The sequence below is a fragment of the Oncorhynchus nerka genome, linkage group LG4 (genome assembly GCF_034236695.1).
Source record: "Oncorhynchus nerka isolate Pitt River linkage group LG4, Oner_Uvic_2.0, whole genome shotgun sequence".
Classification (NCBI taxonomy): domain Eukaryota; kingdom Metazoa; phylum Chordata; class Actinopteri; order Salmoniformes; family Salmonidae; genus Oncorhynchus; species Oncorhynchus nerka.
The window spans coordinates 28,626,020-28,693,519 of NC_088399.1; the positions used below are offsets into that span (position 1 = coordinate 28,626,020).

Genomic DNA, 67,500 nt, shown 5'->3' on the forward strand with positions numbered 1-67,500 from the left:
ATTGCCAATATTATGAATTGGAATGATTTGACTGTTGATTGATCTAATGGTTGAGATCTCTCAGGCACATCATGTTTATAGGTCAAGGTCCCAAAATGCAATCAATTACAGTTTTTTTCCAACTGCTTACACACAAAATATTTTCATGTCACACGATTTTTGAAACCTCTCACTCAAAGTGCAAAACTACACAGTAAATATCCAAAACCATAAGCTATTTCTCGGCCTTTGACTCAGTTGTCAATTGCATAAAACACCACACACTATTCTCTACCTAAAATACAAAAATCTAAAAGAAAGTGACTTGCTTTCCTTTTCCAAACACAACCAATCAAAATGCTACACTTATTCACCAGGTGATGTGATTTATTTCAGCTTTTCTTTCTTTCATCACATTCCCAGTGGGTCAGAGGTTTACATACACTCAATTAGTATTTGGTAGCATTGCCTTTAAATTGGGTCAAACGTTTTGGGTAGCTTTCCACAAGCTTCCCACAATAAGTTGGGTGAATTTTGGCCCATTCCTCCTGACACAGCTGGTGTAACGGAGTCAGGTTTGTAGGCCTCCTTGCTCTCACACGCTTTTTCAGTTCTGCCCACAAATTTTCTATGGGATTGAGGTCAGGGCTCTGTGATGGCCACTCCAATACCTTGACTTTGTTGTTCTTAAGCCATTTTGCCACAACTTTGGAAGTATGCTTGGGGTCATTGTTCATCTGGAAGACCCATTTGCGACCAAGCTTTAACTTCCTGACTGATGTCTTGAGATGTTGCTTCAATATATCCACATATAGAGACCGCGTCTCCTTCCTGAGCGGTATGACAACTGCGTGGTCCCATGGTGTTTATACTTGCGTACTATTGTTTGTACAGATGAACGTGGTACCTTCAGGCGTTTGGAGATTTCTCCTGAAGGATGAACCAGACTTGTGGAGGTCTACAATTTATTTTGGCTATGATAAGCCAACTGATATTTTCTCCTGAGGTGCTGACCTGTTGCACCCTCGACAACCACTGTGATTACTATTATTTGACCCTGCTGGTCATCTTTGAACGTTTGAACATCTTGGCCATGTTCTGTTATAATCACCACCAGGCACAGCCAGAAGAGGACTGGACACCCTGATAGCCTGGTTACTCTCTAGGTTTCTTCCTAGGTTCTGGCCTTTCTAGGGAGTTTTAGGCTGGGTTTCTGTACAGCACTTTGTGACATCAGCTGATGTAAGAAGGGCTTTATAAATAAATGTGATTGATTGGTTCACCCTGCTGACTTGCGGCCAGAGGGCCAGAGCCAGCAGGTGGTCAAACGTGGACCACCTGCAGGGCAGGGGGGCCCGGGTGGGCATGTTGTTCTTGGAGGGGGGCTCCCACCCCTGTAGTGGAGGTGGGAGGGGGGGGTTCAACCAGATGGGGCTGCTGCGCCAGTGGGGCAGAGTGGCTTGGGTGCAGCATCCTATGGCCCTAGTGGCACCAGAGCTGGAAGGTGTCACATATAAATCCCGCCCCCCACGCATCTGTTCAGTGTGCGGCCCAAGAAGACTAGCAGTACACTGTTGCTCAGTTTGACGGATCCGCCCAAAAAAACAGGGGAGGCAGTACGTCTAGTACCACGGACTCCTCCTCTCAGTCAAAACCACCCAGCTTCTGAGCTAGCCCACTCACAACTGTTATCAGAACTGAAAGTAGGACCTTTGGGTGCTTAGAAAAGGAATAAGGCCATAGGTCACTCACTGTGGGGATAGATATAGACAAATTACACCTAAATGAGGCAGAGAAGAACAATAACCAAAACTGATCTCAGACACGGCTAGATTTAATGCAAACCCTTCTCACTATGTGTTATGTAGCCTAGGGCTAGATTCAGGGCTCGAGTCAAAACCGCATTGAAGTTCAGCACTATAGAGAGATTGATATTTAAAGGTAATTTCAGATTGAGCTGACATATACATATTGTAGGGGGTTGGTTGTCACAGTGCTTATTACTCCCAATCTAGAGAGTGCTGGGTAATAATTTAAAGATTCAAATGTTATTTCTTTGAAAGAACTCATCCATCTGGTCAATTCATGTCAGCATGACAAAACATTGAGGTGAGGGGAATTCATGTTTTTTTCATAGGTGAAAGTAAAAAATAAGTATTGGTATTTACTTTATATATGTTTGAATTATGTTAAGTTAAGTATGTTAATTAAGTATATGACAGCGGCATCTAGTGGCGATAGGAGGGAAATACAGCAGCGTGCATGGAGATGATGGATAGATAACCTACTCCCCAGATTAATGTGTGTGTGTGGGTGTGTCCAACCCCCCTCTCCAACAAAAAAGAAATACCTTACTATTGTACTTGTCTTTCTTGCACAAAATAAATACCTTACTGTTGTACTTCTTTCTTGCACTAACGCTCGCACTTGTATTTTCTTAATAGCACTGATTTAGCTGATAGCTGCTTAATTGAGGAAAGTTCTTACTTACTTTCATACATAGTATCACGACTTGTGAGTTATTCAAGAAGAACGGTGTAATGTCAATGTAAATACCATCAATAGAACTATGTCTTCAAAAACACTTGCAAAGAGGAGAACACAAACTGTAGGATGAACTTAGCTGTATTTTGGGAGTATTTTATTTCTCAGTTACTCATGACATGGGTAAGCCCAATACCACTATGCATAAAGATCAAGAAATGATGCATTGTCGCTGTCTGTGATCTTCTGCCTTGCTCCTACCATCTTGCACTGCTCCCTCCCTCTGCCTTCTCTCCCTCCTCTGCGCCTCCCTCCTCCGCTCCCTCTCCTGCTCCTCCCTTCTCCTGCACCTCCTCCTCTCCTCCAGGATCCTTTGATTCCTCTGGAGGACCGTGGTTCTTCTCGTCTCTAAAGAGGCGGTGTGTTGCAGATGCGGTCGGGACCGTGAGGGTCGTATCTTAGCCCAGCACTGCTCCAGAGCCCCACAGATCTTACAACGAGCTCCTTGGAACCAATGGCCCTGTCCAGCCTCCTGGGCTGCCTCGCAAGGGCCTGGTGCAGGCAGTGTGGGCTCTGGATATGCCTGGGGCTGAGGTTGGAGCTGGAGTGGAGATGGCTCCTGAAGGAAAGCTCCAGAAGGATCCTGTGGCTCGACCTGAGGTAGCCCAGCAAGAGGCACCTGGGCTGGGGGAGCTTGGGCAGGAGGCCAGGAGGAATCCATGGAGGTCTCCTGCTGAATTAGTTGTGCTGGAGAGAAGTTGTAGGGCTGTTGTTGTGGCAGCAGATCCTGTGGTTGTAGGAGCGGAGAGTAGATGGGGCCAGAGTAGTGGGTCGCCTTGTCCTCTCGTTTCACTGGAAAGTCATATTGGAACTCTGTCTCATCTTCACTCATAGGATCATTACTGTGGTCCTTGTACACTCTGTCCCTGGGTGTCCTGATCTCGATGACAATAACTTTACGACTGTCCCGCTGCCCAGACTTCATCCTACTGCTGCGTCTGCTGTGCTGCTGGCTTCCCCTGCTTAGTCTTCTCTCATTCCCACTGAGTCTCCGGAGAGGGAGGGTCTCTGGCTCTAGGTCTAGCCCAGCTCGGTGAGAGGGCTCTGGGCTGGGCTGGTGGACCTCCTCCTGTGCCTGCTGCTGCTGGTTCTCCAGCAGGGAAATATGCCTCTGGCCAGACATTCGCTTTGGAGGATGAACTGCTGGTGCTGACAACATGGACACACCATCCTCTGTACGTTTCCTGTTACCCGGTCCTGGTACAGGTCCCAGCACTGCTCCAGCTTGGTGCCTGTGTGATCTTACGACTTCCCCCTCGTCCTCCTGGAGCTCAGCCCGGAGATTATGTCGCCTCTCCAACCGGGCCCTCCTCTCCTCCTCCATGCGGCGGGCCCTCCTCTGCTGGCGACCCCTGAAACGTACCAGCTTCCTGGCGTTGTCCAGAGGGATGCCAGACAGTTGTACCAGCTGCCGCACAGTGCAGCGGTTCAGGTCGAACGCCCCACTCTTCCTCACCATCTTCACACCCACAACACCACCAGAGCCAGTGGGGGAAAGGTCCCTCTCTCTGCACTGTGTCTGTGTCTCTCAGTGTTACACACAGCCAGGTTGAAAAGTAACAACAAAGAAGTAATGAGAACTGCTGATTGGAATGTCATGGTATTATGACATCACAGACTGTACAGTAGAATTACATTATGACATCACGAATGAGCTAACTACACAGTGGAACAGCATTATGACATAATGTGGAACAGGGTATGGGTCAATTCTAATTCAGAAAGGGATTCGAATTTAAAATTATGAAGTTGAAAAACGTTTGAAATAGTTTTTCCTTTTCAGTTTATTGAGAAGTAATTGAAAGTAGCTAACTCTTTATTGAATTATAATTTTTCTGTACACTTCCTGAATTGAATGACAATTTGAATTTACCCCAATTCTTATATGGAATGTTGATTTTTTAAAAATTGTATTTTATTTCACCTTTATTTAACCAGGTAGGCCAGTTGAGAACAAGCTCTCATTTTCAACTGAGACTTGACCAAGATAAGGCAAAGCAGTGCAACAAAAACAACAACACAGACTTACACATAAAAAAACAAACAAACAGTCAACAACACAATAGAAAAGAAAAATAGAAAAATGTACAGTGTGTGCAAATGTAGAAGAGTAGGGAGGTAGCCAATAAATAGGCCACAGAGGTGAAATAATTACAATATAGCATTAATACTGGAGTGATAGATGTGCAGAGTATGATGTGCAAGTAGAGACTGGGGTGCAAAATAGCCAGAGGGTAAGTAATAATATGGGGATGAGGTAGTTGGGTGTGCTATTTACAGATTGGCTGTGTACAGGTACAGTGATTGCTGCTCTGACAGCTGATGCTTAAAGTTAGAGGGGAGATATATGACTCCAGCTTCAGTGATTTTTGCAAATCGTTCCAGTCATTGGCAGCAGAGAACTGGAAGGAAAGGCGGCCGTAGGAAGTGTTGGCTTTGGGGATCACCAGTGCAATATACCTGCTGGAGCGCGTGCTACGGGTGGGTGTTGCTATGGTGACCAGTAAGCTGAGATAAGTTGGAGTTTTACCTAGCAAAGACTTATAGATGACCTGGAGCCAGTGGGTTTGGTGACAGATACGTAGTGAGGGCCAGCCAACGAGAGCATACAGGTTGCAGTGGTGGGTAGTATATGGGGCTTTGTTGACAAAACGGATGGCACTGTGATAGACTACATCCAATTTGCTGAGTAGAGTGTTGGGGGATATTTTGTAATATCGCCGAAGTCAAGGATCGGTAGGATAGTCAGTTTTACGAGAGTATGTTTGGCAGCATGAGGGAAGAAGGCTTTGTTGCAAAATAGGAAGCCGATTGTAGATTTAATTTTGGATTGGAGATGCTTAATGTGAGTCTGGAAGGAGAGTTTACAGTCTAACCAGACATCTAGGTATTTGTAGTTGTCCACATATTCTAAGTCAGAGCCGTCCAGAGTGGTGATGCTAGGCGGACGGGAGTGTGCGGGTAGCAATCAGTTGAAGAGCATGCATTTAGTTTTGCTACCATTTAAAAGCAGTCGGAGGCCACGGAAGGAGTGTTGTATGGCGTTGAAGCTTGTTTGGAGGTTTGTTAGCACAGTGTCCAAAGAAGGGCCAGAAGTATACAGAATTGTGACGTCTGCGTAGAGGTGGATCAGAGAATCAACAGCAGCAGGAGCGACATCAATGATATATACAGAGAAAAGAGTCGGCCCGAGAATTGAACCCTGTGGCAGCCCCCATAGAGACTGCCAGAGGTCCGGACAACATGCCCTCCGATTTGACACACTGAACTCTATCTGAGAAGTAGTTGGTGAACCAGGCGAGGCAGTCATTTGAGAAGCCAAGGCTATTGAGTCTGCCGATAAGAATGCGGTGATTGACAGAGTCGAAAGCCTTGGCCAGGTCGATGAATACGGCTGCACTGTACTGTCTTTTATCAATGGCGGTTATGATATCGTTTAAGACCTTGAGTGTGGTTGAGGTGCACCCATGACCAGCTCAGAAACCAGATTGCATAGTGGAGAAGGTATGGTGGGATTTGAAATGGTAGGTGATCTGTTTGTTAACTTGGCTTTCGAAGATTTTAGAAAGGCAGCACAGGATGGATATAGTTCTATAACAGTTTGGGTCTAGAGTGTCTCCCCCTTTGAAGAGGGGGATGACCGCGGCAGCTTTCCGATCTTTGTGGATCTCAGACAATATGAAAGAGAGGCTAGTAATCTCTCTCAAAACATGCCCACCAGTGCTTAGTTTGTAAATTGGGAGGTGCCGGAACAAAATGTGAGCCCCAGAGCGAGGTGACAGGGTGGGCTCTGAGGTACCAGAACACTTGAAAACAAATCACCTTTATAATAAAGCATTGCATGCATTTTCAATGCTTTTGCCTACTGGCATAGAGAAGTAGAGTAGAGGCGATTGCAGAAGTTGCACACTAGCCTAGGGTCTGGGAAAAATGTTGCCTTTTATAAATGCATTTAATGCACTTCTACATAATTTTAGATGACTGGAGACTTCAGCAGAATATTTTTTTATACCTCAAATTATCGACATGACAGGCTACTTTGATAAAAACGTCTTGAATCCATCAATAGCCTAGGCCTAGGTGTATGGAGGCACCAGTGGTGGAAAAAGTACCCAATTGTCATACTTGAGTAAAAGTAAAGATACCTTAATAGAAAATGACTCAAGTAAAAGTGAAAGTCATCCAGTAAAATACTACTTGAGTAAAAGTCTAAAAGTATTTGGTTTTAAATATACTTAAGTATCAAAAGTAAATGTAATTGCTAAAATATGCTTAAGTATCAAAAGTAAAATAATTTCAAATTCTTTATATTAAGCAAACCAGAAGGCACCATTTTTTTGTTTTTATTTTATTTAGGGGTAGCCAGGTGCATACTCCAACACTCAGACATCACTTACAAACGAAGCATTTGTATTTTGTGATTCCATCAGATCAGAGGCAGTACAGATGGCCATGGATGTTCTCTTGATAAGCGCGTGAATTTGAAAATTTTCCTGTCCTGCTAAGCATGCAAAATGTGACTAGTACTTTTGGAAGTATGTATGAAGTAAAAAGTATATTATTTTCTTTAGGAATGCAGTGAAGTAAAAGTAGTAAAAAAAAAAGTACAGATAAAAGTACAGTTACCCCAAAAAACGACTTAAGTACTACTTTAAAGTATTTTTACTTAAGTACTTTGCACCACTGGGAGACAAACATATTGTACAACCAGTGTTGTGGTATATAGGCTAGAATGTTGCGCAATACTCCTAAAAAATCTTTACAGTTTCACTGACTCACCCAATGATGTGCAGCTCACTCACCAGCAATGGCTGATGTTTGTCCCAAATGATTATCTCTCCCGAATTATCTTTACTTTGTAAAACAACGATGTTCACTCAAAAGGCCTATTTGTAAGTTGATAAATTGGTAGCATATAGACAGATTAGTCTTCTATTTTCAGGATCACTTACCTGCAGGAGCACATGCTATGGTGACCAGTGAGCTGAGATAAGGCGGGGCTTTACCTAGCAGAGATGTGTAGATGACTTGGAGCCAGTGGGTTTGGCGACGAAGCGAAACTTTGGCAAATGGATTTCAATCTATCAGGGGTGCAGTGGGACCCCCTGCTGCTATGATTCTATAAGGAAATAAATGACGAAGTGCAACGCTGGAAAGATGAGTGTTGCAGGCTCATGTCTATCAGGGCAGAGAGGCGGAAAGAGATAATAGAAAGTTAATCTCTTCATTTCGGTGAGAGATACATGCGCGCTTCTCTCTCACCAGTGTTGTGGTATATAGGCTAGAATGTTGCGGAAAACATAAACCCGGCTGCTCCAACATGAATCAATTCTTAGAATATCAAGCACGTTTTCACATTGTTTTTTAGGGAGCAGTAGAATTATAGAGAAGTCAACATCAATTAAGTGATTGCTTTTATTACATTTATTGCATAGCTACCAGTGAAAATAATTTGAAATGCAATCGGAGAGGTACTGGAATTGGTTCCGGAACGAAAAAGTAAAAAACAGAGGTTTCGGGATCCGGCTTAAATTATGCACTGACGCCCATCTGACCCAGATTGCGATTTATAATGGACCGTTTTTGGATTGCATAATCAACAATAGTAATTGTGTGCTGGCGGGGATGCAGGGCAGTGTTCCAAACGAAACGACTACAAGTGTGCTTGCCCTAGTTCCTCGACGCCACAGCTAGCAGAGCTAAACAAGTACCTTATAGTTTAAGCCTTTTCTTTGTGTCATAAAAGTGCATTAAAATGGCATAGGAACTGTGCACTTTGGATTTTTATAAGTACGATTTTCCCTGGACAGTTACTTTAATAATATGCAATTGTTTCACACATTGTTGTAGAAATACATTAATACTGCATGCACTCAGTGGTTAATTAATTATCCAGGCCTCAAACCAGGCTGTATCACATCTGGACGTGATTGGGAGTTCCATAGGGCTGCGCACAATTAGCCCAGCGTCGTTTTTTTACTTAACTGACTTGCCTAGTTACATTTATTTTTATTTTTATACAAAAATACAAAAAGCAAATACAAGATATTTGTACAAACCATTTATTTAAAATTGACATTAAACATACAATGGCTTTACTACATTCGTATCTGAAATCCAGACACAAGCAAACAATTGTCTAAGGGAGAAAATTACTTCGAGGTTTTTTTTGTTCATAAAACATTTACATGGGCAGTATAAACACGTTTTTAAGAAGCTATGCAACAAATAAACAGAAAAGTGTGAGGCTTAGTAGTAAAATATGAAGAAGTACAAAGAGAAAAAAACAACTATTCTCAAATCAATTGCCAGAGCACAAACATGATGTGAACACCAATTCATAACCCTAACTCCTAAGACTTCATAAAAAAAGGCAAAAGCAGTCTCAAAGGTAATATTGTAACAGAAGGGATGTGTTAAAAAAAGGTTGTAGAAAAGCATTATGAAGAAAAAAATAAGGTCCCTAGAAATTGATGCAGGCTGGTTTTTCATTGTCTGTCAATAGATGGCAGTGCCAGCACTGTAGCTTCATATCTCAGCTATAAAATAGAATGATTTCCTCTTTACACAAGTGTAACCACTAGACTACAGGGGGCTAAACCAAGTTTAATGTGTCTAACATAGTTAGTACTTAGGTCCATTCACCACTTATGGCCTCACTAAGTCTATTCTACAACATTTACTTCACACTTCATTCAGTTCCTTCTGCTTTTAGGTTTGTATTTTTTGTTAATAACTGTATGTATGTACATATATATTTTGTGAAGCACATAAATACACTCTTACAAATGTTTGTACAAAGGACGCTACAGGAAATAAACGTGGATTAACTATCCTGAAAAGCTTTCATTAATCTTCTTGTCAGAGCCAAACAATGAGAAGCAATGTGATTTGCGTACCTGTATATACATGTTTGTTGACATGTATAAAGGGGTCCAACTTTGTATCAATACATTAGTAGCCTTTTCACACTACCGAGCCAAACCAAGCAGAGCTGTACTGGACAATGTGAAAAGTACAATTTGGGTCGCCCCTATAGTGTGAATCAGGCATATTAGTTCAGGCTTGAAAAGTCTGCCCTCTACCACAGAGAGAAAGGCTCACAATAGCCCACAAATAGATTAAAAACATTGTGTTAACAATCACTACAAGAGCCCTAACACAAAACGGACATTATCATGACCACCTTGGTTGAATAAGAAACTCTATGTGCAGAAATGGCATTTGGAACTATGAACTTCTTTGACCGTATGTGCACTGAACATAGTCTTTGATCAGTGCTCCGGCATCAAGCAGGAAAGGGTTAACCCCAAATGCAGTTCAGCCACTCCTGTCTATTTGATCTCAGTCATGATGCCCTGTAGCTAAATGTAGTCTTGATAATGTAGTAACACATTACTGTGCTCTTTAGTTTTCCAGGGCTGCTTTGTTCGGAATGGCATAAATAATGACACATAATCACCATCCGTTTAAAATAAATATGTCAATGAATGTCAATAAATAAAAAATGATGCAACCTTGAGGGCTCTGAGTGTTTGTAGGAACTGTTTAGAAACATTTGACTAACAAAAGAAATAGCTATGGAAATAACTTCCAACAAGTGTCCCACGGGACACACTGGTTGAATCAACATTGTTTCCACGTCATTTCAATGAAATCACTTGGAACCAAAGTGGAATAGACGTTGAATTGACGTCTGTGCCCAGTGGGGTGAGAATGCATTAACACTGAAAAACAAAACAACTAACAATGCGGTCTATAAAACATTCAGTTTAGTCACTTCTGCATTTATAAAAAAAAAAACTTTCTTGCCCTTACCTGCACTTATTCACTTTAAATGAGCCTATGGCACATTTCAATTCATAAACAAATTCTGGAATTTGTAAACAGTAACAAGCCACCGTAGGAGACATATTTACACACACATGTAAATATTCAAATGGACCATTTATAACTGTCGTTAAAACTTCTAATACGGTTATGACTCATATCAATCTGCATTGTCAACCATGTTCCATATTTTACTGTAATTCTTTTTACAGCGTTGTGCTTAAATGGTCTCTTTACCTGTAGTTTAAACTTCCTCCTAATATGGGCATTTGTTACCTGTTGCTCTAAACCCTTCATGTGCCAGAGGCCAGTGCATCAAGAAGACGCAGTATCAGTGCCAAAATCTAGCTAATGCCACTCCTACAAACCAGTGTATGTCCCTGTCCCAGGGGTCAGTATTGGCCTATAAGCCATGTCAGTCTCAGAGAGAAGGGGCAGGGTATAAAATCATTGAAGGTGAGCTTCAGACCCACCCAATCACCTCAGCTTACATCTGACCACAATGGCCGCTAACTTGTGTTGAGGCCATCTCTTAAAATAACCTCAACATCCATCTCCAACTCCTCCATTTAGTTTTAGAAAGTGTTGGCCTATCAAGACCGAATACACCAGGCCATATTAGCCGATTACAGTTGATGTCTTCTTGCAAGACAACAACGTCCATCTCTAAACCCTGCATTAGAGAGTACTGGTCTATAGGCCCGAATACACCAAACCATTTTGTCTGATCTTCAAAAGACAACAATGTCCATCTCCAACTCCTCCATTTTATAAGAAAGCACTGGCCTGAAGGCCGAATACATCAGACCATTTAGGCCAATAAGAGTTGACGTTGTCTTTCAACAATGTTTTTAATTTAATCGCAATCCACACGCGTCTCCAAGGCAGCGCCCCCAGTGGGCTGGGGGTGTCAAGGCGTGTCTGCGTGTTTGTAGTAGCCCCTCTTGATGGCAGCTAAGGCGATGCTCTCAGCGGAGCGCCTCTGGTCCAGGCTGAGAAGGGCCTGGAGCAGTGCGTTGATGTCTGCTTTCAGACCCTCCTTCTGCATCCAGTTCTTCAACAGGTCGTACACCTTGTCGCCAGGAAGGGCTCTCTCTGCCATCTTGATGTGGTTGTCATTGACACCAATGTAGCGGAAGAACTTGTTGTGGATCCGCACATCCAGGCACTCGTCGAAGAGGTCGAAGCTCTTCTTCAGGGATGTCTCATCTCCTGGGGAGAGAAAGGAGAAGAAGTGTTACCTTGGTTACGTCTTTGCTAATTCATTGTTGCTGATATCAAAAATAGGGGAGTTTTCCTGTTTTCCTGACCACCAAGAAAATATGTGCTTTAGTTATAGACAATAAGTAAGGTCCGGACTTTTTTCCTGAACTGGTCACATGGTCAGGAAAAAATCTCCTGCCCTTTATTTTAGAAAGCATAACTCTTTATCGTAATTTTTCCTTTTCCTGATGATTTCACTTAAATGAATTACAATTCTCAAGCAGAAAACAATAATATATTAAACAATAGATAAACATGTACAGTCATGCACTGAACTAAAGTAGCTCTGCATCAACTATGATCTGTTCCTGAATCTGTGGCGGTGTGCTTTCCCCGTCACATTTTGTTCATTTTCTCGGCCTTACAATAGAGCTCCTTTTTAGCATCCAAATTGTAAATTGTTTCTAACCTCTTAATGCCGGGGAATTAAGTCGTAAAGCAATTAACCACTGAATACAGAGCTAACAAGGTTAAACCGTGGAGCCAATAGTAAATAAGTGCTATACACACGCAATTTACTTCAGGCAGAGATAAAAACAAAGCCAAGCTATACTGACTATAGTTCAGTAGCAAAAACTATTCTTTAGGTAAATCCCGTATTCCTGTAGTCCCTATTCATTCAATTCAAATCCCTATTCATCATAGGATGAATGAGTGACAAAGGACATAAAATCCATATATAAAATCCATCAAATTCATTATTGTTTTGACTTGCTGAGGGCTGACATGAACTTGACGTTATTCCATCTCTATGGAGTGTATTCAAGAAGTCAAAATACTCAAACCTTGCATATAAAATGTAACTTATAGACAATACATTTCTATCAGACTGTTCTGTAACAATTCACTCTTCTGAACAGACCGCAGTCAGGATATGATGAATGTGTTGTTTATGGTGTTTGTGGAACCCCTCCCTACAGTGGTGTAGTGGTGCCTGGAGAAGTGGGTATACTCTAATTTTTCCAAGGCGTCCTGTGTGAAAAAATCTATGAGAAACAGTCACATACACTCTGAATGACCTAAAACCATAAATCCCATATTGGTCTTTCACAGTCAGGCCAAGCCAAACTGTACTGTGCAAGTAGGCTTAGATTAGGTGTACAGTTGAAACAAATAAACGAGGCTGTCAACGGAGTCAGAAATTCATAGTTTTCAGATCCTTCCCTATTTTATTAGGTTTTCACTCTCAAGGTCACACTTCTTCAACAGAAAAACAACAAAATTGTATGTTTTAAGCCCATAACAATGATTGAACCATACCAGGAGACCACTTTTGAGGTCTGGAAAAAAATCTAAGAAATGTTGAGTTTTGAGTGTAGTTACCCTTTAATTCAAGTGTGCAGGCACCTAGCAGTGTGCTTCTGTTGCACATAAGATGGAGTAGGCAAAATAAATGTCCGCTGGATTGATGCAAATAATCATGACATCATTCTGACAGGTAGGCATAGGCTCCTTTGTAGCTAATTGTTTGACACCTGGAAGTTTTACTTCATAGGCATGTCTTACCTTGCTTTAAAGTAGCGTATTGCAAAAATTCCACCATAGAAACACGGAGGCAATTATTTGTATAAAGACCTACCTACTCATGTGTTCTCCTGTTCTATTGTTTTTTTAGTAAAAAAAAAAACGTTGTTTCATTGTCTAGCAGCCAAAGGCATTATGCTAGTCATATTAACAACACATGATACATTTCTAACGGATATTTCCATCTATTTCTATGAAACTGCTTGCATGTGCAGTGCGCATTTTAGAATGGTGTTTTCCAGCAATTGCAATTTGGAACAAATAAATAATAGTTAATCAACATTTTATGCTAAACATTCTGATCTGTTCCATCAGCCTTATTAATTTATACAGCGTATACTTCCACCACACTACTTAAATACGTATCAGTTGGGATTAAGAAGAGAGTATACGCAATACCCACTGAAAGATACGTGGGTATAAGGTTGCGTATACCCTCCACTACACCACTGCCTCCCTACTAGAGCCCGGACCACACTCCAGCTCTGTGCGGGGTCCCTTACCTTGCAGGGGCACCAATCTCTTCTGTAGAGGATCATCCTGAAACACGACAGGAGAAAAAACAAGAGTTAACCACAGCCCTTCTACAGACTACCGAGGACAAAATCCCTTTTGTGTTCAGAAATACTGTCAGTAAAATATTATTAGTGTTATGAAAGTCTGCCTTGGTGAAAATACTCAAACTTGTAATGTGCTATTGTTATTGCACTTCTCGGGATATGTGTCTGCTGCAGGAATGCACAACTCGTCTCCGTGCTCACATGATCTGCTGCTAGCAGGGTCTGTTTGGTTTTGTGTCCTAGGCCATTCCTATCCCCAGGGTCCCTGTCCCCCAATCCCCCCTGATTTCACGCTCCCCCTGCTCCCCTCTCTTGCAAGGTACCTGCCCTCTTCTAACCTTCTCTGCCCCCATATTCTTCAACATTTCCCTCCCTCCACTGCCCCCCAACCACCTCTCCCTCCTTCTCTCACCCCGGCTGTGGGCTGCAGTCTCTGGGTGGAGGGGCTGTGTCGGGGAGAGCTGCTCGACGAGGCTGCCCCGGCGGTGGGCAAGGCCGACAAACTTGTCTGGGAGGAGCTGGTGGTGTTGGGAAGGCTGTCACCCAGGCCACGGTCCTCGTCCTCCCCCAGGCTCAGGGGAGGGGAGGCCTTGATCAGCCTACCCTGGGTCTCCTGCAGCAAGGGACGTGACTCGGGACGGACCTCCTCTGCTTCTTCCTCCTCCAGGCCAGCGTTCTGGCTGTTTTGTCTCTCCTCTGCTGTGGGTCCACTCTCATCCTAAAAGAGAGAGATTTACATAGAGAGAGAGAAAGAGAGAGAGAGAGAGCACATTCATATCATAGATGTACTCATAATTAGTTGATATGGTTCAGGCCGGTGTGACTAAACTTCTGCCAAGACCAGAAAAAGTGAGTGACGCATCACTATGACCTTCGACTGTGTCACTTAGCAGATCAAAGTACACTGAGACATTCTGAGAAGATGCATGAAAACAATTCCCCACCGAAGATTCATATACAGCCAACAGACTGATATACACCAGGGATGGTCAACTGGTGGCCCAGCCCCCCCTTTTATAGGCACGCAGATACATTTTTAGGAACTCAGTCAGGATCTCAACTTACTGTTGAGAGTTATAATGGTAGAATACACAAGGTGCAATTTCAAAATGTGGTTGTGCATCAGCAGTTTTTCTCTTGTTATGTCAGTAATTGGCAGTCACTCAATCAGCCCATGTCAGCTAAAAAGTTTAGTAATCATGGTTGAATTAATGACCAGGGGCCCCCATTGATTTTGTTAGTCACTTAGATATGCAAACATTTCTCTCTGCCCCATGGGAAAATTTGTAGAATTGTATGAAATGAGTTGCGAAATCTTCTCTACGCCCCATGGCAAAATGTGTAGAATTGCAGCAAACTTGCTTTAAAACTGCAACATTTTCTCAACGCATCATATTAACTCTCTGCTGTCAAGGGGGGGGGCACTAAAATGTTGTGCTCACAAGGTAGCGGTGGGGGACACAACAAAATGTCACATAGGGCCGGATCTGACTACATGTATGTAGGTACGCAGACACACGAGCCACTGTCCCCTCATGATGAATTCAGATTTTTTTATCTACACTGATAGATGACATAACCCCAAAGACATACTGTAACTAAAGGAGTAGAGAGGGGAAAACTTACGATGGGAATCTTCACGATCTCATTGGAGTCACAGCGACTGTCTGAACCTGAAAGACAAACTAAAACACATGGAGAATTAGACAACAACCATATCAGACAACCAATCTGCAGTGTTGTGTCAATATGTATTTCAATACACAGCGAGTGGCGAGGGACATTTGTTTTTGTTACTCACCTGGCTGAAATGTACATGGCTTCTTGATCCAAAGCCACACACCAATCCCAATGGAGAGGAGGAAGAGCAGGAGCAGAATTACCAATGGCGTAGCTTTTGGGGAGGAGAAATGAGGAAACACAACCAATCAGAATCACATCTCAGACTTGATAGAAACTATGCTTATTTTTCACAATTAAACACCCCATAACCTATGACTTCAGTAAATTAGGAATTTGCACTCCACTAACAAGCAAGTGTCATGTTATTTAAGCTGAAAAAATATCAGTGTATCAACTATATACAGTTCATTCTGTTTATTTAATCTGTCCTCAATAAAAAAGATTCAGAGCCTATAAAACAGATAGCTAAAGACATATGTACGCCTACCTATGGTCCTTGGTGAGCTGGGGGCGGGGGTGGGGAGGGTAGGAAGGTGGAGGGTAGGTGAGACGTCCAGTTTCCTACACAATGTGTTGGAAATGGGGGTGCATTTCTTCACCTCCCCCTCCCCCACTTTACACCTAGGAAGACAAGAAAAAGGAATTAGTATTTTATTTTTGAAGGGGCTAGTGCAGTAGACACTTGGTTAAAAATGACATAATGCTAAACTCAGATCAATTTGTGCGGTCTTGCCAACTCCTTGACAACTCATGGCAACGACAATAGAAGTTGGCTATAGAGTAAAAACTGATCCGAGACCAGGCTGCTGTTTAGTAGGCCTACAGGGGTGATTTCTGGACTAAATTCTGGTGGTTTTAGTAGTGTTCTAAATGTTTAGGGTGGCACTCACTTGGCACATCTCTTGCAGACCTCACAGGCCTGCTCTGGCACACAGAAGGTGCCTGCACGACACTGGCACTGGGTGTCTGTGGTACTGGTACAAGGTACCGTCTTGCTCTGATCTGAAGAGGGAGAAAAAGAGAGAGTGAGAGCGAGCGTAATTAAGGGCACATTCGTATATTCACACTTGCTATCTACTACAATTTCAGAGCACTCGTCTTAATACCAGAGCGCAGAATAACTGATGAATTTACGAACGCTCAACACCTGATGAATATGGCCGGTGTCAGTAAAAATCAGCAAAACAGCTTAATTAAATGTTTGCCAGCAGCACAGTTACAGTCACCAACGCTCTGGATAACATGAAAACAGCTTAACCAGAACGCTCTGATCAACCCTACTCCTCGGCCAGAGTGTCCAGTGTGTGCTCTAAACACTCCAAGAGCGAAGCGCTCTGAATTTACCAACTGACAATTGGACAGTTCTCTAAATTTACACTCTCTGGTACTCCAAAGTGAATTTACGAACGCACCCTAAGTGTTAATGCCCGAGAAGCTGGTGTTTGGAGGATATATTGGCATGGGTGTTGTTAGGGCAAACTCCGGCTTCGAGGGCATTATCACTTTTATACAACAGGTTTATACAACATATTCAAATAATGATTGACATATTTTCATTAAAGTTATTTTGATGAATTTATTCATACTATTTCATAATTCCACAAGATATAGTCCCTACACAAATCTGGGTTGCTGGAGACGCAACCCAGTCGTTCAGTCTTTTTGTTCTCTATCTATGGACGCCACCCAGTCGTTCAGTCTTTTTGTTCTCTATCTATGGACGCCACCCAGTCGTTCGTTCTAAATGTTCCATTGCCAAACTGGCTGGCAACGTTCTTATCCCTTGCCTGCTAGCTAGCCAACTACGGCTAACTTACAGTCATGTCAAAAAGTGCAGCCAGAATAACAGCAAAGTAGCTGTATTTGCATTTGTTTAAGTGACATTTATTTGGATACTTCCATAACAATAAGCTGATGAGGCGTGATTTCGCCTGGCATAGAAAATGTGCTAACTCGTCAGAACACCATCGTTCAGAGGAGCTAGCCAACAACACAGCTACAGTAACAATCACTTCAAACTGAAGCTGGAAAGACTGCAAATTAGCTTTTGTTGTACCTTAAAAAAAAAGAAGAAGTTTTGTATATATCCATAAAAACGCTGCCTGTCTGTCTGTCTCGTCCCGACACGTTCATTTGTATGGGACAGCAGGAGATTGAATTTGAATATTAAAAATATTTAGCAAATGTCTACTGATAAAAACTAAATGTTAGTCTAAAAGCAATGTGAGATAATGTCTAGATGCTTTATATAGTGGAGATCAAAATGATAAATTGCTTGGCTGGACTGATGAGACAATGGATTGCGCAGTCAGATGGAACAGAGTAAATAAGCATTTTAAGGTCATAGATTTAGCCATTGGCAATTTGTGGAATAGACACTGGCTGGAATGTGGTTTTAACCAATCAGCATTCAGGATTAGACCCACCCACAAGTACTATTATAAACTGTGTGGTTCAAGCCCTGAATGCTGATTGGCTGACAGCCGTGGTATATCAAACCTTATACCACGGGTATGACAAAACATTTATTTTTACTGCTCTAATTCCATTGGTAACCAGTTTATAATAGCAATAAGGCATGTCAGTAGTTTGTGGTATATGGCCAATATACCACGGCTAAGTGCTGTATCCAGGCACTCCACGTTGCGTCGGGCTTAAGAACAGCCCACCATACACTACATGACCAAAGGTATGTGGACACTTGGTCGTCAAACATCTCATTCCAAAATCATGGGTATTAATATGGAGTTGGTCCTCCTTTGCTGCTATAACAGCCTCCAATCTTCTGGGAAGGCTTTCCACTAGATGTTGGAACATTGCTCGCAGTCGAAGTTCCAAATCATCCCAAAGGTGTTCGATGGGGTTGCTGTCAGGGCTCCGTGCAGGCCATTCAGGTTCTTCTACACCGATCTCGTAATACCATTTCTGTATGGACCTCGCTTTGTGCACGGGGGCATTGTCATGCTGAAATAGGAAAGGGCCTTCCCCAAACTGTTTCCACAAAGTTGGAAGCACAGAATTGTATAGAATGTCACTGTATACTGTAGTGCTAAGATTTCCCTTCACTGGAACTAGCCCGAACCACGAAAAACAGCCCCAAACCATTATTACTCTTCCACCAAACTTAACAGTTGGCACTATGAATTGGGGCAGGGAGCATTCACCTGGCATCCGCCAAACCCAGATTTGTCCGTCGGACTGCCAGACGGTGAAGCGTGATTCATCACTCCAGAGAACGCGTTTCCAATGGCGGCAAGCTTTACACAACTCCAGCCGACAATTGGCATTGCGCATGTTGATCTTAGGCTTGTGTGCGGCTGCTCGGCCATGGAAATCCATTTCATGAAGCTCCTGACAAACAGTTCTTGTGATCACGTTGCTTCCAGAGGCAGTTTGGAACTCGGTACTGAGTGTTGCAACCGAGGACAGATGATTTTTACGCGCTACGCGCTTCAGCACTTGGTGTTCCTGTTCTGTGAGCTTGTGTGGCCTACCACTTTGCGGCTGAGCTGTTGTTGCTCCTAGACGTTTCCACTTCACAATAACATCTCTGACAGTTGACCGGGGTAGCTCTAGCAGGGCAGAAATTTGACAAACTGACTTGTTGGAAAGGTGGCATCCTATGGCGGTGCCACATTGAAAGTCACTGAGCTCTTCGGTAAGGCCATTCTAATGCCAGTATTTGTCTATGGAGATTGCATGTCTGTGTGCTCGATTTTATACACCTGTTATCAATGGTGTGGCTGAAATAGCTGAATCCACTAATTTGAAGCGGTGTCCACATATATTTGTATGTATATACTGTATATATATTGTATCATACATTCAATAGTTTAGGTAAAAGTTTATTTTCAGTTCTGTTTCAGATGGTATATATTACTAAGTTATTATTACTAATCTTTCCAATGTTTACTGTGAGATATATATGCACTGAAGCACTCACATAATAAAGCTCTTTCACAACACAAAACATGTCCCTCCCCTGTAACAGTTATCTCCTTTCAGTGGGTCAGGCCTTTCACATGGCACAAAGACACACCGAACTGCTTTGCAAGGTAATGTACGAACACACACACAACTTTCCTGAGACAGGTAACACACACTCTGCATTCAGTTTGTGTGAAAAAAACTAAGACAGGCACACCCTCGTATGCCATGTAATACCACTGTATCAAATTATCATGGAGCTTTGAGGACAGGGAGAAAGCCACCATGTATTCTTCTGCACTCTCTGGAACAAAAGTATATCAAGCTAAACTGTGAATGCCCAAAGCTCCATGAGTAGACTCCCGGAATTGGTGTCTACCTTGGTTAATAGTTTATGAATTGGCAACAGATACAAGAGAGAGAGAGACATTGTGGTTAGCTAATAGCTAACTTAATGTGAAATGGAGAGTCTCTTCTTCTAACGACACAAACTTGTAAGACAGTTCTTTAAGGACAGCTAAAAGAGGCCAGGTAACAGGTAACTGTTTGTTCTTTTACAGGACTACAAATAAACAGCAGAGGACTTCATTACCCTTGCGGCAGTGCGTGCAGGGCAGGCAGTGGTTCATCCCGTTGGAGTGTTCTGTGTAGGTGTGGCCGTGATCACAGGGCAAGCATCTCCCCTGCTCCATGTCCCGGTCACACGCCCCGCCCACGAACGTACCTGTCCATCAATCAATAACATTTTTACAAACAGAAATAGTCTGTTATAGGCTGTTTATTTGTTTGATTAATACTTAACAATACCCTTATTGAGGTCAAAATACATATTTAGCCTAAAGCATTTCTTCGAGTAAGACAAAGGGGTGGTGTGCTTGTTGTGATGGTGGTAGTCTGTATGCATGTGTGTGTGCTTTTCCTATGTCTAATACTGGAACAGAGACACATAGCCATGGCATATGCAAACTATATACTACTGCAGTGGTTTTGCGTCTACTTTCTTGGTTGTGATGTAACATTAGCATTTTTCCCGGCCCGTTCACGCATGACATGCTTTAGGCACCTGATTATCATGTGTTTAGAGAAAAGACCGATACTATCACACCCAAAAGAGAGAGAGAGCGATAGAGGGAAGGAGAGAATGTGAGAAATGTACAGAGGAAAAGCTTGAAAAGTTCACTGCCATTCCTGACTAACTAGCTAGAGATAGAGGCAGTTCAATCTGTGTCTCTGCCTTTTCCTATCTGACTGACCTAAAAAGGTCCAAACGGGTCATCTAATTGGAAATAGCAATAGCTTGTTAGCAGTAGCCTGATAGCAATGGTGCTAGTGTTGCTATAATATCCTTGGCTCATTCCACAGCGCTGGCATCAGTAGCGCAGTGGTTAGGTTTTAATGGGACTATTTCAGCTAGTAACACAACTTTTTAAAGAAACCCTACTCCCTCCCTTAATGTTTACTACTGGGTGTTGTTACAGAGCCTGGGTTGGGTTCCCTGCCGCTGGGTTGGGTTCCCTGCCGCTAGCTTGGGCATAGGTTCCGCTCTGCTCTGCTATCCTCACATAGTTGGCATTACTCTGACTGAAATAATGTTATAGTCAGAGTAATGAGTTCCCTCCTCTCTGGAAGGCCTGTTGATAATGTATTAGAAGGACTGGTTCAAGCTTGGGTTCTATGTTTTATTTATAAAGTGTGATTGTAGTTCTGGTTCCGGGCTCAGGTTCTAGTAGCTCTGATTCTGCTGGCCTGTACTGATAGCCTGGCAGTGTATATAACCAAAGTTATCGCTTGGGTTCTAGATCAGGTTTTGGGCCTGGGTTCTCCTTACCGGCCTGGCAGTTGAGGCAGCAGAGGTCCTGATGGCGGTACTGCTGGTTCTCCACACAGGTTTTGTGTCGCTGCGTTCGGTTCCTGTCATCGCCGGACCACTGGGCCGCCAACACGCCCCTGAGCTCCGCCCCACAGCAGGCCAGCCCTGAGCACAGCAAGAACACCACCACCTAGAGGAGGCAGGGTAGGAGAAAGTTTCATTTACTTTCATTTAACCAGGCAAGTCAATTAACAACACATTCTTACTTACAATGACCACCTGGAAAGGGCAGTGCAGCAAGAGAGAGTGAGAGAAAGACTGGGAAAGAGAGAGAGATTGCTCTCATTCATATCATACAGGAGGGAGAGGTTCACATTACCAGTCTATATAAACACTCACTCGCCCACCCGCTTGGGAGCGGGGAGAGAAGAGAGTTTATATTCTCATAAGAAACTGTGTGCGAGCAATCTGGGGCCTAATTTGAACCACCTGATCTGAACATCTGCAGAGGACAGCCAATTAGGAGAGCAGGCTGGAGTTAGAAAACAACATAACATGTGTATGTATGCAGAGTTTACACCATATACTGATTTTAAATGTTAATTAATGCCATTCAATACAGTTTTTGAAGTAGGATTCTAGGCATGTTGAATGGCCAGGTCACGTTTCATCACTGTTCTGGGGTTCAAAGAAGATCCCAGGGATAAAAACATAAACGTTCAAACCAGATTTTTTAAAAATGTGGTGGAGTGCAATACCATTCTATTAAAAAATATCTGATTCTAAACCAGCAAAAATATAAATATGTATAGTGTGCATAGATTACACATACACAGACAGACACTTCAAACAGATAGTTCAAAGCATATCCAAACCATTTCAATCTATTCAAAATGTCATTTTGGTTAAATCCATTGTCTTGGACAACCATAATTCTCTCTAGTGAGGAGACAATGGGGATTGATAGGGTATCCTATAGCTAAAGCTAGTATGTTGCTGCCCATATCAGATGTGATCCCAGTAATCCATTCCTGTGCTGGATAATAACAGGGCTTGTATGGATTGGGGGGACAGAGTAGAATACAGCGGAGCACTTTAGTGTGGCCCAAAGGCACCAGTGTTTGTTCACACGCCTTTTCACCTTGTCACTGTGAGAAGGTCCTATTCACTGGCAAACAACACACTTTAGTACCTCTACATCAAATGACCCACATTCTTAAAACCCCAGCGCTTTGACTGGGCCGACATGCGACACCACCACGAAGCCCCTTGGAAGCAATGTGACACCTCCTCGTGTAAATGAGCGGCCTAGTTTTGGTAGGTTTTGTCTCTCTCTCTCGTAGACCCCACCACCACCCTCCCACCCTCATAACTGGCACACAGCGCTCAGTTCAATCTAACCCACAATACTTACACAATAGCTCTTTTATTTTTCCCATGGTCAAATAACATAACGTATTGAAATCACAGATTTCTGGTACTATAATTTTTGGGGAGTAGTTTGTAAACAAAGACAGTGGATGAACATAGTGTCTACTCAAATGGTGGGTTACATGGAATTCCTGGGAAACTAGTGGAGTTGACTCCTAATAGACTGGAGTTGACTTGTGTAAGACTACAGTAGAGTTGACTCCTGACAGACTGGAGTTGACTTGTGTAAGACTACAGTAGAGTTGACTCCTTACAGACTGAAGTTGACTCCTTACAAACAGACTTGACTCCTGAGTCTAAGCTCCTGTCGTTCCTCACTTGGATCAGTGGAAGGCGGCCGGCCATGCCTTGTTGTTCACAGAGAGTTTCCTGGCCGGTGCAGCGCTGCTGTGCACCCGCCGAGCTCTCTCCTTCTCCCCCCTCCCAACCCCTCTCCCCGCTCTCTCTGCTCACGTCAGACTTTCCACAGACACGGGGAGGCGGAGCGGAGGGGCTGACGACCAGCAGAGCACTCACAATCACACCATTTAGCTTTATCCAAACATAGTGAGAGAGAAGAGGCAAAGAGAGGGGGGAGTGAGAGAAAGAGAGGGCAGAAAGAGAGAATGACAGAGAAGGGGGAGAGAGGAAAAGATAGAGGGGTTAATAGCTTATGAGATTGTACAGAGCTAGTTAAAGAGTTGAATGTGTGACTGTGTGAGGGGAGAGGGTGAAAGCAAAGGACTGAGGCCGTGTGAAAAAGAAGGAGAAGGGGAAAACGACAGCATGCATGTGTGCATTTTGCATTTGTGAAAGATAGAAAAAGGAGAAAAGCACAACCAGGGAAGAGTGAGGAGAGATTGAGCCGTGCATTGGAAGCACACTATAGACAAGAGAAGTAGTGAAACCATGACGAATCCCACAAACAGTAATCAGGCTTGCTTAGAAGCGTAACCATGGTTATGTTTACAATCAAAAGCCTGAAGGGTATACTACAAAGCCGGATCAATGAGTTATAACTTGATTTTATAACTAAATAACTCGATTTTTTTGGTTAAGTAAGAAAGCTAAACTTTTTGGTTGTCGAGTCATTTAGACCATGCCCATTTCGAGCTTATCCCCCCCCATAAATGTTATTTCTAATTTTAATTTTTAGGCAAGTTAGATAGCTAACTCCCTGATCCTACTTCAGTTGTATATACCCCTCAGGTGGCTACTGGAAAATATACACGCGCACGCACGTGCACACACACACACGAAGGGCTGCTGAGCAGTGACATAACATCCTGTCTGAGTGCATTCCTGGGCCTGTGGATCACTAGATTCCTCCATGCAGCAGCCATCCCAACCTCACAGACAAACCTGTTCTTGTCTCAGCAGTTTACAGGCGCCTCAAAGAGGAAAAAGGTCACTTTATGGGGAGGAGGAATATCTAACAATGGAATTTTCCCATTGAGCCATGGCCATTAGAAGAGGTTTGCTGCCCAAGTGTTGAATTGGGGAAAAACTCTTGTCTATTCTGCTAAATGACTTCCATATTGTACAGTAAGCTCTTGGTATGAAACAGAGTAGTAGACATACATATTATTCAGTACTGAGTTCTAAATGCAGACAATTTCAATTATGCCTCAAAACCTGATTGACCAACATTACAGCTACCTGTACACTTGACTACAGGCCTTACCACTTTTCACACACCTTTTGTGTAACTGCCTGCACTTTCATGTCACACTGGTTATTTCCTTGTAGTTACTAGGGTTGGGCATTAACCAGATTTTCATATCATCATACCGCCCTTCTCTCATTCTGGGATTTACAGTATTACCGGCTTAGTACACAAGGGGTGCCCAAAGAAATCCCACAAAAAAGCCCATTGGGCATCTATTAAATAAAGGTCCAAATAAATATGACCAAAATGCTAATTCTGTGCTTCAGTTGCACTTTTCCACTCGGAGGAGAATTAACAAACGAGGCATTCTATCAGCAGACAGCGCTACTTTTCTCCAGTAGCCTACTTTTCTCAGGTAAAATGCAAGATTAACTTTAAGCAAAACATTTGGAAATGTAGCTGGCTTTCTATGATGAAAATTAGACATATAATGGCCGTGCATCGTTTTTTAAAACAAAATATAGCATTGCACTTCTGTTGTCATCTGATGAAAATGAAGCTATTTTCTGCCAAATGTGCACTAATATGTTTTCTGTGAAGGAAAACTATAGTTGCATGACCCTAATCACTCTATTGAAGCAAAAAACACTGTTGACTTTCAATATAAAACACGACCCCTGTCAATACACAGCTGGACTCCACTGCTCCTGCTTTCTCCGTTCCGTTATTTACAAACAAACACGTGACTGGCTCAACTGTTCTAGGGAACGATGGTGAGCTTCATAATGTACAATAATGTGACAGGTTAATTGAAGATCGCAATCAGCTTTATCTCCTAATGTATTGCACAAGTTGACTGCAGGTATTTACTTAAAAAGTATTGAAAAATTTCAAAGAAATCATTTAAAAATTGTATTGACCTGATTATGTAAAAACTGGGCAGTACATGCATGCAACGCACACGCATGAATAGACACACAGACACACACACACACACATTTGGTTAACTATTCTTGTGGGGACCAAACAATTAATTCCCATTCAAAATTCTATTCTAACCCCTAACCCTAAAACCCTAACTCTAACCCTATACCCTAAGCCTAAAATAGCCTTTTTCTTTGTGGGGACCGCTGAAATGTCCCCACTTGTCCGAATTTTCCTTGTTTTACTATCCTTGAGAGCACTTCTGGTCCCCACAAGGATAGTAAAACCAAACACACACATGCGTGCGCGCACACACACACACACACACACACACACACACACACACACACAGAGACAAACACACACACACTCTTAGACCAGCCACAATGTGGTAGAGTTTCATAAGGAAGAGGACCGGAGTGGCCACCTTAACCTCAGTGCTGAAAAAGATCCCTCCAAGTCCTAAAGCCACAATCCCTGGTCTCTGGCAGCCCACCAATACTAAATACTCAAGTGTAGTACAGTACAGCAGACATCCTGGCCTGCACATGGCAGAGAGAGTGAGGCAAAGAGAGAAACAGAGAAAGATAGAGAGAGAGAAAAAAGAGAGCGAGAAAAAGAGACAGAGAGCGAAAGAAAGAGAGAGCGAGAATGAATGGACTGCAGCCTTTGTGAGCCTCACTGTCTCCCAGTCCAGCGGCAGTTACTCTCATCTAATTCCTGTCATTGCCAGGGGTACTTCCAAATTGCCCTGGAACACTCGACATATGCCACTGTGTACACTGAAGTTGTATTTATTACTGAATGACAGGACCCCCTTTCAGCCGAGCAGGTTATCAATGTGGCATTTAGAGGGTTTTATTCCCCTCCTGTGGGTCCTACAGTGAGCCTCATTATCTCAGGAAAGTGGGGGGGGAACACACACACACACACACAGCAGCGGGGTCAAGTCAGAATGTACTTTATTTGATATAAAACAGATGATTTCAATCAGAGCCATATCTGATAAGGAGCAGCAGGCTGTACCTCATTACACCCCTGGGGAGTGGGACCCTGACCCTCATCTGTATCCCGATCATGCCTTTCCCATTAGTCACTCATCCATTATCTGGGAGGGAAATACGTGTTAGTGGGGATACTGTACACCCATCCGTTCAGATTAACTGGACAGGCGGATGAAGGAAACAGGCCCTGATATGGAGGTTCAGATTAGTGAAGGAAAGTACTGCGAAGAAGGTAGGCTGAGATAGAAACACAGTGAGTGCAGAGTAGAGGTCGACCAATTATGATTTTTCAACGCCGATACCGATTATTGGAGGACAAAAAAAGCCGATGCCGATTAATCGGACGATTTAAAAAAAAATGTGTATATACTGTATATATACACACATTTTTGTAATAATGACAATTGCAACAATACTGAATGAACAATGAACACTTTTATTTTAACTTAATATAATACATATGGGCTTTTGGATGGGTGTTCTTAAGGTGATTCCACAGGTTGGTGGTATGTTTTGATTTAGCCGTTGCTGACCCCATGCTTACATCTTTATCACAAATAAGACACCTTGCTTTCCCTGGTGACAATTCCATGTAATAGTCCCACACTGGTGCTCTGCTTTTCTCTGCCATCTGTAAAACACACACAGCTCGGAAGTGACAATGATACTGAAGAGTCTGTTTAGGAGACAAATACTCTCAACTGTTTGAGTTTAAGTTACCTGTGATGAATGTTGAAAACAAAAACTGTAATTTCTATATGCAGGAAATCCTATTTTAATAATGGACATGGTAAGAGTTGACTACCAAAGTGCGAGTCATAATTCCCATGACACCTTCTAGCAAAATCTGAAAAGCGTTTCCTACATTCATTTATTCCATGGGATATTTTTAGATTCACTTAAAACAAGGTCTGCGTTTCGTGTAGGCTTACACCACCTTGCCAATTTTATAACTGTAGATATCCATAGGACAGGTAATTCTGATCAATATTGGCTAAATATAAGCGAAGATCATTTTTTTTATAGAGTGGATTCATGAAAATATTTTGACCAACGGTACCTTATCCTAGTGAGATTTACACAGGTATCAAAACAGCGAGGTGGTTTAAGTCTGCACGAAACACAGACCTTATTTGAAGTAGATCAAGACCTTCTCTATGGAACAACATCTGCTAAATGTGCATGCGACCAATATAATTAGATTTGATTAGAAAATTCTGGGAGGTGAAAATGTCCCAGTTCTTCAAATGGCCTGCATACTCACCAGACATGTCACCCATTGAGCATGTTTGGGATGCTCTGGATCGACGTGTTCCAGTTCCTGCCACTATCCAGCAACTTCACACAGCCATTGAAGAGGAGTGGGACATTACAAAGGCCACAATCAACAGCCTGATCAACTCTATGTAAAGGAGTTGCGCTGCATGAGACAAATGGTGGTCACACCAGATACTGACTGGTTTTCTGATCCACGCCCCTACTTCTTTTTTATGTATCTGTGACCAACAGATTCATATCTTTATTCCCAGTCAGGTGAAATCCACAGATTAGGGCTTAATTTATTTATTTCAATTGACTGACTCAGTCAAATCTTTAAAATTGTTGCATATTGCGTTTATATTTTTGTTCAGGGTATTTACGCTTGCCATAACAAAGGGGTTGAATACTTATTGACTCAAGACATTTCAGCTTTTCATTTTTAATTAATTTCAATTAACTTCGACATAACGGGGTATTGCTGTGTGTAGATCATTGACGCAAAATCTCAATTTAATCCATTTTAAATTCAGGCTGTAACACAACAAAATGCAGATTAAGTCACGGGATGTGAATACATTCTGAAGACACTGTATATTACAGGTCGAGGTCTTCACTCGAGGAGACATTCAAGTATTACTCATCTCACTCACCCCTAAGAGATTCCAAAGTACCTGACTCAGAACACGACACATTGTGGTTTGCATCTTGATTTACTGAAAGTCCAAAACTGAAAGGCAACAACAAAAAACAAGGTACTTGTTTTCAGTTTGACTGTTATTCAAGATACAAACCACAACTTATCTAGTTCTTAGTCTGTTCAGACTCCTGCACTCTTTTATTTCCTACCGGTATAACCATGTAAATAATAGGTAACCTTCAATAGCATTAGTAAAAGCACTGCCCTGTAGCCAAATGTACAATACTGTATATCATTACATGTCTAACTGATAGTGTGCACCCATATATTAGCAACATTCCTCATGGTAGTGTATCATTTTGAAATGCATCCTTTGATGTATTGATGACACACCACTCTTTTAGTTTACTTTCTCTCCCTCTTTACATCTGGAAATTCCTAAATGAAAGTGTGTTAAATTGACTCACATTACTCTTGAGTAAGCCCAAGTTAGATACTTGACCATTCAAACCCACATAGATAACCCTGAACAAGATGCTGAAAGTAAACTCGTCTTCTACTTGAGAGATAAATCCAGCTTATCTTTTGAAGCTGGGGGGAGAAGACATGCTCTAGTTATATGTCTTTCAGTAATAAACCAGCGCGACATACTGTATACAGTATGTGTACCTCTTCTGTGGTAGGGGTCTGGGGTATGGTACATCACAGCTTGTACCATTAACAACAAGTCACTCACCCACCACAACTGCATTCTTTATCAGACACTAACACATAACATTAAGATATATGTTGGGGGTGAGAGTGTGTGGCTTTATGTTATATACTGCACAAACAAATACAGTGTAGTATATAAAGCCCCTCAAAAACACCAATAACCACAAAACACATAAGCATGCACAGTCGCACAAACACACACATTATGTAAACACATACACGACACGATGACACCAAACTTCAATGCCACACATACAGTATCCACCATCAGACGCGCATACAGACACACGGACACAGCATATCAGTAGGGAGCATGTGAAACGGTGCGTCCCCCTCCTCCCAGGGTGTACAGGAAGGCCCAGACAATGCCGAGGCTTCATGCCGGGTTCAGCTCAACACTGCACTCTCTCTCTCAATGGCTAGTCCTAGTCCTCCTAGTCCAAGCCTGGCCCGGCCAAGAGCCACTAGGTCGTATCCGCTCTGGCAGTTATTTTTAACTCAAGGAAGCCACAGCTCCAAGACACACACACTCGGTTTCCTCATCGGAGTAGGGTTCACTGATTACTGAGCCATTGCACAGCGTGTGTACTGTACGTATGTGTGTGACACTGGGTTACAGTGTGTGACAGGTTAGGTTAGTTGACTTTTATCTTCGTACAAGAGGTAGACAACAACCTTTGTGAATTTTCTGCTCAAAGTCAAACAGTTGTGGTTGCTAACACAACTGACAATGAGGCCCTGAGTGACCACAATACATCTGACTTAGTGCCTTGATGAAGTGTGAGAAATAAGTGGGCTGAAATATCTAAGAGCTGTGGTAAAGAGTCAAACAAGTGTGCTTTAGTTAACTACTCTTTATGTTTGAACACATCCAGTGTGCGTACCAGTATGTGCATGCATGTGTGTGGTGGGAGTTGGGGGCAAGGGGGAATTCTGTGAGGTTTATTGTTGCGTAGCTATACACAAAAACATTGACCTGAAAAGGTCCTTTCAAAATCACCCTTTTGTTGAGTAGGAGTTTGACCTAGGGCTGGGTGATATGTTGAATGTATTTGCACGATTTTCCAAATGCCTGTATCGTAAGAATCTAGGTTTTGTAATTTGTCGTTTTTATGAGCGTTTATGTCTGTTTGTTCTCATATTGTATTTTTGGTCTAGTCTCCTTCGATCCTCTGTGCTGTGTGCACCTCCACATTCACACCAGAAATCTGTATACAGTTGAAGTGGGAAGTTTACATACACTTAGGTTGGAATCGTTAAAACTCGTTTTTAACCACTCCACAAATTTCTTGTAAACAAACTACAGATTTGGCAAGTCAGAAAGGACACCTACTTTGTGCATGACACAAGTAATTTTTCCAACAACTGTTTACAGACAGATTATTTCACTTATAATTCACTGTATCACAATTCCAGTGGGTCAGAAGTTTACATACACTAAGTTGACTGTGCCTTTAAACAGCTTGGAAAATTCCAGAAAATGATGTCATGGCGTTAGAAGCTTCTGATAGGCTAATTGACATCATTTGAGTCGATTGGAGGTATACCTGTGGATGTATTTCAAGGCCTACCTTCAAACTCAGTGCCTCTGCTTGACATCATGGGAAAATTGTGGAACTCCACAAGTCTGGTTCATCCTTGGGAGCAATTTCCAAACGCCTGAAGGTACCATGTTCATCTGTACAAACAATAATACGCAAGTATAAACACCATGGGACCACGCAGCCGTCATACCGCTCACAGGAAGGAGACGCGGTCTGTCTCCTAGGGATGAACGTACTTTGGTGCAAAAAGTGCAAATCAAACCCAGTACAACAGCAAAGGACCTTGAGAAGACGCTGGAGGAAACAGGTACAAAATTATCTATAGCCACAGTAAAACGAGTCCTATATTGACATAATCTGAAAGGCCGCTCAGCAAGGAAGAAGCCACTGCTCCAAAACCGCTATAAAAAAGCCAGACTACGGTTTGCAACTGCACATGGGGACAAAGATCGTACTTTTTGGAGAAATGTCCTCTGGTCTGATGAAACAAAAATAGAACTGTTTGGCCATAATGACCATCGGTACGTTTGGAGGAAAAAGGGGGAGGCTTGCAAGCCGAAGAACACCATCCCACCCGTGAAGCACGGGGGTGGTAGCATCATTTTGTGGGGATGCTTTGCTGCAGGAGGGACTGGTGCATTTCACAAAATAGATGCCATCATGAGGGAGGAAAATTATGTGGATATATTGAGGCAACATCTCAAGACATCAGTCAGGAAGTTAAAGCTTGGTTGCAAATGGGTCTTCCAAATGGACAGTGATCCCAAGCACACTTCCAAAGTTGTGGCAAAATGGCTTAAGGACAACAAAGTCAAGGTATTGGAGTGGCCATCACAAAGCCCTGACCTCAATCCCATAGAAAATGTGTGGGCAGAACTGAAAAAGCGTGTGCGAGCAAGGAGGCCTACAAACCTGACCCAGTTACACCAGCTCTGTCAGGAGGAAATACCCGAAACGTTTGACCCAAGTTAAACAAGGGAATGCTACCAACTACTAATTGAGTGTATGTACATTTCTGACCCACTGGGAATGTGATGAAAGAAATAAAAGCTGAAATAAATCATTCTCTCTACTATTATTCTGACATTTCACATTCTTAAAATAAAGTGGTGATCCTAACTGACCTAACGACAGGGACTTTTTACTAGGATTAAATGTCAGGAATGGTGAAAAACAGAGTTTAAATATATTTGGCTAAGATGTATGTAAACTTCCGACTTCAACTGTATAATGACAAGATGCCCATCTCTGGCCTAACAATGGGAGTCGTTGTACCAAAGGCGGGAAGAAATAAGCCCATAGGTCCTAAATAAGCCCATAGAAACGCAATGGACTTGTTTTGGACAGATTTTAGCGAGAGTGAAACCTCTTCCTTCGCCTCTTCCTCTATGGTTTACACACACACACCAAGCCCGTCCCCTGCCTCTTATGCCAACAAAGTTGAAATATCATATCTTCCTCTCTGACAAGCGGTTTCAACTCGCTATTTGCATTTGAGGTTTGGTCCAACAGAAATCGGTCCTATGGACACCGAAACACATCGAGAAATTATTTTACTGTAAGAGGAGGTTAACATTTCTAACGAGACCCTTTTACATCTCAACTACTCAAATTTAGTGCAGAGCATACACTACTAAAATGAGAGTATCAATGAACATTGATTCTGGAAAATTATTGCTCAGTTTGCACGGCATTGGGGTATCATGTACCACTAGCAACATTTTAGCCAAATACTGTTATACTTGCTGTCTAGTCTGTGTTTTATAAATGTGCAATAAGCATAAAACACAATTATAAAAAGGAATTGGCAACTCCTTCTCATTCTGAGAATTAAGGTAGGCCACTTGATTTCAACATCAAGGCAAGGTTGGCTACTTTGAAAAATCTAAAATACAAAATATAGTTCGATTTTTTAAACACTTGTTTGGTTACTACATGATTCCATGTGTGTTATTTAATAGTTGATGTCTTCACAATTATTCTCCAATGTAGAAAATAGTACAAAATTAGAAAAACCCTTGAATGAGTAGGTGTGTCCAAACTTTTGACTGGTACTGTATATATTGTGAACAAAAAAATAGAGATATCATTTTTAGGCCGTATCGCCCAGCCCTAGTTTTACCTTCTGTGAAACTAACTTCACGGTAACACTGTAGATAGCCAACTTAATGCCACCTATTAGCTTGAGTGTAACATTTTGTATTTTTAGCGCAGAGTTAAGTTCATTCCAACCCATGTATTGAATTTGACCAAGTTAGAAAGGAATGACACAGCTATTGGTAGGCTGTTGGAGTGTGGAGCGAGATAGAGAGAAGGGAAGACGAAGAGAAAGAGAAGAGTGACTCACTCACAAATCTCTAAAGAGAGTCCATTACCTTGTTCCAAAGACAATCACATTAGTGCCATAACAGGGTGTCTCCAAATAAAAAGCTCTTTGAAGCCACTGGATAGTTTATAGTCTTATCCATAAAGATTCAGACTGTGTGTCTGGTCCAATAGGTCTACAGGGCCTAAGTGACCATGTCAACGTGTGATTTATGTCTTTGTAAACACTATCCCACCCTATGGACAAAGGTTGGGGCGCGTTTAACATCCTCGGAACATTTTTGCGTTATTTGGTATAAGATCTGAGAGGTAAAAAATAGATAGAGGACTTGGCAGGGTTGTGAGACACCTTTGAGGCAGTTCAAACTCAAATTTCAAACAGAAGTGTGGCAACTGTCAATGATAGGACATGCCATTCTAGGTAGTGTTCCGGATGTCTGTGTTCAGACTGGTGATAATTCAGACATCAAACTGTCTGAGTTTTCATGAATGCACTTTAGTTGAACTGGTAGTCAATGAAATGCATTCTTTACACAGTAAATCACTGAGCTATAGGAGGTTAATGAATCTCAAAGAAACAACGATGTAGTTAATGTTATTATTATCTAGTTTCAATTTTAGTAAGTCATTTCTTAGTAAATAACTAGTAACTCATGTGCCATGAAATAAAGTACAAGGTTCACTATCTGTGTTCCATGAGTAACAGGTAATCCTGACAGAATTGCTGGATAACAACTGCATCAAACAGATAGGTCTAGGTCTTGGATAAAGTCAATTGATTTATCCAAACAATCATAATGAACACCAATGTGCTACACATCAATCTAACATCAATAACAGTTAATAATAGTGAAGGCACCAATTTGAAAATGTTAGAGCAACTTCAACTATATCAAACATGTGTTGGCATGGCATGTTCCTCAGGTTAAGTGGGTGTCATAAATGCCAGCTATGTCAGGTGAAACTCTTGCACTCTGTCTGTCTGTCTACAGTGGCTACAGTAAACAGAAAACTGAGTTATACATAAGGTGTTGAACAGGTGTATTTGCAGATTAACTTGGTCAACACATGACGTCATATTACATTTTAAACACGTAAACAAGTTTTGGTCATGCGCTGTAAGTGGTTCAGATATTTGACTGCATGTCTGGAATGAATGAGTAGTTAATAGAGGAACACGGCACCTTCACTAGTCCTTATCAACCCTTTTCACTGAGGAGATTACAGTAACAGGTGTGATTCAAAAATGTACATTGAATGTCTATTCAATGACATACATATTAAAAAACGCCACTCTGTTTGTTCTGGTCCTTGGTGATAAAAATGATAGAGTGAAAAATGTTAACACGATCACACCTTCCCACCACATCCTTCCTTTTACGTTCTGAGGTTTGATATGAACTCTAAATGAGAACTGATCAGTCAGACCTGTGAGTGAGTCTAACCACCACACTGACAACCTGCCCTCTGATTAAAAGGCTTGCACTGGGGTTGCATCATACTGTAGGCTGTAGTCTGCATGTGACTTCTCTACTCTATCAACGCCAGTGCTTGCAATGGAATGTAAGTGGTGCCAGCCTGGTACTCTTTCCTTTCACCGTTCCATGGTTTGTATCTTTGAGACAGTATTATAAAAGACATTATCATATAGGAGATATATTCTAAAGTTCTATAGTTTTAGACTAGGCATATATGTTTTCTATGTGACTTTTAATTGTGAACCATACATAGCATGAAGTAGCTTTGGTGACCAATAGTGGATCCTATCCTTAGCCACACTGTTGAACTTGTACAGTGAGGGAAAAAAGTATTTGATCCCCTGCTGATTGTGTACGTTTGCCCACTGACAAAGAAATGTTCAGTCTGTAATTTTAATGGTAGGTTTATTTGAACAGTGAGAGACAGAATAACAACAAAAAAATCAAGAAAAACGCATGTCAAAAATGTTATAAATTGATTTGCATTTTAATGAGGGAAATAAGCATTTGACCCCCTTTCTGGCTTCCAGGTGTCTTTTATACAGGTAACGAGCTGAGATTAGGAGCACACTCTTAAAGGGAGTGCTCCTAATCTCAGTTTGTTACCTGTATAAAAGACACCTGTCCACAGAAGCAATCAATCATTCAGATTCCAAACTCTCCACCATGGCCAAGACCAAAGAGCTCTCCAAGGATGTCAGGGACAAGATTGTTTATTCACAAATAAAAGAAACACAAAAGAACTGTCAATCTCCCTCGGCCTGGGGCTCCATGCAAGATCTCACCTCGGAGAGTTGCAATGAATATGAGATCGGTGAGCAATCAGCAAAGAACTGCACGGGAGGATCTTGTCAATGATCTCAAGGCAGCTGGGACCATAGTCACCAAGAAAACAATTGGTAACACTACGCCGTGAAGGACTGAAATCCTGCAGCGCCCGCAAGGTCCCACTGCAGGCGCATGCCCTTCTGAAGTTTGCCAATAAACATCTGAATGATTCAGAGGACAACTGGGTGAAAGTGTTGTGGTCAGATGAGACCAAAATGGAGCTCCTTGGCATCATCTAAACTCGCTGTGCTTGGAGGAGGAGGAATACTGCCTATGACCCCAAGCACACCATCCCCACCGTCAAACATGGAGGTGGAAACATTATGCTTTGGCGGTGTTTTTCTGCTAAGGGGACAGGACAACTTCACCGCATCAAAGGGACGATGGACGGGGCCATGTACCATCAAATCTTGGGTGAGAACCTCCTTCCCTCAGCCAGGGCATTGAAAATGGGTCGTGGATGGGTATTCCAGCATGACAATGACCTAAAACACACGGCCAAGGAAACAAAGGAGTGGCTCAAGAAGAAGTACATTAAGGTCCTGGAGTGGCCTAGCCAGTCTCCAGACCTTAATCCCATAGAAAATCTGTGGAGGGAGCTGAAGGTTCGAGTTGCCAAACGTCAGCCTCGAAACCTTAATGACTTGGAGAAGATCTGCAAAGAGGAGGGGGACAAAATCCCTCCTGAGATGTGTGCAAACCTGGTGGCCAACTACAAAAAATGTCTGACCTCTGTGATTGCCAACAAGGGTTTTGCCACAAAGTACTAAGTCATGTTTTGCAGAGGGGTCAAATACTTATTTCCCTCATTAAAATGCAAATCAATGTATAACATTTTTGACATGTGTTTTTCTTGATTTTTTTTGTTGTTATTCTGTCTCTCACTGTTCAAATAAACCTACCATTAAAATTACAGACTGATCATTTCTTTGTCAGTGGGAAAACGTACAAAATCAGCAGGGGATCAAATACTTTTTCCCCTCACTGTACTTCTACCAATATAGAAGCAGTAGGCCTCCCTGATGGTTGTCTTTTCCTTCTTGCCGATAGAGATAGAGAGTGATTTCCTGTGTGAACCCACACCCAGTAGTAAAGTAAACCAAACCACAGATAACATTTGGTGTAAATGAGTGCGGGCTGGGCATGACTGGATTGATGCCCCTAATAATCTGTAAATCTGTGTATTTTCTACACAGGAAGTTTACTGAAGAGACAGGCAAGTACACTGCAGTCATTTGCAATGGAGTCGAGGGCGGACCATTGGGGGGGGGGGGGGGGGGGGGGGGTTGAGTGTCTGCTCGATCAGGGGGGTTGAAAGTCTGCTAGCAACAAGCATTGACTGGCGAGAAGACTTCAGAAGTTTCTGTTGTTTACAGAAGAGATAAACAATGACATTGCCACCCCAGAGAGAGAAGCAATTTGGTCTAAGTAGCGGAAAAATGCATGACTTCAAACTTGGATGCGATGATTAGGTTACTCTGTCCAAAACAACCTCTAGTGCTAGATTGTACACAGCAAATTGTCCAGTGTTACCTAGTGTTGATTTTCAGTGTAACATTTCTTTATTTTTCTTTATTTTTTACTCCCTTTTTCTCCCCAATTTCTTGATATTCAATTGCAATCTTGTCTCATCACTGCAACTCCCCAACAGGATTGGGAGAGGCGAAGGTCGAGTCATGCGTCCTCCAAAACATGATCCGCCAAACCGCGTTTCTTAACACCTGCCCTCTTAACAGGGAAGCCAGCTGCACCAATGTGTCAAAGAAAACACTGTTTCACTGACGATCGAAGTTAGTCTGCAAACGCCCAGCCCACCACAAGGAGTTGCTAGAGCACGATGAGCCAAGTAAAGCCCCCCCCGGTCAAACCCTCCCCTAACCTGGACGACCCTGGGCCAATTGTGTGCCACCCTATGGGACTCCCGGTCATGGCCTGGGATCGAACCCGGGTCTGTAGTGATGCGATGCAGTTCCTTAGACCGCTGCACCACTTGGGAGGCCCAGTGTAACATTTCTAGTGTTGATTCAGATGTTAAATTACATCTGTACGTGTTGAAGGCCCAGTGCAGTCAACAACATAATTTCCATGTGTTATATATAAATATTTCCACTAGAGGTCGACCGATTATGATTTTTCAACACCGATACCGATTATTGGAAGCCCACAAAAAAAGGCTATACCGATTAATCGGCCGATTTATAATGACAATTACAACAATACAAATCAAATCCAAATCAAATCAAATGTATTTGTCAGATACACATGGTTAGCAGATGTTAATGCGAGTGTAGCGAAATGCTAGTGCTTCTAGTTCCGACAATGCAGTAATAAGCAACGAGTAATTTAACCTAACAATTCCAAAACTACTACTTTATACACACAAGTGTAAAGGGATAAAGAATATTGTATGTACATAAAGATATATGAATGAGTGATGGTACAGAACGGCATAGGCAAGATGCAGTAGATGGTATTGAGTACAGTATATACATATGAGATGAGTAATGTAGGATATGTAAACAAAGTGGCATAGTTTAAAGTGGCTAGTGATACATGTATTACATAAAGATGCAGTAGATGATATAGAGTACAGTATATACATATACATATGAGATGAATAATGTAGGGTATGTAAACATTATATTAAGTAGCATTGTTTAAGTGGCTAGTGATATATTTACATCAATTTACATCTATTCCCATTATTAAAGTGGCTGGAGTTGAGTCAGTGTGTTGGCAGCAGCCACTCAATGTTAGTGGTGGCTGTTTAACAGTCTGATGGCCTTGAGATAGAAGCTGTTTTTGAGTTTCTCGGTCCCTGCTTTGATGCACCTGTACTGACCTCGCCTTCTGGATGATAGCAGGGTGAACAGGCAGTGGCACGGGTGGTTGTTGTCCTTGATGATCTTTATGGCCTTCTTGTGACATCGGGTGGTGTAGGTGTCCTGGAGGGCAGGTAGTTTGCCCCTGGTGATGTGTTGTGCAGACCTCACTACCCTCTGGAGAGCCTTACGGTTGTGGGCGGAGCAGTTGCCGTACCAGGCGGTGATACAGCCCGACAGGATGCTCTCGATTGTGCATCTGTAGAAGTTTGTGAGTGCTTTTGGTGACAAGCCGAATTTCTTCAGCCTCCTGAGGTTGAAGAGGCGCTGCTGCGCCTTCTTCACGATGCTGTCTGTGTGGGTGGACCAATTCAGTTTGTCTGTGATGTGTACGCCGAGGAACTTAAAACTTACTACCCTCTCCACTACTGTACCATCGATGTGGATAGGGGGGTGCTCCCTCTGCTGTTTCCTGAAGTCCACAATCATCTCCTTAGTTTTGTTGACGTTGAGTGTGAGGTTATTTTCCTGACACCACACTCCGAGGTCCCTCACCTCCTCCCTGTAGGCCGTCTCGTCGTTGTTGGTAATCAAGCCTACCACTGTAGTGTTGTCCGCAAACTTGATGATTGAGTTGGAGGCGTGCATGGCCACGCAGTCGTGGGTGAACAGGGAGTACAGGAGAGGGCTCAGAACGCACCCTTGTGGGGCCCCAGTGTTGAGGATCAGCGGGGTAGAGATGTTGTTACCTACCCTCACCCCCTGGGGGTGGCCCGCCAGGAAGTCCAGTACCCAGTTGCACAGGGCGGGGTCGAGACCCAGGGTCTCGAGCTTGATGACGAGTTTGGAGGGTACTATGGTGTTAAATGCTGAGCTGTAGTCGATGAACAGCATTCTCACATAGGTATTCCTCTTGTCCAGATGGGTTAGGTGTGGTAGAGATTGCATCGTCTGTGGACCTATTTGGGCGGTAAACATTTTGGAGTGGGTCTAGGGTGTCAGGTAGGGTGGAGGTGATATTGGTCCTTGACTAGTATCTCAAAGCACTTCATGATGACTGAAATGAGTGCTATGGGGCGGGGCGGTAGTTGTTTAGCTCAGCTACCTTAGCTTTCTTGGGAACAGGAACAATGGTGGCCCTCTTGAAGCATGTGGGAACAGCAGACTGGGATAAGGATTGATTGAATATGTCCGTAAACACACCAGCCAGCTGGTCTGCGCATGCTCTGAGGACGCGGCTGGGGATGCCGTCTGGGCCAACAGCCTTGCGAGGGTTAACACGTTTAAATGTTTTACTCACATCGGCTGCAGTGAAGGAGAGTCCGCATGTTTTGGTTGCGGGCAGTGTCAGTGGCACTGTATTGTCCTCAAAGCGGGCAAAAAAGTTATTTAGTCTGCCTGGGAGCGAGACATCCTGGTCCGTGACGGGGCTGGTTTTCTTTTTGTAATCCGTGATTGACTGTAGACCCTGCCACATACCTCTTGTGTCTGAGCCGTTGAATTGCGACTCTACTTTGTCTCTATACTGACGCTTAGTTTGTTTGATTGCCTTGCAGAGGGAATAGCTACACTGTTTGTATTCGGTCATGTTTCCGGTCACCTTGCCCTGGTTAAAAGCAGTGGTTACTGCTGAACACTTATTTTAACTTAATATAATACATCAATAAAATCAATTTAGCCTCAAATAAATAATGAAACATGTTCAATTTGGTTTAAATAATGCAAAAACAAAGTGTTGGAGAAGAAAGTAAAAGTGCAATATGTGCCATATAAGAAAGCTAATGTTTAAGTTCCTTGCTCAGAACATGAGAACATATGAAAGCTGCTGGTTCCTTTTAATATTCCCAGGTAAGAAGTTTTAGGTTGTAGTTAATATAGGAATTATAGGACTATTTCTCTCAATACGATTTGTATTTCATATACCTTTGACTATTGGATGTTCTTATAGGCACTTTAGTATTGCCAGTGTAACAGTATAGCTTCCATCTCTCTCCTCGCCGCTACCTGGGCTCGAACCAGGAACACATCGACAACAGCCACCCTCGAAGCAGCGTTACCCATGCAGAGCAAGGGGAACAACTACTCCAAGTCTTAGAGCAAGTGACGTTTGAAACGCTATTAGCGAGCACCCCGCTAACTAGCTAGCCATTTCACATCGGTTACACCAGCCTAATCTTGGGAGTTGATAGGCTTGAAGTCATAAACAGCGCAATGCTTGAAGCATTGCAAAGAGCTGCTGGCAAAATGCACGAAAGTGCTGTTTGAATGAATGCTCACGAGCGAGCTGGTGCCAACCATCGCTCAGTCAGACTGCTCTATCAAATCATAGACTTAATTATAACATAGAAATACGAGCCTTAGGTCATTAATATGGTCGAATCCGGAAACTATCATCTCAAAAACAAAACATTTATTCTTTCAGTGAAATACGGAACCTTTACATATTTTATCTAACGGATGGCATCCCTAAGTCTAAATATTGCTGTTACATTGCACAACCTTCAATGCTATGTCATAATTACGTAAAATTCTGGCAAATTAGTTCGCAATGAGCCAGGCGGCCCAAACTGTTGCATATACCCTGACTCTGTGTGCAATGAACGCAAGAGAAGTGACACAATTTCACCTGGTTAATATTGCTAACCTGGATTTCTTTTAGCTAAATATGCAGGTTTAAAAATATATACTTCTGTGTATTGATTTTAAGAAAGGCATTGATGTTTATGGTTAGGTACACGTTGGAGCAACGACAGTCCTTTTTCGCGAATGCGCACCGCATCGATTATATGCAACGCAGGATACGCTAGATAAACTAGTAATATCATCAACCATGTGTAGTTATAACTAGTGATTATGATGTATTGTTTTTATAAGATACGTTTAATGCTAGCTAGAAATTTACCTTGGCTTCTTACTGCATTCGTGTAACAGGCAGGCTCCTCGTGAGGCAGGTGGTTAGAGCGTTAGACCAATTAACCGTAAGGTTGCAAGATTGAATCCCTGAGCTGACAAGGTAAACATCTGTCGTTCTGCCCCTGAACAAGGCAGTTAACCAGCTAGCCGGGTACCGGCCTCAGTCTAAGGAGAAGGTGGAGAGGATGAACCAGGAGCTGGGGAGGTTCCTGAGGAGTCACTGCCAGGACCGGCAGGAGGAGTGGGCCCCATTCCTTCCCTGGGCAGAGAACTCGCAGAATTCTTTACGTCACTCCTCCACCGGGCTGACTCCCTTCCAGTGTGTTATGGGTTATCAGCCAGCCCTGGCTCTGTGGACCCCGAGCCAGACCAAAGCTCCTCCGGTGGACGAATGGTTCAGGCACGCAGAAGAGATCTGGAACGATGCCAACGTGAGACTCACCACCGCAGTGAGGCTCCTGTGTTCCATCCTGGTTATCCCATCTGGCTCTCCACCAGGAACCTCCCAGTCCGCCTGCTCTGTAAGAAGCTGAGTCCCCGGTTTGTGGGGCCATTGAAGGTCCTCCCGTCAATGAGGTGATGTATAGATTTCAGCTCCCCACTCCCGACGTCGTGAGTGTTGGCTCCAGTACCTGTTGGGTACGGTCCAGAGGAGCGTTGTTGGGTTCTGTTGGACGACATTCTAGATCCCAACATCATCTGAGATTTCCACTTCGCTGACGGCCCGCTCCTCGCCCTCAGGGCCGTCGTCCTGGCCGGCATTGTCTACTCCCGCTACCCTGCTCCGGTGTTCGACATCACCGGTTTACTAACCACCGGTCCTGGCAACCCATAATTATGTACACCTGGCAACTATCAGTACGCACACCTGCACCCCATCATCAGTCACACATGGACTTCATTACTACCTTGACTACTTACCATTTATCTACCACTCTGTTCTATCATTCATCAGGTATTATTGTTTATGTTTCCTTATTAGACGCTTCTCTTGTTTTGTATTCATCCTATATTCGTTATCAGTAAACTCACACAGCACTTGTTTCCTGACTCCCTGCGTCTACGTTACAGCATGTTACGAATTCTAGCTAGGTGGCTAACGCTAGCTAACACTTACAAGCGTCAAACATCTGCCACTCCAAATTTGCTCCATTCATTAAAATCAATTTAACCAAAACCCATCTATTTTTATGAATAACTGGACCAACCAATTAACTAAACAATATGGATTTGAATGAGAAGTATTTGAATAAACATCGGAATGTAAGAAGCAGACATAATTTCAAATAGGCTATATGTCATATTAAACAGCATATAAACACTCTAAATAGGTCAGGAGCCAGACATGGAGCCTAAGAAGGAATGAAAATGAATTATTTAGGCTCTATTATTTCAATTATTTCAAGGCTATAGTCTACAATGAAATACACTGTGAAGCATTTGCGAGTGCGACAAAATAGGCTGGTAGGGATACAAAGCCCTCAGCATTTAAACAACATTTTGTTGTATTAAATCATTATAATCTATAAATTGCACGTATTTTATTTTTTATTTCCCTTTTATTTAACCGGGTAGGCCAGTTGAGAAGTTCTCATTTACAACTGCGACCTGGCCAAGATAAAGCAAAGCAGTGTGACACAAACAACAACACAGAGTTACACATAGAATAAACAAATGTACAGTCAATAACACAATAGAAAAGTCTATATACAGTGTGTGCAAATGAAGTAAGATTAGGGAGGTAAGGTAATAAATAGGCCGTAGTGGCAAAATAATTACAATTAAGCAAATAAACACTGGAGTGATAGATGTGCAGAAGATGAATGTGCAAGTAGAGATACTGGGGTGCAAAGGAGCAAAAAAAAAAAAAATATGGGTATGAGGTAGTTGGATGGGGTATTTACAGATGGGCTATGTTCAGGTGCAATGATCTGTAAGCTGCTCTGATAGCTGATGCTTAAAGTTAGAGAATGAGATATGAGTCTCCAGCTTCAATGATTTTTGCAATTCGTTCCAGTCATTGGCAGCAGTGAACTGGAAGGAAAGGCGGCCAAACGAGGATTTGGCTTTAGGGGTGACCAGTGAAATATACCTGCTGGAGCGCGTTCTACGGGTGGGTGTGCTATGGTGACCAGTGAGCTGAGATAAGGCTGGGCTTTACCTAGCAAAGACTTAGATGACCAGGAGCCAGTGGTTTGGCAACAATGCGATGGTGCCTGGAGAGACGTTCAGCAGTGGAGAATATCCTCTCCACACTTGTAGAGCCACTGGGGATGCTAAACACCATTTTGGCCACTCCGGGCAGAGATGCAGAGTTCTTCTTTTATTTTTCTATAGGTAGACCTAATAACTCAATAAAAACGGAAAGCCCCTTGAATGTGAGAATATGCCAGGCCTATTGGGCCAAAATCATTTATGGCCTATTGTATAGATAATAGAACGAAAATGAACTAAATGTTTAAGCGATCTGATTTTTAGTCTATAAATACTTTGCTACAATGACACACTTAGTTATCTACCCACCTCATTCCTTTCTTTTAGCATGCGCATGTAGCATGCTTTTGGGATACGTGTCTTTTCAGATTACACAATGATTCTTTAGTTGTGGACACGACATCACCACACTTCCTCTCTTGCTCCTCATCTTTGTAAGTCACCTTGATTTAGCACCTGTGCGTTTTATCAGTTTCTTTATGAAAATATTTAGCTAAATCTGTGACAGTAGCTAAAACAAGGGGCTATAGCAGCACACAAGTAGACTGCAAATGCATGCTGGGGCGGGTATGGCGTGAGCTCATGAAGTGAGCGCTACTGGAGCGAAATTGGAGTGGGCGAGAAGGTAGAAGCTCCAGCCTTTGGGAATCTTGCTCCACGCTGCAGTCAAATTGGGCATGCTCCACTCCGCTCACAAACTCTGGTCACTAACCAATACAGTAATGGTTGGTATTTCCAAAGGCACTCTTTGGAAATATGCAAATGTCTTAATTTAACACTGAAAATTGTGGACCCACATAGACACTGGACCAATGTTAAACTGTAACACTGTCAGTGTTGATTTAACACTGGAGTATTTGCTGTTTAGTGGTGGAAAAGCCTTTTATGTAGCCTAACCCTACCCAATCAATCAATTTAACCAATTGACAACAATAAATAAAATACCACCAATGTGGAAATAAATGTATCTGAATGAATGGTATTTCCATGAAAATTACTCACAAATTGGTTGTTATTTCAGTTTGTCACTCATTTAAAAACAATTCCAACATATTTATTTCTATGAATTTCTCCAACAGTATATTTCGTGGAAAAGCCAAAGGGTCTTTTATGTGAGGTTAAGTGTTTCAGGTTTTACTGATGCCATATTTATAGTGTCAGGTTTTGGCACTGCATGGCTGGAAAATACAACAGCACAGCACTGAATGGGCCTTTCTGTGTGGAATAAACTTTACATTGGCAGGACTAGCTACGACTCTATTAAATATATAGGCATGTGTGTTGTGTGTGTGTGTGTGTGTGTGTGTCTGTCTGTGACCTAGGGATCTAGGACAGTTGAAATTCCTTTTCAACAGTACTGTATTCAGTCATATTGAAGCTGGAATATTTTGCAGACCACATTTCTAAATATTTTGTTCTTCAACTACCAGTAAAGAGGTGCTAAACCATGTATTGATCGACATGGTGGGACAAGTTGGCTAAACTGTAGTGAGGTGTTATTAAAATGTAGGTACAACCTAACAAGTATATGTACCCCCATTGACATCAAGGTAATAACTAGCCTATACATTCAATAGAAAAATGCCACACAATCATATCATGAAATCATGACAAGCATTTAGCCAGTCTTTCAAATTGTTTGAGTAGAAACCAACCAACGGTTTGATCCAATGTCCCAGACAGTCAGAGCTGATGCCTGGGGGCTGAATTAATAGGGTGGGATCATGTCCCGCACCAGATGGTGACTGTTGTCATGGGGGAAGGGGTCAAAATTATACAACACACGTACAGTTAAGTAGCCTAGAGTATAAAATTTCAATACTGTACATGAATAGTTACAATGTTTCCCAGTAAACAAACAAACACCACTGATAATACGCAGCATTAATAACGCAATGATGTTCAAGTGCAGTGGGCTACAGCTTGAGAGACTACCGAAAGTTATAGTTGAATAAGGAGTAGAGAACGGACGGCTGAGATTGCTGTAGCCTAGCCTATTGTATATCGGGTCTGCAGCGTGCGGCCGCTCGAGCGTGGCCCGTCACCTGAGAGCAAGTTGTAAACTTCAGGTAAACTTCAGTCTTCGTTTGTAAACGGTTACATAAAGTAGCTTAGGTACTCAATCTGCATAGCATTGGGCCATCAGTACTATTTCAGCCGGAGTAAAAATGACTTTGTATCGTTCAAACTACAAGGAATCCCATTAACAAAGTGGCCTTGATAGGACATAACGTTATAGGCTATGTTACAACAACATAGAACACTATATAATACCATGTTTATTTTCTTACCGAACATTTCATGAACGTCAGATCGAAGATCATCATGGAATTCCAGCGACTTTCATTCAAACTTCAACCTCGTGTAGAAATCTAAAACTTCCTTTCAAACACAACTATTTTTTTAAATAAAGCATTTTAAGTAAAACATCCAGTTGTTTCCGTGTATATATAAAAGCGATACGTTCTGAAGACGCGTCCGTTTTACGCACTCACACTTGAGAGACTGTCCCGCCGATGGCATAATTCTTTCGAAGAAAATCCTCCACACTCATTGACGTCATCCCTGCCCATAGACCAATCACATAACTTCATTTGGAGTGGAAAAAACTATGTCAAAAACAATGTCACTCCCAACATTTAGAAGTAGGCCGACGTAACTGAAAAATGAAACAATATTTGATACACGTTGGACGTTCTTTTTTCGTTCTATCCAACAAGTTTTGCTAAATATATTTTGGACTAGAATTTTAGGCTATAATTTTAAATATAATATCATATATCATGAATGTGTTATGATGAATGTAAATGAATGAATATACAATACGTTCATTATTAATAATTCATTATACAATAACCTCAATGCTGTAAGTAGGCTGAAGAAGATTTCTTATTTATTTTAAGACAGACCAGCACACTCTGTATAAGTGGGGATGTTTAGGTGTTGAAATTGTCCAGAACATTTAGAAATGTGTAGGGTTGACATAATTGCCACATGACAGAGTGACTATCTGAACTTTCGGGTAATGTACCTGAATAAGCTGCATGTATGGCTCTCAGATGAACTGATTCATTAGGACCAGTTATTGCACCCAGGGGAATTCCAGCACTTGATTGTATTCTTTAAATCACAGGATCCATTCTGCCAGTGCCAGACAATGATGCAACACATATATTGTGCAATCAGCAAACCTGTGACTTTACTCAAGTAAAGACTAAAGACGAGGAATTACTATGTCAGTTCACGGGATAAGCTAAGCCAACTTCCCTTTTTATTTGTCTGTAGAGGATTTTTGACCCTGAAATAAAATAAGTGACATTTAATTTACAGTAATTTAACATCTTTAGTGTAGATCTTCAGCCCATCTCTAGAATGTTGTAGTTTTAACAGTGTAATGGTGTAATTCAATACCATTGGATAAAATGTGGCTTCCATTAGACATGTATTTTTGGTGTCAATTAAGATAAAGGCTTAGTCAAGCCTAGCAACCCAAGATGCAAGTTAGCTGTAGTTCCACATGTAATAACACAAGTGTAGTTACGATTATAGAATGATGTAGGCTCGAAACTACACTGGTGCAATAGTTCTACAGAGTTACTGTTGGTCACGTTGACATCCTCCCTTGCTAGGCTCTCTATGATAACTTACACAGATGGTGAACAAGACTATATTGGCCATATTCTTACTGTACGTAGGATGCAGTTTAGCCTGAGCTGAGCAGCATCTGTATGAGAGTGTCTGGGTACATGTTGACAACTGTTATGCCAGCTATGCTAGGGAAATGCTCCATTGACAAAATATGTGGTGGAGAGCGAAAGGATTTTCCTTCGTCCACTGTACAAACAGAACTCCTCCACTTATACGTATCTGACAATTATCTTTGGGCTGGCCATCACACACCTCTGATGTAAAATAGAACAACAGAGAAAAACATTAAAGTGCCAGAAGGTTTGACTCTGGGCTTGACTCATATTTGTTGCTTGCCATTGGAAACCCTAATCCTGGCGAGCATAAACAGTGAGCTCAGTCTTCACATAGAGATGCTGTTTGCTCACACTCTGCCTTTATGTTTGGCTTGAGTAATGAAATCCTCACTGAATCCTAGCAGGAGAGAAACAAATATAGTGCAGTATCGAAGTTTTCTTAGGTCAAAACTCTGAGCCAAATCAATCATCTCCCTGCTATAGTTTGAAGATATGAACATGACTAAACACTTTAACCTGTTGAATTTTGGCACAACAAAATAGTTCAAGTTGAATAACAGATGCCTCATCCCCATTCAAAACTTTTCACATAAAATAAACATGTGTTTCAGTTTTTGTACTATCTAGGAAATCGGCAACCATTTATTCCCATCGGCTCACATCCTGTGTTACTTCTTGTGCATGAGGTCATTGCACGACTCAACAACAGGAAGTGTTGTGATAGGCTTGTTTACAAGCCTCCCTGGCCTCTCCTGACATAACCATTAGTTGCTATTACACACTGACTGGTTTGGACACTGGAACTAGTACTGTATGGGCCATCTATAAGTACTCAATGCATTTTAGCACTCAAAACTTGCAGTGTTTCCCTATATCTGCTCCTCGGACAAGATAGTGCTGACATACATGGTCGCCCTGTTTCTAGCTCCTGGTCAACTTTGCAGTAATTATATATATTTTTGTCTTATTTCTTACATTATTTAGAAATTAGACTTACTGAATTGGATCCTTTGTTTAAACTCTCCAAGGCAATTCCATTCATCCCGGGGGCTGCTCCAAGACCCTGTCGCAGGAGAAGATGAGTAAGGAGTGAGCTCCTAGTCAGACTCAGGAGGCATGCATACCATCCAATGCTTCTTAGTATATTACTCGCTAACGTTCAGTCCCTGGACAATAAAGTAGACAAGCTCAGGGTGAGGATCCCCTTCCAGAGAGACATCAGGGAATGTAACATACTCTGTTTTACGGATATACTGTCCCCGTCCATTTAGCCAGCGGGGTTCTCTGTCCATCACGCACGAAGAAAGACACTGGTGGACACTGACTCCTCGGTCCGGGACAAGTTAAACAACTTATTCGCCAGCTTCGTGAAAAACAGAGTGGTCGATGCAGTCCACTGCCGCTCACGAGGATCTTGAGCTCTCATTCTCTGTGGCCGACATGAGTAAGACATTTAAGCGTGTTAACCCTTGCAAGGCAGCCGGCCCAGATGGCATCCTAAGACACGTCCTCTTTTTGAGTGTGAACTGCATTACTGTACTGTATTGTATTATACTGTATCATATGGACTGGAATTACTTCATTCAAACCATTATAAAGCAGGGGGAGAACATGCAATTCTGGTGCAGAACATGCGGCCTACAATGTTACAATTATAGGCCAGTGAATTTGATTGTAATTTTGAAATATAATAGGGCCTATTTGTATAATTCGTAGGCTGACACATATGTACCCTACCTTTCATAATATTTCCCCTAATGTTATTAGCCTACATCCTCTTTCTCTCCCTATTGTTGCTTCATTCGTTCCTCACTTTCAACTGTTAAATGAAATAAGTTTTGTTGTCCTTATCTTCATCATTCTCCTAGCACTGTTGGAGCTAGGAAAACAAGCATTTCGCCACACCCGCAATAACATCTGCTAAATATATGCATGTGACCAATAACATTTGATTTGATTTGATCCTTGAATAATATAGTACTAGAATTAGATGCAGAACGGTTTAACTTCTCACCATGAAGATTGAATGGTTATGGGTCTAAAAAATAACTGCTATAGTCTACCGCTATCGCACGTTCGCTCTTCTTTCAAACTACCGTGAGTTCAACTGGCTGTTGTATTTAACATTCAGCAGACAAGAACTTGCATCCCTCTTCCAATAGTCTATTGGTGGAATTCAGGAAACAGCAGAGGGAGCTGCCCCCTATGCACATCGACGGGACAGTAGTGGAGAGGGTGGAAAGTTTTAAGTTCCTCGGTGTACACATCACGGACAAACTGACATGGTCCAACCACACAGACAGCGTGGTGAAGAAGGTGTGGCAGCGTTTCTTCAACCGCAAGAGGCTGAAGAAATCCGTCTTGTCACAAAAACACTCACAAACTTTTACCGGTGCACAATCGAGAGCATCCTGTCGGGCTGTATCACCGCCTGGTACGGCAACTGCTCCGCCCATAACCGTAATGCTCTCCAGAGGGTAGTGAGGTCTGCACAACACATCACCGGGGGCAAACTACCTGCCCTCCAGGACACCTACACCACCCGATGTCACAAGAAGGCCAAAAACATCATCAAGGACAACAACCACCTGAGCCACTGCCTGTTCACCCCGCTATCATCCAGAAGGCGGGGTCAGTACAGGTGCATCAAAGCAAGGACCAAGAGACTGAAAAACAGCTTCTATCTCAAGGCCATCAGATTGTTAAACAGCCATCACTAACATTGAGTGGCTGCTGCCAACATACTGACTCAACTCTAGCCACTTTAATAATGGAAAAATGTATGTAATAAATGTATCACTAGCCACTTTAAACAATGCCACTTTATATAATGTTTACATAACCTACATTACTCATCTCATATGTATATACTGTACTCTATACCATCTACTGCATCTTGCCTATGCAGTTCAGCCATCACTCATTCATATATTTTTATGTACATATTCTTATTCATTCCTTTACACTTGTGTGTATAAGGTAGTTGTTGTGAAATTGTTAGGTTAGATTACTTGTTAGAGATTACGGCATGGTCGGAACTAGAAGCACAAGCACTTCGCTACACTCGCATTACCATCTGCTAACCATGTGTATGTGACAAATACGATTGATTTGATTTGATTTGGTATAAGAAATGCTAAAAAAAATGTATGTCCAGCATACAGGACTCTTGAAGTCCTGCATGGGACTCCAAGAGCTAAGGAGTGTTTTTTCAGGAGAGAGGCCAGAAGAGCACAAGTGCATGTGTATTGCGCAGGAGACAGCAGCTATAAGCGGCTATTAGCGGCTATAAGTTAGAAGCTTATTATGCATTACCCATCGTTAATTAGCTACATATCAGTCTAATACTGCATATAATTACCTGAAAGAGGTAGGCTAGGACATCTATATATAGCGCTATACAGACCCCTTTAATTTTCCACATTTTGTTACGTTACAGCCTTCTTCTAAAATAGATTAAAGTGTTTTTTTTTACCCCATCAACCTCATCAATAGATTTGTCGATTTAAAAAAAAAACTTTTTTGCAAATAAAAAAAATAAAAAATCACATTTACATAAATATTCAGACCCTTTACTCAGTACTTTGTTGAAGCACCTTTAGCAGTAATTACAGCCTTGAGTCTTTTTGAGTATGACCCTATAAGCTTGGCACACCTGTATTTGGGAGTTTGGGAGTTTCTCCCAATCTTCTCTCCCAATCTTCTCTGCAGATCCTCTCATGCTCTGTCAGGTTGGATGGGGACCGTCGCTGCACAGCTATTTTCTGGTCTCAAGGATCTCTCTGTAATTTGCTCCGTTCATCTTTCCCTTGATCCTGACTTGTGTCCCAGTCCCTGCTGCTGAAAAACATCCCCACAGCATAATGCTGCCACCACCGTGCTTCACCATAGGGATGGTGCTAGGTTTTCTCCAGACGTGACACTTGGCATTCAGGCCAAAGAGTTTAATCTTGTTTTCATCAGACCAGAGAATCTTGTTTCTCATGGTCTGAGTCCTTTAGGTGCCTTTTGGCAAACTCCAAGCTGGATGTTATGTGCCTTTGACTGAGGAGTGTCTAGCCACGTCTTGTATTGAACTGTAATATATTGTTTGTAACCCCTATCTTCCTCTATTTTGTGATTGTGAATACATGCCCTTTTCTTGAAGTGATTACATTCAATTAATTAGTTGACATGTAACCAGGAGATAACCTTGCATTTCCTGTGTGGACAGATGGGAAGCCAGATAGAGGAGGACTCCACTTGGAGGGATGGGGACCAAAAAAATGGAAGGAAAACCTGATTTCACCTGGCTGGAGGACTCACTTTGAAATGCACTTTCAGGGGAGGCCTTATGTGGTTCTCCACTCTGATGCTTGGAAATACTTAGTTTTACTGTGCATGAACAATGTCATGAAATACTATTGCTCTTTTTTTGGGCACTTTTTATCACTTTGCACTCTCATCTTTTGTATTCTTTTGAGTATGGATTAAATTAGTATACTTTTACATCTCAGCCTCATTGGTTTTCTTCTTTTTTTATGGTTTGAGTGTGCAAAAAAATATTTTACTGAGCGTGAACTTCTGCATGAAATTCTGCATGCAATACTATACCGTGCACAAACAGATTGAACATACGGTCAGAGTTGTCTCATGTTGCACTAAAATTGATAATGTGTCAGTAACCGGAAGTTAATTTCTAGGATGTGGTACTCTACAGTATGCAAGGGATGATCAACGACAGGCTGAGTTGAGAAACTTTGATTTGCTCTATTACGGTGTTCCCTGTATTGGACACAACTGTCTTATGAATGCTAAACATCTGATCAGTTTCATCATGTACTTCGATCAACACATTAGACCTAGCACTGTTTCTAAACCCCCTTATGTATTACATTTAGGATGTATCTTTACAAGACACTAAGTGGTAATACACGTGTGACCGAAACATGTTCGTTTGTGATAATCTACACAAACTAACGATAACCTTATCAGAAGTGTAATAACTCATGCCGTACCCAAAGCATTAGTTGACCGACTTGAATTAGACAGGAAATGGTGTATGGGGGTGTCTCCCAATGCAGCATTACAATGACCGAATAGGCACCAGGAAAGGTTGCCAATTTACCTCCAGTTTATCTTGTCAGACTATGTAACTATGGGTTGACACCAGGTGAGAGTGAGTGAGTGAGTGAGTGAGTTGATCAACAACACTAATAAATGACAGAAAGTGACAAAACAGACAGTGGGATCATGAGTTAGTACACAGCAGTTGTGCAGGCCAGCCTCAACCCACATGACCCATGCATTCTGTAAAAGTTTTCCTCCTTTTCGTCTGAAGAGGAGGTGTAGCAAGGTGTAGTTTTTTTTATTGAAAAAACTCAACATGAACACTAATACAAAAACAATAAACGTGAACAAAACCGAAACAGTACCGTGTGGCGAACAAACAAAGACACGGAAACAATCACCCACAAAACAACAGTAAAACCCAGGCTACCTAAGTATGATTCTCAATCAGAGACAACTAACGACACCTGCCTCTGATTGAGAACCATACTAGGCCGAACACAGAAAACCAACCTAGAAACACAAAACATAGAATGCCCACCCAACTCACGTCCTGACCAACTAAAACAAACAAATAACACAAGAACTAGGGTCAGAACGTGACACATTCACAACATTTAGGCTGTCAACACCCTGACACAGACAGAACAATACAGCCATAGAAACTGTACATCCCAGCAGTACAGAGTACATTGAACACGCAGTCCTACAGGAACCTCGTGGTGTTGCTAAGAAGCAATTCTTGACAATATCATATTAAGCATTCAGAAGGAGAATTTCAGTATCTCACCAACACACATTGGGAATTCAATGTTTAAAGGAGCCTTTTGAATGTGTCACACATATATAGGAATTCAATAAAACTGTTTTTAAAGGAACTATCTCACCAACACACATTGGGAATTCAAGGAAGTCATTTTTTAAGTACAGGGGTGCTTTAAGAGTGACAGGGAGTGAGATAGTGCAAGGGCAACAACGAAAGGAGCTGCACTGTCTGTTTACGGTCAAAGGTCAGGGGACATGGGGGTGAGTGTTCTGTTGACATGGAGGCCAAGGCCGGACAGGCAGGGGATTACGACTGCTGATATTTCTGCTGCTCTGGTTAGGAGAATGGAGCATGAGTCACACACACACACATACACACACACACACACACACACACACACACACACACACACACACACACACACACACACACACACACACACACACACACACACACACACACACACACACACACACACACACACACACACACACACACACACACACACACACACACACACACACACACACACACACACACACAGAAGCGGTTGATCTGAAACAGGATGAGGCAGGCGTGCCTTGGTGGGTCAAGGCCTGGTAAAGGTAGAGACAGAGAGAGAAAGGACAGAGAGAGGGAGAGAGAGAAGGAAAGTAAGAGGGAGACTCTGGTTCAGTGCAGTCAGTGTTAACAAGGTGAAGGCTCAGATCTGACTGAGAGAGGAATGCGTCTCTCTTTGTAGGTGTCCTGGAGCATCCGGTGACGTCATGGCGTTCTCCTGATACTTTGGCAGATTCCACGAGAGGAGACAGGCAGCCAGCTAGACACACACACACACACACACACACACACACACACACACACACACACACACACACACACACACACACACACACACACACACACACACACACACACACACACACACACACACACACACACACACACACACACACACACACACACACACACACACACACACACACACACACAGGAGGGCATGATCAAGCTGCATTGTAATGTGGCCTGATTGGTCACCTGACACTTTTTTCCTTCTCAAACCTAGTAGAGGACAGGGAGGATGCCTCAACTCACCACAGGATTAACACCATGAATAGGGTGGGAGAATGAGCCTCTGCTCTGACTGTGTGTGTATGTGTGTAGATATGTGTGTGTGTGTGTGTGTGTGGGGGGTTATTTGAGAGAGTTTAAGACAATGACACAAGGGAAAAATTAAGAAAAAAAGAAAAAAAGCAAGATGGAAAAATAGGGAAGAGTAGAAGAAAGTGTGAGAAAAAATTAAGAGAAATGGAGAGAGTAAGGGAAAGGAAGGGAGGGGAGAGAAAGAGAGAAAGTGTGTGAGAGAGAGACAGAGACATTGGAGAAGGAACCATGCCTCAGCCATAGTCTGGTCCAGCGAGAGGCAGTTGGCAGCTGGCTCTCTACCAGGCACAAATGTACAGTAATTCAAAGCATGCGACTTGACGCCGGTCCTTGGGAGTGGGAGCCGTGCGGTCACACATGCATGCGCACACACACAAACACACACACAGTCCACGTGACTGCAATTATGTACATTTCTATAGCAAATGCATACTACAGTTAATCACATTACAGACGCTATGGTCCCTTCAATAAAAACAACATTTCCCAAATGACTTCCCTGTCCTTTTATAGAGAAATGTATTAATATGCTGCATCCAAATAGCATTACAAAACCCCAAGGTTCTTCAGAGAGAACAGATTATGAAACTATCATGTACTAACCAGACTACAAATGAGGTCAGTAAAATCAGATCTAACGTTTCAATTAGTGTTCGAAAAACAACACAACAATACCTCTGTTCCAATGCACCCAGCAAAGAGCGAACTGTTTTGTTCCAAATTCCAACTCAATTACAGGTACATATCTGATTTTACGTAGGAACATTGCAATATAGATCAACTCAACAAACACAAATGATTGTGGTCCAAACAACAAGTAACACAGATGTTCATTTTACCAGTTTCTCACAGCAGGAAAATAATCCTGCAGCAACAGGCTTTAATTAATGGACATTAATTATACATTTTTAAATAGGAAAATCAGGTCTAAAATGTTAATTTGGAAATGACAAACAATCAAACTTTATACGCCTTTTTAAAAATTGAAATCCTACAAGCTTGCATTTCCTGCAACAACAGGGTGATCAAATTAAGATCCTACCTCTCTAACAGCAGGAAAGGGAGAGAGTAAAAGACTAAGACAAGAAGGGTCATAGATGAAAGAGTGCACTTCAAAACATGGCCAGTTGGTGAGCGAGAAAACAAGATTCCGACTTTTGTAAAGATTCGCTCTCATGAGCTTCACATGACTTGCATTTACCCCTCTCTTTATTCTCGCTCTCTCTCTTTGCTCTTCTCCTTTCTCCCTCTGTACTCTGTTCTCTCCCTTCTCTCCCCTCCTGCCCCCTCCCCTCCTCTTTGTGCAGCAGCGAGCACACAGACTTCCTGTGTGCCCCGGCCTGAATGGTATGCATAGGGAGTGGGTGTCTGGGAGGCCTTTCATCCGGCCTGGAAAGAAAAGAAAAGTCAAGAGAGGGAATGAAGAAAAGAGAAAGAGAGAGAAGAGAATCATCTTTAATCCGATGTCAGCGCAGTTGTCCAGGGGCAGGCAGGGGGCAGGGGGAGAGTATTAGGGTGTGTTGGAGGGGGAGGGAGTGGGTGAAGGTCTGGGTTTAGCCAGGGATGTGTAGTGTCTGGTGGGGAAGGAGGCCTGGCCTTGCTGTAGCCAGCCCTGCGACGCATGACGTCTGGGAGAGAGAGAGACACTTTGCATGGCTGGGGTACTGAGCTAATGCTAACTGTACCAAAGTCTTAGAATGAGTAGAACAGATATGGCGTTAGAATCAAGTGAATATTATAGTTTCCGTCATGAACTGTGGTGGATGGCATGTAGACTTTGCCATTGCTGCATCTGTCTGAGAAAGACATTCAATTCTGAGAGATGCCATGATAAATATAAAATGATAAATCTTAACCTTTTACTGCAGTGGGCTAAATCAGGGTCACACACAGTGTTTCTTGGTAGTCTTAAACAAATATTAATTGAAACAAAAGTATACACCTCACACACATGGATATGGGCTTACAAAAAAGAGGACAACTGTACCATGTCAGAGTTAAAATGTATTCAATTTTGAGTTTGCATCCCAATATTACACTTTATATACTGTTATTTTTTTGTTTGTTTAAATAACATTAATTAATTGTGATGTTACTAAAGTAATAACATTACACCCATGAGGCCACTATGTAATTTGACTGCAGGAAAGAGCTTCTCTAATCTCAATCTAATTCATCTTAATCTACATCTTTAGTAAAAAGGATAAATCAAATATATCTGTAGTTAATAAACCTGGGAAAGTTCTCAAATGAAATATCATTCTGTGCACAGAACATTCGTTTGAATGGGAATGTTCCTTCTACTTATTCTATGAACTGTTGGGGATGTTTGTTGTTCTACTAATTCTGCTTTTATGAGCTGTGTGGGTTGTCCCTGTCCGAGTGCTGAGGCTTCTGGCATGATCAGACAGGGTGTAGCTAGCTGGCTGTGCACACAGTGCCATGGTAGACTGAGACCCTACACAGACATTTAAATGGCTACACATGCAAGCATGTGAGGCTGCAGAATTTGTCATGGAAACTTCTTACCGCTGGCATGCATACATTAACAACATGAAGATGTGCCAATTCAGTGGTTTCGAATGAGTAAAAATGTCTGGGCAAAAATATAGGAAAAGCATATGCTGCCAACTAGCGGTCGATTATACGTACTGCACTCTATGGCACATATTGAGGAATAAGGAGATAACAATATTGGTTTGATAATGATACACAGACTGGCCATCAACCACAGGAGGCTTCTGAGGGGACAACGGCTCATAATAATAGAAACCATGTGTTTGATGTATTTGATACCATTCCATCTATTCCGCTCCAGCCATTAGCACGTGCCCATTCTCCCCAAGTAACATGCCACCAACCTCCTGTGCCATCAATTTAGGACTTGATTCAATCAGCATCGCCGAAGTTCAGCGCTATAGCGTGCTTGAAATTAAAGTACTGAACTTTGGCGTTATGGATTGAATCGAAGATTCTCCGGTACTTTTAGCCAGTAATTCTGAAAGTAGCGCTCACGTGCCAAAAATTGGTCCCGGAAAATTGCATACTACATCACAGACTGTATGTGCAGATATGTGCACCACGTCTCTCTCGTTTTGCTGTTTGTGCATTTTGCTAGCTGTCACTCGAATGGCAAGAGGGTGAAGATCATTGGCTGAAACACAAATTGCTAGGGGGCTGGTCCACATGGGGAAGAATTTAGGGAAAATGGCGCAGCACAGCTCCCATAAAACACTTTTAAACTAGGGATTTCGTGGCTAACAGGTAAAACAGTAATTCCTCTCATTGATTATGCGTGTACAGTGTATTCGGAATGTCTTTTAAGTAAAAAATATACTCATCAATCTACACACAATACCCCATAATGACAAAGGGAAAACAGTTTTTTTGAAATGTTAGCAAATGTATTAAAAAACGTTCAGATCCTTTGCTATGAGACTCGAAATTGAGCTCAGGTGCATCCTGTTTTCATTGATCATCCTGAGATGTTCTTACAACTTGATTGGAGTCCACCTGTGGTAAATTGATTCAATTGGACATGATTTGGAAAGGCACATACCTGTCTATATAATGTCCCACAGTTGACAGTGCATGTTAGAGCAAAAAGCAAGCCATGAGGTCGAAGGAAATGTCCGTAGAGCTCAGAGACAGGGATGTGTCGAGACAGATCTGGGGAAGGGTACCAAAACACTTCTGTAGCATTGAAGGTCCCCAAGAACACAATGGACTCAATCATTCTTAAATTGAAGAAGTTTCGAACCACCAAGACCCGAGAGCTGGCCGGCCGGCCAAACTAAACAATCGGGGGCAAGGGCCTTGGTCAGGGAGGTGACCAAGAACCTGATGGTCACTCTTACAGAGCTCCAGAGATACTCTGAGGTGATGGAAGAACCTTCCAGAAGGATACTATCTCTGCAGCACTCCACCAATCAGGCCTTTATGGTAGAGTGGCCAGACGGAAGCCACTCCTCAGTAAAAGGCACATGACAGCCCACTTGGAGTTTCCCAAATGGCACCTTAAAAGACTCTGACCATGAGAAACAAGATTCTCTGGTCTGATGAAACCAAGATTGAACTCTTTGGCCTGAATGCCAAGCGTCACGTCTGGAGGAAACCTGGCACCATCCCTATGATGACGCGTTGTGATGGCAGCATCATACTGTGGGGATATTTTTCAGCAGCAGGGACTGGAAGACTAGTCAGGATTGAGGGGAAGTACAGAGAGATCCTTCGTGGAAACCTGCTCCAGAGCTCAGGACCTCAGACTGGGGCAAAGGTTCACCTTCCAACAGGACAATGTCCATAAGTCCACAGCCAAGACAACGCAGGAGTGACTTCGGGACAAGTCTCTGAATATCCTTGAGTGGCCCAGACAAAGCCCTGACCTGAAAATAGCTGTGCAGCGACACTCCCCATCCAACCTGACAGAGCTTGAGAGGACCTGCAGAGATGAATGGAAGAAACTCACCAATTACAGGTGTGCCAAGCTTGTAGCGTCATACCCAAGAAGACTCGAGGCTGTAATCAGTGTCAAAGGTGCTTCAACAAAGTACTGCGTAAAGGGTCTGAATACTTATGTAAATGTGATATTTCATTTTTTTTCTAAAAACCTGTTTTTGCTTTGTTATTATGGTGTATTATGTGTAGATTTATGAGGGAAAAAAACGATTTAATCCATTTTAGAAGAAGGTTGTAACATAACAAAACATTGAAAAAAAAGTCAAGGGGTCTGAATACTTTCCGAACGCACTGTATGAACTACACATTGACACATCCAGCCCAAAGTGGGAGGTTTAAAAAAGACATATTAGTCGCCAAAGTTCCGTAGCATCTCTTTAAAGATGTTCGTGGAGATGGCCATTCATGGTAAACACTGCAAATGTTGTGTTTAGATTGTTGATCAAATCCCAGCCTATAATAAAATCTCATTTTCAGACCAAAGAAAACAAGGGAATTTCACTGCATATTTATTTCAAAACATGATAGAGTATATACATTTGCAAATCATGAGGAAAAAATAGAACAAAAATCTGCTAAAATATACATCAAATAGTGACAAGCAGAATAATAATCATCGTACTATTCACTTGATTAACATAAACATTCAAAATGTAGAGCGTCGTAAAACAAAGCTAAGTAAATAAGATGTGATTATAGACAATGTATACAGAACTTTCATGGCTTAATTCATTAAATTAATGATAAATGCCCCTCACTGTATACATAATAATATTTTCAGGATCAAATCATTATTCATCTATTTTCAGTCGTTACTGTTTACTCTAAACAAAAATATAACAATTGTAGCATGAGAACTAAGTAGGATCTCTAAGATTTCAAAGGTATGTTTCTTCCTAGTAAGGAATGGTGGATTATGTAAAAGCAGCTCAGAATAAAAGCAATACATTTTTGGATGAAAATATCAGTATATCTCTGACAAATGGATATGGTTTTACTCAGTACTGTTTCTTTATTTTCTCCAAATGAATACAGATCTAAAGACAGTAGCTTGCGAGATACATACATTACACACCAGGATAAACTCAAATACTAGCACTAGGCTGGATTCTCCAAAGGGGACAAAGACAGATCAACAAAGTATTGACACACACACACACACACACACACACACACACACACACACACACACACACACACACACACACACACACACACACACACACACACACACACACACACACACACACACACACACACATTCGCCCTGTGTATAGATAGCTCTTTATGATGATCACTGTAGTGACATCCATCTGCATGTTCAATTAGGCATACACCTCACCACATTGGGGAACTGTATGTGTGTGGTTGTGTGTGTGTATGCATGTTTGCCCAGAGTGTGTGTCAGTTCATCATCTCCTAGCTGCAGCTCCTCCGATTGTGTTTGATGGGTTTAAATGCTATAACAAAGTGCGGGTCACCTCTGTCACATGCCTGGTGTGACCCACACTTTAGGTAGTGGAGACTGGGAGAGCTTACTATAATTTGGTACTGGCATGTAAAAACACTGTCAATTCCATGAAACAACAGTATGGCAGTTTTGCACACTGTTCCTCAGGTTAATTGTTGCATTATTTTGTGTGTCTGTCTGTCTGTCTGTGTGTGTGTGTGTGTGTGTGTGTGTGTGTGTGTGTGTGTGTGTGTGTGTGTGTGTGTGTGTGTGTGTGTGTGTGTGTGTGAGGGGGGAATTTTTGAGGATGTAAAATATTGGGTTTGTATTTTCTGTTAGTAGGCTAAGGGTTAGTTAGTTAGTTTATCTGATTTGGCCTGCAGCACCACTGGAGCAAGAGTTTAAAGTGATAGGTCAGATTTTGGCAATGCCCTTTATCTACTTCCCCAGAGTCAAATGAACTCGTGGATACCATTTTTATGTATCTGCGTTCAGTTTGAAGAAAGTTGCTAACTAGCATTAGTGCAATTGCTAACAAGCGTTAGCGCAATGGCTAGAAGTTTATGGGAACAGCTAGCATGCTATCGGTTCCTGTAGACTTCTAGTCATTGCGCTAACACGCGAAACTACCTCCCTTCATACTGGACGTAGATATGTAAAAATGGTATCCACGAGTTCATCTAAATCTGGGGAAGTAGATTAACGGCTTCATTGCCAACATCCCGAACTATCCCTTTAAGGGTTAACAGCACACATAAATACTCTAATCACTTTAATTAATTTTCCGACCAATACATGTAGGTAAAAAAACATGCCAAATTGCCATTCTGCTTGTGTGTTGATCTTACCCATGTGACAGCGAGGGAAAAGTTTAGCCCATCCCTAACACATTCTCTTTCATTCATCTGCAGATATGCATTTCTTAATTACTCTCACTTCTCTAGTGTGTCACCAGAAGTTTTACAGTGACTTTCAGTAAAATGACATATTGGCTACGTTCCAATATCCACACCAGCATACCACACTGAATGCATTCCCCAATACAATTCTTCATTCTTAGTAGAATGCATGCTCATGTGGGTATTGGAACAGAGCCTAGGTGTGGGTAAACCAAATGTTTGTGACATCATATGACAGATGTCATTTCTGACTTTTTCATAAATACTGTCAACATCTGAATACTTCGAAAGAGTTCCTTGTTTCTCTCTGGTACCACAGTAGGCCTATGCACTGAACACACCATCACTGTGCAGGGAAAAACACAAGAAAAGAAAGAAAATATATTATAAATATCAAATAAACGACAACAACTTCACGTAACACGAAGCATTCTGGCTTCCCAGGGGAATGGCTAGAGGGACAGGACCTAATAGTCCAGGTTAGGAAGAGTGTTTCTTGTTGGTTTGTGGTTCAGTTGAGGTTTACTTTTTGACTAGTTTGTGGTTTAGTCCCTTGGTTAGTTAGTTCCTCTGTGTCTACCTAAACAACAATAGCTTCCCTCTTGACCAGGACCTCTAGAACCCCTATCTGTTGAACACTGCTTTCTTGTCCCCCTCTCCCTTACCACCGTCTCCTTTTCCACCCCTCGCCATTGGCCTGTGTTCCTCTCCTCTCAAACCCTTGTCCCTGGGCCCCCTTAGCCCTTTTCCTCTCTCCCTTGTACCCTTCTTCTGTAGCACCCCTTTTACCCCTGTCATCTTGTCCCTATTCCCCCTCCATTCAGCCTGGTGGCCTGACTTTAGTTACAGTAGTTAGTTATTTCCCCTTCAGTCCTTAGTCCTCTCTGAGCTCGGGCCCAATCCTCCACTGGCTGCATTAGTCCACTGGAGTTCTCTGTATGTACTCCTCCTTGTTAGGGTCCATCCATTCATCCCCAGCCTTGTGGTCCTCTACTGGGGCTCCAGTTCGTCCGTTCCTCCCCTTGTTAGGTGAACTCAGTGTCCAGCTCCTCAGTGCTGCGGCCCAGGGTAGTGGTGGTCCTTGTGGTGGTCCCTGTGGTGGTCAGCGTGGTGGCCCTACTGGAGGTGGAGTGGGTGGAGGAGTGGACCTTGCCGATCTCCTCCAGGGCGCTGGCCAGAGAGTCCAGGTCTCCTGTGTCCTGGTGCTGGGCCTCCCACAGGCTGAGGATCACCGCTGATGGGCTCTCCTGACGTGCAAAGTAACACAGGTTCCTGGAGGGAGGGAGGGAGGGAGAGGTGGGAGAGAGAGAGCGAGAGAGAGAGAGTGAGAGAGAGAGAGAGAGAAAGAGAGCGAGAGAGTTAATGTAGAATGCAGCTTGATGAGTAGTTGTTCTGGAATAGATCCAATAAAAGGCACTGGCTGGGGTTACTCAGGAAGAGGTTTGGGAGACACTGGCCAAATAAGAGGATGATGAAAAGGAAGAAGGAAGGAAATACATGCAAATTGCATATTGTTGAAATCATTATGCTTAATATCAAATTCAGCTTATACTTCCTGCTATATCGCCACCTCAGCTGTTGTTACAACTCATATCCACCTGAGGGCACTGTTTCATTACAGAGAGCTTGATCTCTCTCCCTTCTTTTTGTCTCAGGTGTGGTGATGATGCTCCCACATACCATGCTAAATAATTGCACAAATCCGCTTAACAAGGTACATGCGTTCTCATTACATGCTGCTGGTGGCTTCCACTGGGTTGAAAATGCACCCTAAATTCTTCTCCCATTCCAAAACGCCCCACATTGTTTTCTGACAGTTTGTTGGAAAATGATTTGATGCACATGGACATTCCTGGTCACACGGCTTATGTCACACTTTTATTCAGTAAACTTTGTTCCCCTTTTCCACACTCCTTATTGACTGTTTCTTCTTCTGCTGAGGGAATAGAGATTACCCATTACCGCTAAAATCTCCAACATTGGGGGTTTGAATTGGACTGAATTGTGTGTCCCTACAAGTTTAGTTAAATAAGACTGTGTGTGTGTGTGTGTGTGTGTGTGTGTGTGTGTGTGTGTGTGTGTGTGTGTGTGTGTGTGTGTGTGTGTGTGTGTGTGTGTAGGTGTGTGTGTGTACAGATCCATAATGAGATCCGCAGAGTGTGTGTGTGACCTGGTCACTGGTAGGGTTGCTTGGTGTTAGCAGATAAAGTCTGGCACAGTGGCGAAGGCCCAGATAATAAGCCAACCATTATGCAAATGACTAGGCACATCCATAGGGAGACTGGTAGAGTTGATGCAGTCAAGGTTGATCTTTTCTCTAATGTTGTAATTTCAAAATGAGTCATTTGCAAATACATTGACCAAGGCAATAGAGCAACAAAATAGACTTGCGACATATTGCTGGACCTTGCAGTATCATTATTAATCCAGCTCAATAAAACTTATTAGAATCCCTAAATGAAATGGACTGAAATGGTGGCTGCTAGTCAAACATGATGAACATTGGAGGGGCCAATACAACAGTTGTCTACCATTCAAGGATGGGGACCCAGGGTTTATGGGTGTATAGTACAGCAGGGAGTGTATATGTGTGTGTGCGTGCAAGTGTGCATGGTATCTCACCTGTCTATGTGGAGTTTCTGTGCAAGCAGCTGCCAGTCCTTTCCCTTGGCGTTGGCTGTGTCGAAGGTGGCACAAATCCTCTGGCGGATGGACAGGGGGATCTTGAAGGCCCTGGACCCCGTCAGCGACGTGGTGGTACAGTTCGACTGAGTGAAGAAGGGGACTACCTCCTTTTCACCCTGGAGGAAGAAACCATTGCAGCATAAAAATGAGAGGTGTTACCCAGAGTGACCATTTCTTTTCTACAGATAACATAAGATTATATGGCTTCAAAGAATGAACTCAATGTAATCTATATGTCAAGAGGCCCCTGCGTGCTTCATTAAGAAAAGCCCTTCAGTAAAATCAGGAGACATTCACTCTAATGAGAGAGCCTATTAGTATCACAGCTTCAGCTCCATACAGGATTCACACACACACACACACACACACACACGCACGCACGCACGCACGCACGCACGCACGCACGCACTTGCACACACACAAAACAACCCCCCCCCCCCCGACAAACACACTTCACACTTCCTGCCATATACTGTATACACACAATTCCACACACTCTTCCTCCCACACACACTCCTCCCCTTACCTCGACCACAGAGGTGTAGACCTGGAGGATCTGCTCCTGACCTTTGACCTGACGCACACTGATCTTACAGGACAGCTGGGAGGAGGCGGGGCTGTAGCGCTCCAATGAGAAGGCACACTGCAGGGGCCGCTGGTTACTAGCCCACACCTGAGAGAACGAGAACTCCTAGAGAGAGAAAGAGAAGGGGGGAGAGAGAGAAGGGGGGAGAGAGAGCAGGTGGGATCAATACATGAAATAAACTATCGACCTAATCTAGCTCTGTGCCAGTATTCACAAAGAGTCTCAGGGTAGGAGTGCTGATATAGAATCCATGTTGCCTTTTAGATCATAATGAATAAGATTACATGAACAGGGGGGACCTGATCCTACATCAGTACTTCTACTCTGAGGCGCATTTTGAATACAGACCCTGGATGACAATATTTACTAAATACAATGCCTGAATGCCAGCTAATTGCATTGCCCCCTTTCCTCTATTTCAGCTTTAATTATTAGTTCAGACCAGACCAAGTCAATGGTTTCTTTACCCACTCAACAACCACTGCTAATCAATGAAGGGAATACAATCAGCAGCCTCTTGGGGATGGGGTTGTCTACCCATGAGCAAACTGAGATGGCCAGTCTGAAATGACTTGCCTAGTCATCATTCTGTCCTTAAAAGTCAATTCCATTCCTATATACTGTGTGGTCATTGTTATAATGACAAACAAACACAACTACGAATCAGACTCTCTTGGGATCCTTCAAGCAACATAATGATAGATAATGACATGAGAGCTTCCTATTGAGTACATCTTTAGGCTGCATCCTGAATGGCACCCTTTAACTTTTATAGTGCACTACTTTTGACCAGGACCCACAAGGCTCTGGTCAAAAGTAGTCCACTGTGAAGGGAATAGACTACTATGTGGGATGCAGATGCAGAGTACAGCTCTAGAATAATAGTAATGTATTAGATCTTAGATATACACACAGTTTATTAGGTACACCCATCTAGTACCGGGTCAGATCCCTGCCATTTGTCTCCAGAACAGCCTGAATTCTTAGGGCATGGAAATATTGTTCAACTGGTATCAAGGGACCTAACGTGTGCCAGGAAAACATTCCACACACCATTACACCCCCTCCACCAGCCTGTACAGTTGACACCATGCAGGATGGATTCATGCTGCCAACGCCAAATCCTGACTCTGCCATCAGCATGACGCGGGATTCATCGGACCAGGTTGGCAATGTTTTTCCACTCCTCAATTGTCCAGTTTTGGTGATCGTGTGCCCACTTGAGCCGCTTCTTCATGTTTTTAGCTGATAGGAGTGGAACCTGGTCGTCTGCTGCAATATCCCATCCGGGTCAAGGACCGATGAGTTGTGCATTCCGAGATGTTGTTTCATCCACTAGATGTTTTTGCTCACAGGACTGCCGATGACTTGATGTTTTTTGTTTGTCGCACCATTCTCGGTAGACCCTAGACACTGTCGTGTGTGAATAGTACAGGAGGTCGGCCATTTCTGAGATGGAACCGGTGCGCCTGGCATCGACGATCATACTACCACGCTCAAAGTCGCTTAGGTCACTTGTTTTGTCCATTTTAACATTCAGCTGAACAGTAACCTAATGCTTTATATAGCAAGCCACGGCCATGCGACGCACTGTCTGTACGATGAATGTTCACTGAGCTTCTACTCTTCCTGACCTTTCCCTCCCTCCCTCCCTCCCTCCCTCCCTCTCTTTCGCTCTCTCTCCATCTCTCTCTGCTCCATGAGAGCTGGTTGATATTCTGGCTAATTCTGCTAATGGGATCTCACTGGAGGGCGTAAAATCACAGAGCAGCACAGTACATGCACCACACACACCCCTAGGAAGATAAGGAAATGTGTGTCTGTCTGTGTGTGTGTGTGTGTGTGTGTGTGTGTGTGCCTAGAAGACATAATTCATTTAGTTTTGTGTGTAAGTGTGTGTGTGTGGAAGAGATAGTTATTGTCCTCTGTCCTTGCCACAGTCCCTGCTCTTTGCTGTGACCCCAGAGTAAGAAGACAGGATTGTTGATGGAGTAGAGGACTCTGATGAAGGGATGGTTGATGGAGGAGAAGACTCAGATGGAAGTCAGGTTTCTCAAATGATGGTGTTGCTCAAATGACACACCCCCATACCCCTGCACCTACTCTCAACACACACAAACAATTCCCCTCCACACACACACACTCCGCCCTTCCCTACCTGGCAGGTGGTGAAAGGCTTGATGCTCCAGAGGAACTGGGGGATGTCCTGGATGGAGAGCTGCAGGCTGAAGGAGTTCCCCCTGAACAGCAGCGTCTTGGGCTCCTCCAGGAGACGACCGCCCCTCACCCGCTCCACTGATGCCACTTCCTGATAGGGGGAGAACAGTGGTGAAGGAGGAGGAGGAGGGGGTAGGGAGGGAAGAGTGAGAGAGGCGTAGGTGTTGGGAGGGAGAGAGCAGAGAGAGAGAGTGGGAGAGAGAAGGGAGATGAGGGGTGGAGAGAAAGGTGAAATAAAAGTGTGAGAATTACGTTATTTTTGTGTGCGTTTACAGCATTTAAGTACAGTATACATAGATTACACAACATAGAAAACCAATATTACTCAGTCATTAATACAACCACTCTCCTCTATCTGTACTGAATTAAGAAACAGTGATCTGAACAGCTCTAAACAGTTGAATTAAACAGCTCATGGGGAGATTGGGCATTCAGTTAGCCTCCTCTGCAAGAGAAAGCAAGTGGAAGAATTGCTTAAAATGCATTTTTTAACAACTATAAATAATTCCGTAATAATTTCACGCATAGAATGAAACCCCCCAAACACACAAACAAACAAATAAAGAATAAACTAAGCAAATCTGGCAACAAAATGTCCAATGAATAAAATCAGGGAGCACAATACCCCTCAAATGCTGTTTCAGACACACACAGAGACAGAAATCAAGCCTGATCTTCCCGAATGGCGTTTGCTATTGATGAAAGGACTTAGGTGATTTTGCGCTTTTTGGGTTCTTATCTGAGGGTATTGTTGCGCTTCTCTATGGAGACCGGGAGCATTAGTGTGTGTGTGTGTGTGTGTGTGAGAGTGTGTGTGAAACTGTGTGTGTGTCTTTGTGTTTGTCTGCGTGTACGCATATGTGTGTTTGGTTGTGTGTGTGCATACGTGTGTGGGTACGTGTGTGTATATGTGTATGTGTGCGTACATGTGTGTGTGTCTGTGTGTTTGTATGTCTGCCGTCTCCATCACAAAAGGAAAGGCGCGTGGAAATTGAAAAATTGTCCCTGATCGATTCTTTGCTCGGCATCGCAAGGGAAATAATTTGTCGTATGAAGTTCAAACAAAAACCACCAAAACTGGACAAATGAACAAATAAACAGGGCAGAGTGACAGAGAGAGATGTAGAGAATTGGCTGGTGGGTTCCCGAATGTAATTTCACTCTATTTACCATGCAAGGCTGCTCTCTGACTGATGTGGACAGAACCAAAGCTGCTCTAGTGAGCCAAGCTCTGTCACATCACAACCTCTCTGGAGCATAACTCACAGCCTCAAAGCAACTGGCTGCTGTCAGAGGTGTGTGTGTGTGTGTGTGTGTGTGCGTGCGTGACTACACTGCTCACAGGTGCATACCTAGTGGTTAATCTGTCTTTTTTGTGAATGAGGCAAAAAGAGGATAATGGGTATCATTATGAGAGACAATGTGAGTACGATAGAAATTAGTTTGTGTGAAAAGGCCATAGCTACTCTTCATTGTATATCATTCATACATAACCTCTCCACAGAACTAAAAGAGAGAACCAATCTAGTACCGGGTCGGACCTCCATTTGCCTCCAGAACAGCCTGAATTCATTGGGCACGGAAACATTGTTCAAATGGTATCAAGGGACCTAACGTGTTCCAGGAAAACATTCCACACACCATTACACCTCTACCACCAGCCTGTACAGTTGACACCAGGCAGGATGGGGCCATGGACTCATGCTGCTAACGCCAAATC

General features: G+C 42.7%; 2 protein-coding genes across 2 annotated transcripts in view; both read right to left on the bottom strand.

Annotated features, from left to right (window-relative positions):
• Positions 1 to 8,569: 8,569 nt before the first annotated feature.
• Positions 8,570 to 45,312, bottom strand: LOC115121617 (tumor necrosis factor receptor superfamily member 10B-like). Its single transcript, XM_029650730.2, has 10 exons — positions 45,094 to 45,312; positions 21,139 to 21,310; positions 19,903 to 20,034; positions 16,274 to 16,385; positions 15,871 to 16,004; positions 15,502 to 15,594; positions 15,327 to 15,385; positions 14,113 to 14,418; positions 13,644 to 13,680; positions 8,570 to 11,565 (listed from the first exon to the last, which is right to left on the bottom strand). The coding sequence occupies exons 1-10, from the start codon at positions 45,127 to 45,129 to the stop codon at positions 11,264 to 11,266; spliced, it is 1,383 nt and encodes a 460-aa protein (XP_029506590.1). The 5' UTR covers positions 45,130 to 45,312; the 3' UTR covers positions 8,570 to 11,263.
• A 14,280-nt stretch (positions 45,313 to 59,592) lies between these two features.
• Positions 59,593 to 67,500, bottom strand: part of LOC115121625 (netrin receptor UNC5D-like) — a 93,049-nt gene continuing 85,141 nt past the window's right edge. The window contains exons 13-16 of the mRNA XM_065018098.1: positions 65,722 to 65,871; positions 63,504 to 63,668; positions 62,915 to 63,093; positions 59,593 to 61,564 (exon numbers count right to left, since the gene is read on the bottom strand). Coding sequence (XP_064874170.1) covers positions 61,318 to 61,564; positions 62,915 to 63,093; positions 63,504 to 63,668; positions 65,722 to 65,871 — 741 coding nt within the window. The 3' untranslated portion in view covers positions 59,593 to 61,317. The remainder of the gene's footprint in view (positions 61,565 to 62,914; positions 63,094 to 63,503; positions 63,669 to 65,721; positions 65,872 to 67,500) is intronic.

Coding starts and splice junctions, on each gene's coding strand:
- LOC115121617 (XM_029650730.2), bottom strand. CDS start 45,129: ATGATGATCTTCGATCTGACGTTCATGAAATGTTCG. Junction 15,595..15,870: donor CAGCTCACCAAGGACCATAG/GTAGGCGTACAT, acceptor CCTCCCCAAAAG/CTACGCCATTGGTAATTCTG. Junction 14,419..15,326: donor AGATCGTGAAGATTCCCATC/GTAAGTTTTCCC, acceptor TCTCTCTTTTAG/GATGAGAGTGGACCCACAGC.